Source organism: Anastrepha obliqua, chromosome 1 (genome assembly GCF_027943255.1).
Source record: "Anastrepha obliqua isolate idAnaObli1 chromosome 1, idAnaObli1_1.0, whole genome shotgun sequence".
In the NCBI taxonomy this organism is placed as follows: Eukaryota; Metazoa; Arthropoda; class Insecta; order Diptera; family Tephritidae; genus Anastrepha; species Anastrepha obliqua.
In genome coordinates, this window is record NC_072892.1 from 83,979,084 (window position 1) to 84,051,172 (window position 72,089).

Below are 72,089 nucleotides of genomic sequence, written 5' to 3' on the forward strand. Positions count from 1 at the left end.
TTCGTAAAGGTGTAACTAATCCGCATGATTTTATAACAATAAGCAATAAACCAATGAGCAATGGCACCCCTTTGAGCGGAACTGTTCTATGACTTGCGTCCTTCTAAATATAATACGCAACGCAAGTCAGTCAGCCAACGAATCAGTTCCAGCAGACGCCAACAAAGCACAAGGGGAAAGGATGTTAATGTACACACACAAATACATACATAGATTTACACCTATGCTCACAATAAAAGCAGTGTGATATGTTACAAAGTTTTGAGTATTTATATAATTTTTATTTATTTTTTATTAAAAATATGGGTAATATTACATCTATGTAATTCAAACTTATACAAAATAAAACAAAATTAAACAAATTTTGTCAAACTTTTTTTTACCTTTTATTCAAAATATTTAGAAAAATTACAGGTACGCAGTTTGGTAGCTCATTCAATTTTGGTGTAATATTGTTATAGTTTAAGGCGACACAAAATTTGCGTGGATTTTGATTTGTTCTGTTTTCTTTATTAACAGTGCAATTTTCTTCAAGGATGATAGATAAGCTTCGGCTACCACGACAGCATAATTTTGCCCGCTCAATTCACACGTATTCACACACTCGTTCAATCAGTCGTTATTCAGACGGACACGACCTCAACCGCTGTGTTGATTTTTTTGGCAAGGATAATACATTTCAAGGTTTGGCCAGCTATGGTGAAAAACAAAATTGTGGGAGTAACTTCGGCTTTTTTCACTTTGTTTTTTTGTAAGCCATTAACACATTCTTAGTTTTTTTGTAAACAAACCTTTGTTATGGCCCCGGTTACGTAAGCCTAGCAGCTGATTCGTCCAAATGAGTGCCGGTTAACGGTTTGACCTTGGCCACACCTTTAAACATTTTTTCACCACACATTTTCTGTCATATACCGATTGCTAGAAAGTTTTTCATATAAAATATTGAAAAAAATTAAAAAAAAACGCAGTTTTTCAGGTTCTTCAATGCGCATTTTATTATACTATTGTAAAATTCATAGGGCTATGAAATTTCATCATAAAAAGTCAAAACTTTACAATATGTCGCGTTGCTATTATTTTGAACACTGGTGTATATATTACATACACTTTCACTTTGTTGTCGTTGTTGCTTATCAGCATTGTTGCAGCATTAATTTCATAGCAGACCGATTGGGCACATATGCGAACTCAGACCTCAATACTTAATCGTTATGCGCATTTTTGGTTGTGGTTGTGGTTGTAGCTGTTTGAACCCTTTGCCAAGGTGTATTCAATGGATTCATGCAATCAAAGCTCCACGCGACATGACATGACAGACATTTGGACAGGAAGCCAGCAGGCATTCATTGTATCGAATTGGCATTTGCAGTTGTTGCTTGCAGTCATGCCCACCTTTGCAGAAATAGTGTTATAGATGTGTGCAAGTGTACGTGTGCGTTTGCTTGAATTTGACTTTTTCACTCATTCCACTTCGAAATGAATGATTGTTCGATAGGCGTTTGTGATTTTTGCTCCAGTGCTTGGATGCAATAAAGGTGCTCGATGGCCACGTAGCCCTTCCCAGGCGATGCGTGCTGCAATAATAATTCGTTGATTTATGCTTTTGTAGTTGCGTGCACCGGATACGCCACCGTGTGGCATTTACAGTTGTTTTGAAGCATAGGTTATTGTTTATATGAAGTATTTAATTAGTTATTTTTATTGAGTTTGTGGATGAGGTTTTTGTTTTGGAATATATAACTTTCCACTTATTTAGGCAGATCTATCGCTAGAACTCTATAGCAAACTGACTATTGACTGACTGACCGCTATGACTTTCAGTGGATTATTCAGCTATAAAATATATATGAAAAAGAAACACGCACTACAGATCTACAATATTTTAAACAGGTAAACGGATTACTCAGTATATTAACAGTAAGACTTGGCATAAGTGTTTAGGGAGTGCGTTTTCGAACGTTTAAAATTTACTCTTGAGAGAGTATGCAGACTTCTTCTGGCGAGTGTAGGTAAGTAAGAGATCACTATCGAAAAATTGGAATAAAGAGAAAGAAAAAACACTTAATAAAGCTGTAAATCCACCCCAATCCATTGGCAAATGCTTTACTTAACTGAGGCAACAAATAGTAACTTGACAGAATAAATGCCTGCGAATATATGATTCCCCAATCTTCTGAAGGGTGGCGTGAGAATAATGGGCCCAATTATAGAGTTTGAGTCGATTCTAGTCAAATTTAGTTATAAGATTTAAAACATATTGTTGAACTATAAAAGGGATTCAATTAATAAATAAATTGTGACTTTTCTTCTCCTTAATTGGCGCGATAAGCGCTTACGCGATTTTGGATGAATTTAACAAAGCCCACCACTCATTTCTTTCTCGTGCTAACCGGCATCAGTTGAACACAGAAGCAAAGTCTTGCTCCACTTGATCTTTTCAACACAGAAGAAGCCTTCTTCTCCTTTGCTACCACGAGCTGGTACGGCATCGAATACTTTCAGAGTCCGAGCGTTTCTATCCATTCAAACGACATGACCCAGCCAACGTAGCCGCTGTTGGTATTGAGCAACGTCATCTTACATAGACGTGTTAGTTTTGTGGGGATACCAAATTCAAATATCGCGGCATTTACCTTACCCCAAGATGGTGTGTGTCGATTCCCCTTTCATGGATCTTTTCCAAGATTTGGCGTATTGGTAATATCTGGTCGATTTTGGATTTTCCAGGTCTTAAGCCGTACTGATAAGGTCCAATCAGTTGGTTGACGGTGGGCTACAGCCTTTCACACAATACACTCGCTAGAACCTTATAGGCGACATTTAGAAGACTAATCCCGCGGCAATTGGCACAGATTACAGGATCACCCTTCTTGTGGATTAGGCAGAGCACACTTAAGTTCCAATCGGCAGGTATGCTTTCATCCGACCATATTTTGCATAGAAGCTGATGCATATACCTTACCAGCTCCTCACCGCCATGTTTGAATAGCTCAACCGGCAGTCCGTCGGCGCCGCGGCTTTGTTGTTCTTTAGCCGCATTATGGCTATTCTCACCTCACCAGGGTCGGGTAGCGGAACGACAATTCCATCGTCAACGATTGGGGGTATCGGGATCTTCACATTCTCTGTGATATGCGTAGCTGTCACTCTTTAACAGGTTCGAGAAGTGTTCCCTCCATGATTTAAATGCGCTCTGGATGTCTGTTCTTACAGGAAAACGCCCCGGTCTTAAAACCTTCTGTAAGCCTTTCTGGTAGAATTTTCGGGCGTTGTTCCTATTGTCTAGCATCTCAAGCTCCTCGCGCTCACGTCTTTTAGCCTTTCGTAATAAATTGTAGCAGAAACAAAAATAAATGAATCAAAGAAATAGCTAAGCATAGATCCTTTCCTTTCTGATCTCTTCTTTTAATAAAAACATTAGAAGACAATTAGAGGCCGAAAAATCATCAATGTTCTTATTTTGGGAAACAGCTTAATATGTACAATAATATATGTACATACATATGTGCTTATACATAAATACATTTCCAAAACCTCATTTCTATTGACTAAGTGAGTTATTCATAAAAAAATGGTAGGACGTTAGATTAATCTTAAAGTATTTGTTTGGCTTGAAAAAATGCTTTCACGATAATTGAATTGCCCGCTTCGGTATTACCCACTGTGAAACTCGGTTCTTCTTGGTACCACTTTCACCTTCTTAAGTCGGCGGTAAGCTTGAAAAATGTGTGTAATTTTTCGATGTTTGCGAAAACTTAGGCAAACACAATTTTTTCCAGCAGACTGCTTACTTTTACCAAAACTTTCTGTAAATATTTACTGACTGATTGTTAAGCTTTCAATGCAGCGTAAAGATGCAAAGTTTACGAATGTTTAAGTGTGTGTGTGTGTCTGCACATAGTTGCTGGTAGACAAATTGTCATATGTGTCAACAGTTCATCGAGGCGTCAATTATTTTGCATAAATCGCCTGTAATCGCGCTCATAGATATGTGTAAGTTATAGTACGCACACACACATCTACAGATGTAAGTACATAAAGGCTCACATTCGGTCCTTACACTTTGGCTAATGAATTCTCCCAAGGCAATTTAACCATTTAAATCCGAACAAAAACGTGCACATCAATGACTTAATCTCTGGCTTCGGCACTTAAGCGAGTGTACAAGCCGAAAGTGATATAGTGAAATGGGTTAGTGAGGGGGTGTTGCATGCTGCCGCGTTTCATATTTGTGTATGCTTGTGTTTACAGTTTTATTCTTGCCACTTTCCACTTTTGGATGCGTGTAGTGTCGCATTTATTTGAGGCCTAACAGATATTATCCATTTATTTATTGCAGTCGTTAACATATCTGCTGCTGTGTATCTTTTTGGTAAATTGCCTCGTACATACGCCCGGCTGCATACATACATGCCTACATACATATGTTGTTTATTTTGATAAGAAAAACAAAAGCTGGAAAATTGAATTAACTCAAAGCACCCACGAAGATTACGCACAAAACATGCATAGGTTCACCAGTTCACCAAAAGGCGCCTAAGTGATGGCCACTTTAAAGAGGTTTGCTGGCGATTGCCGCGCTCTGACAAATTACATAGTTTGTGCACGCATTTCTGTCTATGTAATTTCATGCCTGTGTAGTTCAGTGCATTTTTTAGATGAGGATTTTTGTTACCAAGACTGTTTTCTTAAGATTAATACGTGACATTTTTGATACTTTTAAGAAAATTAAATTAGCAAAATTCCGCTCAAGGCTTATACATACACCTGTGTTCACAATAATAGCAGCGTGACATATAATTTTAAATTTTTTTTTTTTTTTTAAATATCGGGTATATGAGAACTATCGTTAAAGATAATTATGGTTTGACAGCTGAGAAAGGTATACTCTGCTGACAATTCTGTTCGGTAAAGTCTCGCAAGTCATCAACAATGCTTCCGAACTGTGAAAATTTACTTTAAAAAAATAAACTTCTTCCCGAAGTTCATAGAGCCACTGGCCGCATCATCGGTCCTTATTTCTTTCGAAATGAGAAAGGAGCTGTCGTTACAGTGAATGGCGAACGCTATCGAGTCATGCTGACTGAAGTTTTGTTTCTAAAAAATAACCAGCTAATTATCGACGACATTTAGTTCCAACAAGACGGCGTATCTTGCCATACAGCGCGCTTAGCAATGGATTTATTGCAATATTCAAACCACCATTGACGGCGGTCGGCCAGACATATTAGAAAAAGTAGTCAAAAATTGGACTAATCGAATGGACCATGTAAATTATGGCCGGATTATAACAAACAAAAATTCAGTCCAACAATATTTTTGTTTTGTATTATCATTTTAAGCTCTTTAGCTTCAAAAAAAAAAAAAACACACCCGATGCAACAAAAATTAATTAATAATAAAAAAACAATTCAACAAATTTTATCAAAATTTAAAACTTTATAGCTCAATGAGTTTCGAATAAACCACAAATCACTTGAAAATTTCAAACTCTTGACTCAAGATAATTAGAACAATTTTTTTAATAAAAAAACAATTAATTAATAAAAAACAATTCAGCAAATTTTATGAAAATTTAAAACTTGTAGTTTTATAATAGGACTATGAATAAGTTCGTGCGGTTTTACAACAGATGGCGTAACTTGATTATTATCCATCGATCCACATTTCCAAACATTCATTGGAGAGCTACTGTCGTAAGGCACAAACGTCAGTATAAGTTTTTTATTTGAAGCGTAAACAACAATATTTTTACCACACTTGAAAATGTCGAATTTCGTGCCAAATAATGTGTTTTTGCGGGGAATTCTTCTTCATTATTTTAATATGAAGAAAAAAGCAGCCGAAAGTCATCGTATCTTGGTGGAAGTTTATGGTGAGCATGCTCTAGCTGAGCGAATGTGCCAGAAGTGGTTTGCACGCTTTAAAAGTGGTGATTTTGGCTTGGAAGACGAAGAACGCGAGGGTGCGCCGCCAAAGTTCATGGATACCGAATTGGAGGAATTGCTCGATCAAGATCCGGCTCAAACGCAAGAAGAGGTTGCAAAAACTTTGGTAGTTGATCAATCAACCATTTCCAAACGTTTAAAAGCCATGGGAATGATCCGAAAGGTAGGCCATTGGGTGCCGTATGAATTGCAGCCAAGAGACGTTGAACGCCGTTTTATGGCATGCGAACAACTGCTTCAACGGCACAAAAGAAAGGGTTTTTTGCATCGAATTGTGACTGGCGATGAAAAGTGGGTCCATTACGACAATCCAAAATGTCGGGCAACGTATGGATACCCTGGCCATGCTTCAACATCGACGTCGGCGCAGAATATTCATGGCCTGAAGGTTATGCTGTGTATCTGGTGGGACCAGCTGGGTGTTGTGTATTATGAGCTACTGAAACCGAATGAAACGATTACGGGGGATGTCTACCGACGACAATTGATGCGTTTGAGCCGAGCACTGCGAGAAAAACGGCCGCAATACGCCGATAGACACGACAAAGTTATTTTGCAACATGACAATGCTCGGCCACATGTTGCACAAGTGGTCAAAACATACTTAGAAACGCTCAAATGGGATGTCCTACCCCACCCGCCGTATAGTCCAGACCTTGCGCCATCCGATTACTATCTCTTCCGATCGATGCAACATGGCCTGGCTGACCAGCACTTCCGTAATTACGATGAAGTCAAAAAATGGATCGATTCGTGGATTGCGGCAAAACCGACCGAATTTTTCACAAAGGGAATCCGTGAATTGCCAGAAAGATGGGAAAAAGTAGTAGTAAGCGATGGACAATACTTTGAATATTAAATTTGTAACCATTTTACGTCAATAAAGTTTCAAATTTCGAAAAAAAACCGCACGAACTTATTCATAGTCCTATCTATTAGCTCAATGAGTTTTGAATATACTGGAAATCCCATTAAAAATTTTAAATTATTAACTCGGAATATTTATAAAAATTATTAATATGTAGTTTTGTGGCCCTTTGAATTCCGGTATAATATCATTCCAGCTTAAAATGAGTGAAAATTCGGGTTGATTTGTTTGAATTTTCGGTGTTTGCATTTTCTTCGATATAACGAACGAAATTTTGATGCAAATTCGTTGAACTTTTTTGAATGTTTGTACAAGGTTTGCAAGTTATTTGGTTTCCATTGTAGTATCAAGTCAATATATAAGTTCATGCGCATTTTACCCATAATTTCACTTTTGTACGATTTTTGCATACAAAAAATTATTCGCGGATCATAACGAACTATTTATATTTTTTTGATATATTGTGCATTCAACAAATGATTTTAATCGCGGATAGAAGCACGTGTTTTTAAAAAATATAATGGAATCTTTGAACGCGTATAAGAGGCATATTCTGTATTTTTTTATAGAAGTGGTAAAAATGCAACAACTGCTGCTGCAGAAATAAACACTGTCCTCGGAGAGGATACCGTCAGTGTAAGGACTGCGAAAAAGTGGTTTTCAAAATTCCGAAGGATGCCCCGCGCGCTGGTCGTCCTGAAGTCATTAACTCCGACGCTTTGCTCGAACTCGTGGAAGCTGAGCCAAATTTGACAGTCGATATGATAACTCAAAGGTTAAATTCATCGCATGGAACAGTTCACAGGCACCTGGTTCAATTGGGAAAGGTTCAAAAGCTGGAAAAATGGGTCCCGAATAGACTTTCCGTCGCCAACATTCAGCAGAGAGTGAATGTGTGTTCTCAGCTGCTGCAACGGCTTGAAAATGAAAGCTTTTTGAATCGTATCGTTACTGATGAAGAAAAATGGATCTTTTACAATAATCCTGTTTGCAAACGCCAATGGTTAGATAAAGCTGAAACACCAGAACCGACCCCTAGAGATGGCCTTCGCCCCAAGAAGATTCTCCTGTCTATTTGGTGGGATATGGCCGGTACTGTTTATTATGAACTTTTGGAACCAAACCAGACGATTACTGAGCTCGAATGGGAGCTGATGCCGCATCTACTTCTTAAAAGAAGCTATAAAAAGAGATATCGAAGCGTATTTTGGCTCCAAGGACAAAAAATTTTTTGAGCAAGGAATTAAAAATTTGCTAAACGTTGGAAAGACATTGTAAATAATGAAGGAAAATATATTATTGATTAATAAATACTTTAAACATCTTTTTTATTAATTTTAAAACCACCTTTAAAAACGCACGAACTTATGGACTGACCATAAAATAAAAAATAAATAAATAATCAAATCTTTGCCTCACACACGGTGCTATTATTGCGCACATAGGTATAACATGTATAATAATATATAAGAAATTTTTCTCTGCAAATGTGGTAGCTGACATATAATTCTACTGGTAAGACAAATTTATTTCTATGATTTTTATAGCTGAGCTTTTAGCTCACTGCTGTTCTGCATACGTAAGTAATTGGCTCTACTTTGGACCCAACTTTATTCGTCTCTAAAAGTAAGTCCACCTACAAACGCCCCATACCTTGATATCATACACTTATATACATACATACGGCACTCTAACAGAAAGAATTTAGTTACTAAGCGTTGGCTCATTAATGTGACATATTGACGCTTCCGTTCTATAAAGTATTTATACTACATAAGAAAGTGCATATATACCCACCACATGTACATGTATAAGCATATATGTATGTAAGTACACATGGATACACCTTCGAAAACTACTACACAAATAAAAGTTGAAAGATAATGATTAATTGTCGATTTGATCGCGTTTCTCAAAGGTTTTGCCCTTTTTCCCCTTCTTATTTTGCTATTTTCACAAAAGTTGTGTAAGGCGTTTTCTAATCAAAAAGCCCAAGGCTAGATTTATTTATAAAAAAGAAAATGGTTGGAGTGTTAAATGCTAAAATATCCATCCTTTAATGTCTTGGGTAGGAGTAAAATGCCAAAATTGTCCATTGTACGAGGGTGTGACAAAGCTATTCGCTATATGGGTGACACCTTTGCAGCAAATACAATCGTTCGCCAATTTTAAAGATGTGTTCGGCAACGTTCAATCGCAGTCCAAAGAAGTTTTTGTGCCGTTTCGTAATCATAACACATTAGAGATCAAGTAAAAGGAGGAAAAAGTCTCATGCCCGGTTTCACTAATCAATTTCCAAATTTATCAGACTGTTAAAATTTAAAAAAGGAATGGCTCGTATTGAGAAGGCACAACTTTAAATTTTAACAGCCTAAGAAATTACAAAAATATTTGGTGAAATGGCCATGAGACATTAATTTGTGAAGTAAATACAGTCCAGTATATAATCAGACCCTTGGGGCACATATCGAGCAAACTATGCACGGGATAGAGCCAAAAACTGTCACTAAGGTTTTAGAAAACTGAGTCGAGAGAATGTCAGCCAAGGCAGCCGCATGAATCCAATCGTGTTGCATAAATATGTATGTATTTGCTCTTTCGTTAAGTTAATTTTTTTGGAATTTTTAAAATTTCTAATGCCTTCTACTAAATGTATTATAACAACTATCAAATTTCTGTTTTGACTTTCTCCCAAGGCAAATTGAATACTGAAGGTGGTGTCTTCCCAAAACAGTTACCTTGTTTCTCGTGATTTTGACAAGTCTGATACGCCTTCGTTTTGTTTGTGTATTCTAGGAGCCTGACGACACAACGAATTCGGAAGGTGCAACCTTGTATTCTATCATCCTTGCCTTTGCCCCATTTTCTCACGTTGTCCCGTTTGCTGTCTTAACATTTCGTTTTCGAAATGGCATCAAACAAATCGGATTGCTGTATTACGTAAATGGCGCAATAAAATGATATAATATAAATATTCGGTAAAGAAACTTTGTTTTAACTGTGAAATTAGCGGATCCACCTGATATTTCTGTTTCGACAGAGATATTTCAATATATTCTATAAAAGGCAAGTAGAAAATATGTCAAAATTGTTATTTACTCAAATTAGTTTTGTTACTGTTTTGAACCCTATTAAGAATTAAAAGGACACCAATAACAATAAAAAATTGCATTAAAAGGACACCAACAACAACAAAAAATACATTTTAATAATTAAATTAACATTTAATATAAAAGGAAGAGAATTTTAAAACTTTTTTCATTATCCTCTTTTATTTGGTATGCCTCTTACACAAGGAAGCGCCCAACTAATCACCCTATGGGAAGATTTATAATTTTTGTAAACGGCGTTGCACGTCAATCATATTTGATACTTGTGAACCAGACAGCTGCAATATACCAACAAAGAAGCAATGGAAGGCGTAAAGGTGAAAGTAGAGATTTTGGTCATTCAAAATCCTTTTCTTAGTTAGTAATAAAGTTATTTAAAAACAAAATTGGATAACTAATTTTGCGCCACACTTTATGAGTACATAGACTCATGGGCACTTAAATAGCTGTGCAACATTTTTACCAGTTTTGGTTTTTTTAATTTTGGCTTATTTTTTTCAATTACTTTATACAACATTACCAATATTCTATGATACAACAAAACACATATAAATCGTTTTTCATACGTTTTACAAAAATTCTGAAACCTATGAAAAGTCTGCAAATTCTCAACAAAATTTCAAATTTTTAACCAGAATTTCTAGAATATTTTTTGGTGACTGTTTTATAGCCCATTAAATTTTAGGGAAGTATTTAAATGTATTATTTGTTAGGAAAGGCTCTTTCAAAATATGCGCCTACACATTGTTTTAAAATAAAACAAGTAAAAATTTAGGTTCTTTCAGGTTTCACTATTTTTATTCAAAATACCGCTCCTAACAATTATATGTGAAAAATGACATCATTTGAATGTCCACCGTGAGGAAGTCTACAAGTAAAATCCGTCAAACAGTCGACTCATGAATGCCTAATTGTTGAGAACGGCGGGATATCGGTGTTGAAGGGTGTTCAGTAACACTTCGCGCTACAGCAACAATATTCTCAACAGAACGTCAGTTTTTGATATGCTAGTCCTTTTATAACCTCGATATAACCAGTTTCTTGAAACTTTTTAATCAATCTTTCAATTGTGGACCCATACGGACGATTATTTCCATCAAAAAATTCACGAATTTTGTGATATGTTGTTCTTAAAGATCGAATATTTGTATAAAAGTCTCTATAATTTTAATGCACTTTTGTATCGTGTAAATTGTTTTGTAAATTGTACATCTGTCAACTAAACAAATGTGAAAGATGACATAAAACAAGGTACCGTCTAGGACTTATACACCACATGCGTCACATTTGAATGACCTATAAATCACAGTTGATTTTTGAATTTTTTTTTTTTGCTAACAGTGACACGCAATTTTTTCCATAAATTTAAGAAGAAGAAGACAATTTATTTAAACCAAAGACCATTTATAAGTCAACAAAATGGGTCATTCACTTAACAAAAAGTGTATCTTCAAATTATATGTGGGTATGTTTTGCTCGTTAAGCATAATCTCAGACACCTACGCCTGCAAATGAAAATATTAATAAATTTTCTATCGTATTTGAATAAGTACTAGTAAAAGTAACTCTTCCCTTAGTGAAATTCTGTGAGTCCTTCACTTACATTTTTCAAGTTTGCATTATTTGGAATCCAGAAAAGTATTTGCGACCCATAACCCTTATGCTAATTAAAGAAATCTTTCCTGAGTTTACAATGCTACCGAACGAAAACTTTATCAATAACCGAACTCTGGAAAAAAGGGTTATTTAAATTTAATTTTACATATATACTAATTTAGATAACTGAACACCGAAGGGTATATACGAGTTAAGCTCATGTCCATTAGTAATCTTAGTGGTTTGCATGTGCAGGATCCAGCCAAACTCATAAAGTGTACTTGTATGTATGCAGCTTTACCCACACACACCTATGTCTCATGTTTGTATTGTATTAAGCTCTTGAAATGTTCCATTCCTGGACCGAAATAAATGTACTAGAAAATTACCAACTTATGTAATCTTGGTTGGCATCATTTATCAAATGGATGCTAGGTAATTTTTCTTACTTTTACGTTGAAATGCTGGAATTCGTCAAGAAGTCCCACTGACAGATGGCACACGTACGCCACGCACACATGCATGTATGGTATATGTATTTGTCTTTATTTCAGCAAAAAGTGGAATATGTGATATGAGTGTGCAGTTGTATGTTTGGCAAATATATTATACCATACTCGCTAGCGTAAAAGCGCTCTGTTTGTCTGTTTATTTGTATGCTGACTTTGGAAACCGGAAACGAGCATTTCACACAGCAATTATTCTTGAGGAAATTTGTCAATCCACCTTGGCTTTGTTGACGCAAAGTGCCATCAATATTAGGTGTGCCACTCTTTAGCGTGTATGTCCTAATATATGTGTGTATGTGTGCTTCAGTTTGATGGCTTGTGCTCTTGTGTTTATGTTTGTCTGTGGGGTAATTGAAATGTCGGTCAAAATAAATACATAGTTGATTTCAATAGACGAATTGAGAATATGTGAACATTTGTGGGCAGAAGCTAACAATTGCACAATTACTCAGAGGAAGCTAATGGACTCTTCGAATGAGACGGGCGGACATACGTACTACATACAAATGTAGCATGTAGAGAGTGGTATGGTTTTTTTTGGAAATATTTCTGCTACTTTTTTATATGTATACATATATTAAATTGAGATTCAAGTATATGGCATGATTTTCGTCCCTTTCCTTTAGTAAATATGAAACACCATTTTAAAGGGACTAGTTCTATAGCACTGTGGCTGTTTCTAACCTGGTGCAAGATCGATGCAGAATAACTATAATATTATAGTATTGTAATTATAATCGAAAAGAAATTTACTGACAGTAACTTGTGAAATAACTACTACTATTCAAATGCCTAATGTTTCTGGGATGAATTATGACTCCAATAAGAATTTGTACAGTAATATTAGAATAAATATAAGGCCTCTTCGATTCGATTCGATTCAATTGTATGTGGAAGCAACAACAAAGTTATCGAGCAAGATTCGCCACTAGCGAGTATAGTTATACCCCATAAAAGTGATATATACTTTTCACAAACAAATGTAATTTTTGGTCAGCTCTTTTCCAGGACTACTACTACGTACTGGGATATGTATTATAATTACAATGCTCTGTGGAGGACCGGGGCCTAGATCATAACACATAGAATCAACCCGTCAAAATATTGCAGCATCCGTGAAGGTAGCAATTGACACCACCTACGGCATCACCGTAAAATTATGGACAAATGAAAGTACTGTGTGTTTTCTTTACACACACTTGTACTTGACACATGAGAACTATGAGTAATTTAGTGAAAAATTTATCAATTTCGATTACCTCCGGTTAAAATTTTATTTGATATATTAAATACAATTTATTGAGTCAATAACCGCAAACAATATCGACGACATGCTCACCATTTCCACTGACGCACATTTTATCAATTTTTCTCCATTTTTCATAAAATTTTGGATCATTTTTGGGGTTATATCGTCGATTCCCTCGGTAATATTGGCCTACAGAGAGCCGAATTTAGTAATGTATTCCTTTCTCTTTATGTGTCCCACAAGAAAAGCTACGATGTGTCAAAAAATATGAGCTAGGAGCTGAGCCGAATTCGTCATTTTTGATTATGAGTAGTCGCGGAAACATTTGTTTGAGTAAATCCATTGTACAGAGGGTTCAGAAATGTTCTGTGTTAAGGGTTTTCTCTGGCATATGGAAACAAATTCCCTCGAAGAGAAATAGTGAATCAAATATATATATACATATACATAATTGGCGCATACACCCTTTTTGGGTGTTTGGTCGAGCTCCTACTTCTATTTGTGGCGTGCGTCTTGATATTGTTCCACAGATGGATGGACCTACAGTTTCAAACCGACTCTAAACGGCAAATATTTTTTTATGAGGATCTTTTTCATGGCAGAAATCCACTCGGAGGTTTGTCATTGCCTGCCGAGGGGCGACCGCTATTAGAAAAATGTTTTTCTTCATTTTGGTGTTTCACCGAGATTCGAAACTACAGGGTCCGGCACTCGAAGTGTAGCAAATTAAAAAGTGTAAAAAATACAAAATTAAGAATCAGTTTACTTTTACTCGATATGACCACGGCTTTAAAGCAAAGTGTGGGAGATCCTCACATCATATATGTGATTTCTTTGTTTTGTTCTGGCCGAAAGTGAGAGCCTCAAATCAAATACGAGATTGTTTTTACGCACGAGAAAAGCCTTCATCGAAAGTGGCGCACACACTCGTCGCTCGATTCATGAGGCAAGTTAACTAATATGACATTATACAAATAAAAGGAACATATTCTCGCTTGGAAGGTATAAGCGATGCTATAACGGTTTAGTATTATGAGGATCTGTGAAGTCGGAGATAAAACGACGAATAAAAGCAATCTCTCAATACTACTTGGCAATGGTGTAAATTGAGATGGATATTTAGTAAAAATTTCGATTTAAAAATTACACCTAAGTCAGCTGTCCCGTTAATAGTTGAGGGTAGTCGAGCGCGGTCAATGCAAGAAGAAGTGGGTACAACGTTATGCGATTTAGAGAATGATAACTGAGACTACTTGCTTAGATTTAATTGAAAAACATGAATTCGAAATCAGGCTGAGACATTATAGCGGTCAGATTGGATCTTAATTTAGTCTGAGAATAGTTGAAAAAATCTTCAAGTCATCAGTGTATAAAAGAAATTAAGAGTTAGTAAACAACTGGCGCAACAAAAGCATTGGAGAACATGTTGTGAGTAACGACTACACATAATTGCGATTAGGTAGTTAAAATTTTATCAAAGAAAAAATATTGAATGAAAACCCAAACTTGCTAGTTTAGAAATCACAATTGAAATATTGATATCGGCTGGAAGATGGTTATTGAAAGCCGGAATACAAAATGAGGAAAAAGATGCGAAATTTATAAAAGTGGTTCAACCGGAGAGGAAACAGTGCTGATTGTTGGAAATTTAACGCTTAACTATAAAATAAAATTTCTGTTTTACTATATATTCGAATAACTAAATTATTAACTAAAACGAATTAAAACTAGAGCTGAATAAGCATCGAGATATACAAACACGGAAGTTACCTGACACACCTAAACGTCAACGACACCGTTGGCCTTCTTTCTATGGGGTTATTTGAAAGAAAAGGTGTACGTCGATAAGCCAGCAATAATTTAAGTGCTAAAGGATTAGATAATTCGGTACATTAACGGCATAGAACCTCAATTATGCCTCAGCGTCATCGAAAATTCGGACCATCGGATGGAGGTGTGCCGCCGAGGTCGCGGCGGCCATTTGGCCAATATTTTGTTCCATACGTGGTTGTGTCATACTAATATTATCATAATAAAGAGAAATAAGAAGAATTAAAAAAAAATGTATTTTATTCAAAATCAACACCGGCCCTTCAAACCTAACCACCCTTTATATATTTTTGTTTTGTTGGGATTGACAGAAGGTTAATATGACTCAAGGATTATTTTTTTACTATATACATATGCATTGGCCCTTTCATTGTTGGAGGTTAAATTCGATTCAGAAATATAACTCACCATGAACTAAGAGGGAAGCTCCGTATAGAGATTGGTTGACCGCCCATTCGCGAAACGGCGTCCAATCATCTATATGGAGAGTACCGCACCAACACATTCCCAAGACAAGATGTGTTTGAAATCGTGCCGAGGACTGAATGGTGCAGGGAATTAAAACATGTGCATCGCGAACGGAGCTTCCCTCTCGAATACCTGGCCGCCTTCGAGAGTGACTCTGGACTTACCGCGGTAGGGGACGCTGGTGACCCCATTAATTCCACCTTTATACTCGTAGGAGCTTGTGGAGCTTGACGCAGTCAGGCGAAGCAACCGTAAGAATCAGATATACATATGTATATGTACCATATATATGAACATACACTATATCAGCAATCAGTTGGCCTGAGCTTAGGCTACTCTGGGGGTCAGCAAGGTTTAGGTTAGCTGCGAATACTAAATAAGCAGTCCCCGACCAAAAGCGACATAAATGGAGGGCATAGTTGAAAAGGCTATTCTGCTGGGTGAAATCTCTGTGACGGGGCGAGTCGATGCCGCCCAGAAATAAGTGTCGCCCAGAAATAAAATCCTTAAGCGTCTGACTCAAATTGAGCGGCTTCTTAGGCAGCGTCTGCCTCTATGTTAGGAGCGGCTGAATGAGCACCTGTCAGTAGGTCTAAAATGATGTGGGTAGCATCCCTGAACAATAAAACATGGATGGAAGTAGAAAAGATGTTAAAGTTACGGTGCAGGGTGTAAAAAGCCCAGTGCCGGCGTTTTTGAGGAGTGAGCAAGCAGACTCCCGGCCCTCGATACCCAACGACTGCAATGATACGATGGTGGTGCACTTGGCTAACGTATCAGGTAATACTACAAGAAAAATAGATAACCCAGCTATAAACCCACCTTAAGCGAAAATAGACCTGTAGTGACACCAGTCCAAGCCGAATGGGACTACCTTTCTATTTCTCGATTAATAATAGCATGCGGGACCTTCTTAGCACTATTACGAAGCTGCACGCATGTGCTAAAGACGAAAACGCAGAGCTAAGGAAGGAGCTAGCCAGAATCTGGTGACCAGAAAAATGGTCGAAGCAAGACCAAAGAGGCCACGTGAGTATAACTCTACACGGTGAAAGACGCCCCAAAAAAGGAGCAGAATATCGCAAAAACTGGCCAGAAAAGCCGACGTTATTACGCCTTGCGACGAAGATAAGAGCCCAGCTAAAACTGCGAGAGTGGAAACTCCAAGAAACAAGAAGAAGATGAATCCCACTCCGCGACCTGATGCCATAGTTATCACAAAAACTGGCAACATGTCATATAGCGACATATTGAGGGCGGTCAAAAAAGACAATGGTCTCCAGCAGCTTGGTGAAAACGTGTCACGAATCAGAAAGACAGCCAAAGGAGAGACACTGCTGCAACTTGTAAGAACACAGACAGGGCGTGCCCGAGAATATAACGAAGGGATTGCTAAGTTACTGGGAGATCAGGCGGAAATAAAATATCGCGCTAACACACGAGCAGTCACTAGAAATACGGGACCTAGACGAAATAACTACGAAGGAGGATATAGTCGATGCCATCCGCTAACAAGTCAAGGAACTAGGTAACTCCAGCGAAAGCTCAATTAAAAATTTAAGACCGGCATATGCAGGTACCGCTATAAGCCTTCCAGTGCTAGAAGCAGGGTACTTATTCAGCGCAGAAAAAATCAAGATTGGATGGGTCGTCTGCAGAGTTCGTGAAAACCTTACGAAGTGTTATAGATGCCTAGAATATGGACATATCGCAACTAAATGTAGAAATTGAATTGTGAAAGGAAACCTTTTTGTATTGTGTGCAATAAAGCCGGAAGGCTTAACTTCAAGCACCAAATGGATAGCAAAAACTGCCCAATTTACCAGACAGCATGCAAAACAAAAAGAAAATGAGAGTGATCCAAATAAATTTAAATCACTGCCGGTAAGCGCAAGATCTTCTAATGCAACCGATGTACGAACAGGACGCAGACGTGGCGGTAATATGTGAACAATACAACAAGGCAGACGCTAGAACGTGGGTTTCGGATGCAACAAGGAAGGCAGCCATATGAGTCCTAGGAGATAAGACTATCCAAGAAGGGCAACTTCCAGACAAAACCCGCTACACTAGAGCAAAAATTTCTGGTGTACATATATATAGCTGTTATATACCGCCGAGCCTACCTCAAGCAGCTTTTGAAAAGATACTTGACGAACTGGCCAGAGAAGCCCTGACAACAACGCCAAACTTAATAACTGGATACTTTAATGCATGGGCCTTAGAATGGGGAAGTAAGTGTACAAACCAACGGGGGAAGGCACTGCTCAAAGCCTCCTCCTTACTTGACGTTGTATTACGATTATTAAATACTGGAAGAAAGAACACTTTCGAGAAGAATGGACGTGGCTCCGTTATTGACATAGCTTTTATGAGCAGATCTCTAGCTTTAAGGACGAAATGGCAGATTTGCGACATTTATACCCACAGCGACCAATTGGCCATAATGATCGAAATAATGAATCCGACACAAAGTAAAGAAAATAACAAGCTTGCTAAAAAAGCCCGGACAAAAGGGTGGGAGATCGAAACCATGGACGAAGAGATTTTTAAGCTTATTCTAAACGCTCATCCAACTAACATGAACGACGCGAATGAGCAAGCTCAACTACTAGTAACACGCCTGACCAAAGCTTGTGATGCTGCAATGATCAGGTAAAAGCATACTTACGTACGGAAACCGGCATACTGGTGGAACAGCGATATAGCTGAACTCAGAGGCGCTTGCCAGAAAGCTAGACGTCAATACCAAAGAAGCAGAGGAATAAGTGAAAAAGAAAGGCTGCGGGAAATTTTCGAAATGAAACGCAAGGGCCTCAAAAATGCGATTAAAAAAAGCAAGGCTTCCTGCTTCAAAGAACTGTTTGCCAAAGCTGATGAAAATCCATGGGGAGGAGCGCATAAGTTGATGATGTCTAAGATTAGTGGTTGCAAAGGAAAAGCGCCGACTTGTCCTGCTATCTTAAAAAAGGTTGTGGAAACCCTTTTCCCAAGACAAGAAGATGAGCAAGAATACCGACTACCAGCAGATGCATCATTTATTACAGATATACCTACAGTCACGGAAACAGAGGTAAATACAGCCTTGGGTCGTTTTGGAAACGATAAAGCTCCAGGACTAGATGGAATACCTAACGGAGCTCTTAAACTCTCACTGAAAGAAGATGCAAAACCCTTCACGGAGACGTATCAAAAGTGTTTTCGAGATGGTGTCTTCCCAAAAATTTGGAAACAGCAACGATTTGACCTTTTGCCGAAACCTCTGTATAATTGATACGATGGGAAAAATTTTAGAACGGCTTATTGCTGATCATTTGGAGCAGCAGCTTATTGTAAAAGAAGGATTGTCCGACAACCAATATGGTTTCCGCAGGGGGCGCTCGACTATAGATGCAATAAAAAAGCTTACATCAATAGCGGAAAATGCCATTGAAGAAACAAGATGGATGCATGGTACCAAAGAGTACTGCGCCGCCATAACATTGGACGTAAAAAATGCATTTAGCATGCTGGACCCACATTATGCAAGCTTAAGGGAACCTGGACACGCCACCATATCTATTGCGTTTGATAAAAAGCTACCTGTCAGATAGAATACTAATGTATGACCCAGGCGAAGGAGTTGAGCAATATTGAGTAACTGGGGGAGTACCGAAAGGCTCTGTGCTGGGCCCTCTATTGTGAAATGTGCTCTATGATGGAATCCTCCACATCCCAATACCAAAAACAGTCCAATTAATTGGATACGCGGATGATATTGCGTTGGCAATAGTGGCAAAAGAGCTTCATCAAATTAAGACTATATGTAGTGCGACAGAATGCAAACTAAAAAACTGGCTTACATTGTCAAACCTACAGCTTGCTGGCCAAAAAACAGAAGCAGTTTTGATCACAATGAATCACAATCACAATTGAGAACATCACACTAAGCACGGGCATAACATCAACACCCAACCGTACTTGAAATACTTGGGAGTCATGATTGATGCACGCTTAAACTTCAAAGTGCACATTGAAAAAGCTTGGAGAAAGCAGCACGGGTAAATACAGCGCTATCTCGAAGTTTTTGGAGAACCAAATAGCAGAACCAATAACACCGGACAACGTTGTTCCACACAAGCTACAATCTAAAGAAGTATGGGATTGTATCAAAAAATTGTCAGCGTTCGTACTCAATGATTTGAGACAAATGGAGAGAAGGCGGAAAAGCGAAAGCATAGCACTAAATAGCTGAAATTCCATAGTAGTAGATGTAGTAACTTTTCCTGTAGTAGTAGATTTAGTAACTTACGGTTGTGCTGTAGAACCACTTTCTAGATAAATTTATTTGGATGCAGGTAAACTGACGATACCAGACATAGAAACTTACCTTTCTGTGGTATGGACAGAGACATGATGGGTGGGGAGTACTGTTATGACAGGGGTGGCTCTCTCATCAGATGACCTAAGCAGTGGGTGGTAACTAGCAGATGCTACTTTAGATGTATTGCATCAGGACAATAACGGACGTTGCGCTTAGTGCTCAAACCACCTCCCGACGAATACTTAACGGTTGTACCCGGGGGATCGGTACTTTGACGGTAGGTGGTTTAGTTCGGGTTAAAGTCCCACACTGACGGGGTTAGGCTTTCGTTGCTTCCTCCTGGTAAAAAAAAGCAATCAGTTGGTTGACAGAAACACATTCGGAGGTTTGTCACAATAGGCACAAACCCAGTCCGATACAACAGTAGTACCTACATACATACATGCATACATACTTACATACAACTTTAGCTAATCAAGGCAAAGTAACACAGACATTTCCATCCATGTAGCATTTGAATGGGAAAAAAATTTACCTCCCATATCGAGGGAAGAAAATTTCCGTGCATTGTAAGCTTTGAATGAATGTAATTTGACGGTTGATTTTATCGCGAAAGGAATTAGCCAATGTGCGTACATGCGCTGACAAGTAGCTGCACAAACAAGCAAATTATTGGGACCACATATGCAGAAAGTGGATTAATTTAATTGCAACAATTGTTAATGTGTATTACGGGACGCGGGAATATATTTACACACAAACATACACATAAGTACTTACAGATGAGGGTGATCCCTCGAACATTGGTCGTTCCGGTATTTACTAACACATGTTTAGATATGTATATGTGGATATATATAAACATCATATCAGATTTGAAGTTAAATATGATTTCAAATAACATTCCCTCCAGGTTGCAGAAACGATAGAAATACTAGTAAGGGTTCTTCCAAGCCTACTATATGACTATTTCTCAAACCTTCAAATACGCAGGCTTTTGTTATATATGGCCGGCGTGTAACTTGCCAAGCATCGCTGTCTGTTAATCCCATAACTTCTCAGTTTGGAAGTTAGATAAACCGCTTCGTGGAACTACTTCACAGTTCATTTTAGAACCCTTTTTGAAGATAGTATAATTTGGGTTTTCACGGAACAAATATTTTTTTGAATGCATTTTTCTTTTGTTTTGTTCTGTGAAGAGAAATTTTATTTAAATATTTCTTTGGAATCCTTGTTTGAAACAAAAACCTTAAACAGTAACTTCTTTTTTATCTTTAAGTAAGGAAACTATTTTATTTTTCAACAAAAATCACATTTATTGAGCAATATGAAAAATATATGTATATTTGTATATATGTATGTATGTTTGAGAAGGATTTCTTCGAAATTGTTTAATGCAAGGCACATTAAACAATCAGTAGATCAGCTGATTTAATTTGTTCCTATTTATTTGGTTCCTAAGTTGTAAAGATTTTAAAATTCTAGAGGTTAAAAGCAAAACTAAAATACATTGTTTTTGCTTTCCTGCTACTTTTTCAAAGCTCAAGAGTATTAATGTTAGCTGGCTCGATTAACATCTTTTACATTTCGTAGCACAGTTTTTCTCTCACTTTGCCGATCGCTTTGAAATATCTGTAATCTCAGTTGCCGATGTTAACTTATTGTATGCAGTAATATCATTGCAGAAAGTGTTGGTTTATTGTTTTGAAGGTCGTGCTAGTCGATTCGTCTATGATTAACATTTACGTAGTTTTTAGCTTTCTTTTTAGCAACATTTTGCTTTTGAGTTAGAAGTAGAGAGTGTGTTTTTTTGCTTTTGCTATTTCAAGATGAAAAAAATGATTACCTATAGTTTCAAAAAAGCTTAACAGCCGATTTCATAAAAACTAACCTCGGAAATACCAGTCCTACAAAGTGCAATAAAAGAATTTGTGGAGAGCACACAGCTGAAGTCTCCTTTTAAGCACACAGCTGAAGTCTCCTGTATATTTTTTAATATATATTTTATTTTGTTTTATTTTAAATGAATTTTGTAATTGCGTAGTTTTTTCTTGTACTGAGAACAAATGAAAATAAAACACAATAAACTTTTGTTGATGATTAATGCTTAAGAACCAAAAAAATCCTTGTTAAATTTCGTGGTGTATCGAATGCATCCTGTAGTAACCCCTTGCCGAACTTTAACGAGTCTGACTCGTTTATTTCGTCATAAAGAACGAACAACCATACATATTCTGGAAAACCTGGGAAAAACGAGAATTGGTAAATTTGTTTATGGTGAAAAAATGCAAAAAAATGTTATGGTAAACATAATATTCTTAATTGGCTTGTGTAACTTAATATCTTTATAAAAATTCAAGTTGGACCTTCGGTTTCAATGTCAATCTTTATTCTGTTCTTTAACTAAAATGCTTCGCTCAATCAAACCCCAGCTCGATGGAATTTCACCAACGTTTTCCGCTAGGCCATGCAACCCATAATTCATTAGTTTTTCCTCAAAACTGGTTTTGAGTAAAGTGTGAGAGCAATGGTTGTTACTGCGCGTACCCCATCAAAAAATCACTCGATCTTGGTCACGTAGGCAAAAGTAGTGTTGTAAAGCGTAAGCTGAGTCGATCTTGGTCACGTAGGCAAAAGTAGTGTTGTAAAGCGTAAGCTGAGCTTTAACAAAAAATATAACATCAGCTAATTGTACATAGTTAGCGAATTTGTGCGGGTGGTCTTAACTACTCTCCTTGTCGAGTTCGAAACGTCCCCGTTTCAGCTACTAAAAAGCTGTGGCTCAGAGGTTCGAATAGTTAGGTTCAAAATACGACTTGTTGGCTTTGTAGACCGGATCGTCATTCGCAGCACGTTAAAGTTGTAAATGGGTAGTTAAAAGCGTTATTAATGTTGAAGCTTGATTGAGCTTAAATTCCATACTTTTGAACAATAAATTTGTTTGATTCTTATACTATGATTACATGATTATACTTATGATTACGTTTCTTAAAATTAAAATGAATGTAACACATCAAAGGATGGTGAAAATTAAACTTAGTTTAAAGAGTCTATTTACAATTCTAATTTTATCAGGAAGTTGTAAATAATCAGAACTGATAATATATTTCATTTTCAGATAAATTTTTTTTACGCTTACGAACTTTTTCGCGTCATTGTAGCAATATAACTTCCACCACTTAAACTCTCATACGAAACAAAAAAGGCTCAACAACACTTATCGTAAGTTGCTTTTATGAATGATTTTTCCATCGATCAAGACCGTGCTGCCTAGATCCTTTTCCACAACTTTTTCAACAAATATCTTGTTAAATTTATTTCCTAGACGTCTATTTCTCTTCAAAAATACTTTTTCACCAGGCTCATAGGTTTTCATTTTATTATTTTTATTCCGTCTACCTAAAACGTTCCCCTGCTCTTGGCACAATCTATCGCGTATCATTTCCAAATCCTCATTCGAAGAGTTATGAAGAATGTCGATAGGTTTAGCATTTGTAATAGAATGAATGGTGTTATTGTACTTATGAGTAGCCAGTAGCACCAATTCAATAGTCTCACTCAGCTGTTGTTGTTCTCTTATGCATCGGGCAATTTCCATTAAGGTTGAATGGAATCTTTCAACCTGCCCATTACTTTGGCTATGTAACGTCGGAATGAAAAATTGTTCGATTGAAAAGTTGTCCCTAAGAAAAGTTTTAATTGTCATCGAATGAAAGGCTTTCTCATTGTCTGAAACAATAGTTTTGGTGTTTTTAAATATTAGGAGTATTTCTAGCAAGGCTTCCTTGATATCTAATGTAGAGCGCGATTGAATTGGTTTTACTACAGCGTATTTCGAAAACTTATCCATACAGGTTAGGAAATGTTGCTTGTCTGTAAAAAAAATGTCCATGTGTAAGATCTCGCCAGGTGTCTTTGGAATAGGAGTTTTGCCTATTTCGAGATTTACTGGTTTACGCTGGTATTTATTTTCTAGACATATCTTACAGTTTGCAATGATAGCCTTTAACATTTTTTTGATATTTGGGAAATAATATTCTCGAGAAATTTGTTTAAAGTTCTCTTGCAGACAACGGTGTGCGCGGTTATGCTCTGCAATTACTGTTTCTAATTGATCCGTTTTATTTATCAAATCTATCACAAAAATTTCTGTGTGGAGAAATTTCACTCCCGGGAAGAGTGAAACTAAATCGTTTTGTATTTCGGAAAGTGTTGGTAGGTCACAATGAATCGCGTTCGTATTATTAGGATTTATTACAGTTTTAAGACATTCAAACAAGTTTTCGAGCGAATCGAAGGAAATTGTATGGCGGACATGTTTCTGAAAAATAATTTTTGTCACTTTCTTTAGGTATGACGCTTTTGTTAGTATTAGTTGGTTTTTAAATTGATTTATGGGGCATTTGACCGTTTTTACAACATTACTCAATGATTCCTCACTATGAGCCGTATCTATTGATTCACTCATGTTATTTATGAACTGTCTGGAGAGCGCGTCTGCCACCTTGTTTTCACTTCCTGGCTTATAATGAAACGTAGGAGCAAACTCTTCGACGAAAGCACGCCACCTTTTCATTTTAGTGTTAGGATTTTTATCCGAAATTGAAAAGATAAGCGGCTGGTGGTCAGTGAAAATATGGATGTTTTTGACGCCATATAGATAGTGCCGAAGGGCCTTCAATGCCCAAACTATAGCTAGTAGCTCACGCTCATTGGTGGCATAATTTTGTTCTGTTCGAGATAGCGTTCGGGAAATCATTGTTATAGGCCTATTTTTCTGGGACAAAACCGCGCCCAAAGCATTTGAAGACGCATCTGTGGTCAGATCGAAAGGGCAGCTAAAATCCGGGTATTGGAGCAAAACATCTTCAGAAGCAAGAATTTTCTTAACTCTGTTAAAGGCGGACATGGCTTCGGGGTCCAATTTTATTTGGATTTTTTTTGACTTGTTAGCTTCTACGTGTCCATTCTCTCCTCGCAAATATTTCGTTAGCGGTTTTACGATAGCTGCATAATCTTTCACGAACCTGCGGTAATATCCCGCAAGACCAAGGAAGGATCGAAGAGAGCGTAAAGTTTCTGGAACTTTGTAATTTAAAATATCGGTTATTTTGTTTGGACAAGTTCTTAAACCGTTCTGCGACACTACAAATCCTAAAAACTCCACTTCTTTTTGGAAAAACTTGGACTTTTCGGGCGAAACTCTCATACCGGCAGTTTCTAATTTGTTTAAAATTCTTTTAATGTCATTCAGATGCAAATGCTCGTTTGGTGAAAAGATAATTATATCATCGATATAAACATGGCAGGTCTTACCAATTTCATCACGCAGGATATCGTCTATCGCTCGTTGAAAAATGCTTGGAGCATTTTTCAAACCAAATGGCAAGCGGCAAAATTCGTACTTGCCATTATTTACACTGAATGCTGTTTTTGGTCTATCTTTCTCGCGCAAGTTGATTTGGTGGAATCCTGACTTCAAATCTAGCGTGGAGAAGAACTTTGATTTTCCTAAATTGGACAGGATGACAGAAGTGTCCGGTATGGGATATCGATCAGAGATGGTGTTTTCGTTAATTTTCCGAAAGTCTATCACCATACGCAGTTTTTGTTTGCCATTTTCGTCAATGCCCTTTTTTGTTACTACGTGGACGGGCGAATTATAGGGTGAACATGACTTGCGAATTATGCCATCTCCTAAGAGTGATTTTATTTCGGAGTTTATGAACTCTGCTGCTGAAATCGGGTACGGGTAGCTTTTGCTAAAAATTGGGTTTTCTGTAGTGGTACGAATTGTAGCCTCGACATTGGTATTGTAGGGTAGGGAACGATTTGGGTGAGCAAATGCATTAGTGTTTTTATTAATTAATTGACGAAAGTCATTTTGAACACTTGCAGGCACGGAATCATCGTTAATTGTAATCAAGTTGACTTGATTGCAACAAAGGTGCTGAAGTTTTACCTTACCATCCCGATAATATAAATACCCTGCATTAATATCAATTTTTGAGTCAATTTCTTTTAGGAAGTCATAACCAATTATACCATCGAACGTTTTTAGATTATCAAGTAAATAAAAAGTCGAGGTGTGGTTGAGAACATTAACCAAACATTTTTTGTCTATAAAATTTTGCCCATTTATTGATTTTAGCGTAAATGGGGTTTTCATCTCCTTAATTCCGTCGAGAAATTGAAAATGTTTAATAAAATTTTTTGAAGTGCCTGTATCTATTAATATTTTTAGCTCCTGACCATTCGCAGTAGTTTTAGTGATGAAAGGTAGGAGCGACTTTAGTTTAAAAAATTTATTTCGGAATCATTTTTAGAGTCGCATGTATGGTAAGGCTCTTCGGAATAACTTTTAAAATTCGAGCTATCATAGTCGTCGTAGTGTTCTTCGTTTTCAGATTCATCAGAAACTATGCCAATATTGTCTGGCATATAATTAACCCGCTGTGTCTTTCCACCAGGTCTCTGGGAAGAACCGGATGGCTCACGAGAACGTTTAAATACAACTGCTTGATTGGGGGTTTTAGAAATGATTGCACTATTTTGAGTGGCATTAATTTTTCGATAGATAGATGTGCCATGGTCAACGTCCATTGGACTCGGTCTATTGTTGTGATTTGGTAAACGATTTGGTTCATTTTGTGAATTAAAATTATATTGCGGCATTGTCGCTCTTACTTTGTTTGATTTAACTGAACTACCCATTGCAAAGGTTTGGGCGAAATCATAGCGCTTGTGATTCATCTCAAGCTCCTGTGCAACGGCCAAGGCAGTGGGCAGATCCTTTGGTGACGAGGAAAATAATATGTCACATAGTGGACGGCGAAGACCTGAAATGAATACTCGTAGAGCGTTTGCTCTTGCACGATCGTTTAGAGCCTTTATAACTTCGTCGTTGCCACTATTCGTCATTATTTGCTTATTTATGATAAGCGTCAAATGTTTGTCCACCGAGTCATAGTAGTCTGCAATTGACAAATGACCTTGCCTAAGAATACTTAGTTCAGTTTCCAGAACATGAACTGGTCTTTTATCTGCATAGGTTTGGTCTAACCTGGCGATTATTGCCTTAAAATTTAGCACCGTATTGAAAGACGACAGTGTTGAATTCGCCGCACCAGTAATTTTATTCCGGAAAATGCCCATTGCCACATAATATTTTTCGGAACCTTCAGGGTAGTAATTAATGGCAAAGGCGGCAGCGGAGCGCCAGGCTGGGTAACACGAGGCATCGCCACTAAATTCGGGTAAAGACTTTACTAAGTCCAAACTAGCATTTCCTGACTCTGTTAAAGGGTTAATTGCAACGGGTTGGTAGGGCTCAACACATGGTGGTTTAAGGCGATTTAAGGCTAGAGTAAGTTCTTGAATTTGGGCCGTGAACTCTGCCCTAGCACGCTCGGTTGAGACTCTTACGATATCTAAAACTAGCTCTCTTGTGATTTCCATTCTGCAGAAACTACAGATATCACGATGATTTCTGGTGGCTGTAAACAACTATGTGTAAACTGAACAATCTATGGTTCGTTTTCCGCACTATGGAAAATGTGTATTTTTACAGCCGTAAAAGTTAAAAGACTGGGTGTACCATTTGTTTTAACTGTTTTAAACGAGATTATGTTATGTAATCTGACAAATTATATTACTATGTTTCAAAATAATTCACGGAAATCTATGTTTCTTTTCGCCTGATACAGCATTTTTTTAATATGGAAAACTTTGTAGTTTTTGTTTTTAATTGAAATGAAAAATTCTATGCAAAATTTTCCAGAAAGAAAATATTTAGCTAATGTTACTATAGAACACGTGTATGTTACGTAAGTTGGGAACTAAGTTTCAATAACTTTGCACAAATGCAGTGAAATCTTGTTATCGCCTGATATAGCGATTTTTAATTTTTCAAGTTTGCCGTTTTTAAGATGGAAAAACCAATTGATAAAAAATAACTTTTTATTGTTTCTTACGCAAGTATATTGAACCTTTTTTAGTTTTGAACACGTGTATGTTACGCAATTGGGAAAAAATTTCACCTCAATACGACACGAAAAGGGACTATTAACACTTTAGTCTCAAATTTTATATATTTTTTTTTTTTCACATGAAATAATTATCAAATCTAATTATTACTTACATATATATGTAATTACGAAAAGATAAAGATAAGATAAAGGCTGCACAGTATTCCAACTGTCCAAGTAAAATGTATGATTCACTGCTCCCGTAGATGATGGTCCTGGTTCTTTTGAGACCTGTCGCTTGTCCGGCCTTCCTTATAGGAATTATTCTTGCATCCGAAATATTTCTTTGACAGGCCCCACGTTGGGCGCCACTTAATATCTTTATAAAAATTCAAGTTGGACCTTCGGTTTCAATGTCAATCTTTATTCTGTTCTTTAACTAAAATGCTTCGCTCAATCAAACCCCAGCTCGATGGAATTTCACCAACGTTTTCCGCTAGGCCATGCAACCCATAATTCATTAGTTTTTCCTCAAAACTGGTTTTGAGTAAAGTGTGAGAGCAATGGTTGTTACTGCGCGTACCCCATCAAAAAATCACTCGATCTTGGTCACGTAGGCAAAAGTAGTGTTGTAAAGCGTAAGCTGAGTCGATCTTGGTCACGTAGGCAAAAGTAGTGTTGTAAAGCGTAAGCTGAGCTTTAACAAAAAATATAACATCAGCTAATTGTACATAGTTAGCGAATTTGTGCGGGTGGTCTTAACTTGTATACTGTATATCTAAGTATGTAGTTTAAAAATCGGGTGAAAAAAGCTTACGCAAAAAATTAATATCACTAGCAATTTTTCGAAGACTTATTGAATTTAAAAAAATATTTATAGAGTAGCATAATTTTCTCACCGCTCTCCATTTACGTAACTTAAACTCAATGTCAACAGCTCTTTAAATTTCTTTTAATTAACATTTTATTTATTTATATTTTTTACACTAAATTAAAGTTGGGAGCCAACCCAGGCGAATCTACTTTTACTTTTACTTCTGGTATCTCAAAATTATAATTCACAATTAACTTAAAGCTAAGTTTCAACTATACTCTTACTCCGCGCACGCTGTGCTTCCCACGAGTAGTAGCATGACGTTCCCACGTTGCAATATTGCACCGGATACGCGTGCAAGGCGGTAGACGTAGTGTCAGAATATTTGGTGAGCGAGCCGGCCACAAGTTTACTTACATATTTCAGATTTTGCAGGTTGCTCTTATGTTTGTTAAGTTAAGTTTTACCGCCTGAAGTCCGGATTTTAAAAATTCCGAGTATGTATAATAGATTTTTTCTTCTTGACTAACCTGTGACATGTCTTAACTTGGAAAAGAGTATATTAAATATATTTTTTTTGCCACACAGTGTTGTAATAAAAAAAGGTTTTATGAAGCTGAATAAAAACTTTGTGTTGTCCTTGCTGGTATTCCTGTCTTTGTTTTTGCCGCCATGGTTCGACTTAAACGCCTCGATAACTTTCGATGACGGTCCCCTAATAATAGTAATTTCAAAACATTGTTCTATCGTGTAAAACTGTTCATCTGTCTATTTAAAAAAAGGAACCGACTAGGAATTATTCACATAAACATATTCATTTATCTGTTTTATATTTGTGTTTAAATTTGTTGTTTTTTTTTGCACAAAATTCAATAATTGCCAAATAAGAGTTTGTTTCAATTCAGATTTTCTCTGCCGTGTCTACTAATATGAAACTAAATTAATGGAAAACTTCATATACAATTTTTTGTATATTTTACAAGAGATAAATTTTAATTCAGAACGAGGAACGATATTAGTCTAGTAAGTAAAGTAAAAAGTAAAAACAAAAAAAAAAAAATTGGTCCCAGTCCTTTAATACCAGTCGTCCAAATGACACTGGCGAAATGGCACAATATGCCTTACAGCGCATGAAATTTTGAGTTTATTTTATTGCGCTTTCTCCAGAAATAGATCACTCTGGTTGTTATTTGATTTCTTTGGACTACTTTTCGTAAGGGTACGTCCAATAAACAGACCACACTGATAAATTCGCGACAATAATGAATATGCTGCAAAAAAGTAGAAATGAGCCTACAATGACCGAAATTATTTATAAGCACTGAAGGCCATTTCATTTGTCAGAGAATAAAGCGAAAATATTGGCCATGTACACTTGTGCTTACACAATAAATCGCTTTATCTTTTTAAAAGGCTTCCGGATATGTGGAAGAAAATGCTCAACATCGTATGCAAAAAACAAAAATTAATCGGTTTTTTCACATTTACTTTATTTTACTAAATTGAATGGGCTATAAAATTTTGCGATTGGCCCCTAATGTCAGTTCTGTTTTGACATTTGTGTAGTAAACACATGCGAAATACACGTTAATAAACAATGTTACGCTACACTGCTCCAGAACGCGGAATTTTGCTGACTATTTATTTGACCAATAATCGGTCGGTGACTTTGGCACAACGTGAATTTCGTCGCAGATTTCCTCGCCGCCCAACGCCTACTGGTGAAACACTGCGACGTCTAGCCGCTCGTCTCGAAGAGACTGGCACAACACGAGATGCGGCCAGGCGTGGCAGACCCCGGAGTAGCCGTTCTGCAGAGAATATTGCTGCTGTAGCCGAGGATGTCATGGAAGCGACGTCGACATCGACCAGACGACGTGCCACGCAAATGGGTATCTGTCGACGATCTTTACAGCGAATTTTGGTACGAGATTTGAAGATGTTTCCGTACAAAGTCCAGACGGTGCATCAGCTGTTAGGTACTGACCGCCAATCGCGTCTAACATACGCTCAAGACATCCTTAATCACCACCAAGAGGAAGATGATTTTTCATCAAAAATAATCATGAGTGATGAGGCCCATTTCCATCTTAGCGGGTACGTAAATAAGCAAAATTTACGCTTCTGGGGCACTGAAAATCCGCGTGTAACCCACGAAGAGCCATTACACCCGCTCAAAGTTACTGTATGGTGTGCTGTTTTCGCTTTTTTCTTCGAAGACGTCGCGGGCCAAACGGTTACTGTGAATGGTGAGCGCTACAGAGCAATGATCAACGAGTTCTTTTTGCCGCAACTTGATGAATTGGGATTGGAAAACATGTGGTTCCAACAGGACGATGCAACGGCCCACACTGCACGTGCCACAACCGATATGCTGAAGGATGCATTTCCCGGGCGCCTAGTCTCCCGTTTTGGCGATTTGCACTAGCCAGGAAGGTCGCCTGATTTGACCGCTTCAGACTTCTTTTTGTGGGCTTTTTGAAGTCGCGGGTTTATGTCAACAAGCCTCAGACTCTTGCAGCTCTTAAAGACAATATCCGTCAAGAATGTGAGGACCTATCGCCGGAAGTTTTGGCCAAAGTAATGGAAAATGCCATAAAAAGGGCTCAAATGGCAATCAACTGTGGCGGCGGCCATTTACATAACATTATACTCTCGACTTGATGTAAAAAAAATTAAAGGACCAAATAAAAATAATCCAAAAGAAGAATCAAAGTTTTTCATTTTTTTTTAATTACAGCCAAAACACATCGGAAGGTTACTTTTGCGCCACCTTGATAATATCGCACTGGCTACCAAGGCTATCTATCGGCTTTATTTTATTCCAGCAAACAATTTTGAATTTTCACATAGAAGTAAAGTGATTTTTTGTTGGTTCAAAAAACATTAAATATCACGAAAAAAGCGGCTCACCGTTCGAAAAAATAAGAATACCACCAAAAGGCAACAAAAATACTCCAGTTACCAAAATCAACATAAATCATGGTGAACATCTCATTTCGTCGTTGTGATTTATTCACAGTTTTATCTGAAAATTCCAATCCCGCTCTATGCGAAAGCACCTTTCTTCATACGTACATGGAAGCTCACTCTCTCCGTTTAAGCTTTCACTATTCGTCTTCGCTGCTGCTTGACTCAACTGGCCCGTATCTGTGCGTGCAATCACCCCTCACAAAATTTGCACACACTTACCCTCACCTAACAACACAACTCAAATAACTGCTTTCCCTGCTTTCATAGCACAATATTAAAGGACAAAGTCCTTTGTCCAGTTAAACACCGTTATGGCTGCCGCTATTTGTGCAAAAAGGGAGGAAAAAGAAATAGTATAACACAAAAAAAAAATCTGAAAATTATGATAATCATAATTTTTGTTACGTGAGTTTTCATGTGGAAAAGATGAAACATCATCGTCTCCAGCATCTTGTCGTGCTTTGTTGTCTTGCGGTGCTTTGCATGGCGCGCTCCTGTCCTCAGCAGTTCAACGTACACTGTCATTGCTTTTGCTTGCCACTTGCCTATGTTGTATTTGTTTTTGCAATCGTCATCACCATAATCATAGTTTTGAGCAACTCCTGATTTTACCTCTGCTTTTTGGCGCCCGACTGTCCGGCGCCAAACGTCCCTTACCCCAATCTTCTTATTGTGTTTCCTCTTCTGTGAAAGTCCTGTTTGCCTTTCTGTAGCTTTGTTGTTATTACTGCTTTGCTTTACTTCAACTGTTGTTTGGTGGTACGAGTATCAACGTGTGCTGTGCCGTGTTGGCTTTACGGCTGATGCTGAATTTGAGGTAAGTGGCGAGAATGTGTTGAGTAGTGCGCCTGTGAGCGGAGCTGAATTGCTTGTAATCTATCGAAAGTTTTTCTATTGTAAATAAATTGTACACAATTTAAGAGCAAAACATGTAAATTGAGTTAAGGGAAAGTTATAAAATTGGCAGTAGAAGAAATTAAAACTCAACATACTCATTCACATATTTATATGTTGCTTTGTAAGGCAGAGACGCATATGAGATATTGTAGTACAGTACACTTTATACAGTACACTTAGTACTGTAATATCGAATTAAACGTTAAGCATTTATACTTTTACATCAACTTTTACAGAGAAACATCGACATAATGCAGTTGAAAGGATTGGACAAATGCTTCGTTATACCTATAGGTTTAGGCTTGGCAGCCGCATCGCACATAGAGACAGCGATGCCACTTAGACCACGAAATGGGTCCGTTGTGAGCCGCAGGGCCGGGCTGGGCTACATTTCCCTTTCGATATTGAACCATCCTGAGCTTTTGACAAAGCGTAAACGGTTGTTAATACTTAAAGTGTATAGATTATCTATATTCATTAAGAAGTAGGATCTTAAATATTGGTTCTTGATTCTGGCTAAAGTCGGGCATGTGCAAAAAATATGTTGAGTTGTTTCCAACTCCTCCTCATTCCTGCAGCTACGACAGAAATCATGCATGTAAGCGCCTAATCTCCTAGCATGATTTCCTATAAGACAATGTCCTGTGAGGGCCCCTACTAAGGTCCTAATTTGAAGTCTACTCAATTTTATAATATTCTTGGACAGATTAAGATTTAGCCTTGGCACTGTTTGACTAAAATTTCACAGCTATTGACATTAATCTGTCTTTGATTTACGTCTATAGTCTTAATATATTTATAGAATGTCAAACAGCAAAAAATACAAAATTACAAAAACAAATGTTATAAATATAGTTTCGTTAACTGGGATATCGAGAGACGTTTGCCGACGTGTAAGATGCTTCTTGCTAAATCGGTCCATAAATATTTTGAGGGACAGAATTGGGAGATCTTGCACCACCCGCCGTATTCCCCAGACATTACAGATGGATTACCATCTGTTCCGATCAATGCAGTCAGCCCTCATTGGAGAGCGGTTCACTTCTTACGAGAGCAACTAGCTCAACTAGCTCAATGAAGAAAGGTCGGAAACTTATTCCCCTACCCAATGAAAAAATATTTTGAGAGCATAGAGCAATAGAGAGCATAATGCTTGTCTGCTTGTGTATTGCTATAAATTTACTCAGAAGTGCGGCCTCGGTAGTCTAGCGTAAGTGCACTAGCCTGCCATCCCAGAGGTTGTGGGTTAGAATCCCACGTAAAGCACGGAACTCACACTTTTCCAATCTTTCCTACTTTACTAGTTTCCATAAAAAAAAATCATTCATTCCTCAACCCCATCAATCTTATCCTTCCAATCCTTACTATCGCACAAAAGTCAGCGCATTACTTGAATTGTGGCTGCTAGAACAAGCAAAAAACAAAGAAAAAAAAACACAGTTACACATTGCATCAGTGGTGCCAGCAAGAGGAAGTGGGCAATCGGGGTAACAGCGCAGACACACTAAGCAACGACAGGTGGGCATTCCCTCTACCTAGGACTGGTAGCGGCAGGCTAATCACCTGACAGGGTAGGAAAGCAAATAGATTAACGAAACCAACGCAATACTGAGTCTTGACGAGGCTCTATGCGCCCGAGTGGAGTGAACAAGGAAAAACAAATGAATTTACTAAAAATTATTATATAAATCTTTATTTATAACTTTTCTGATTTTAGTTTTGTAGCGTAGGCAGATTTACTTGCACTTCATCACTTCAATTTTAACAACATTTAAAACAAGTCTGATAATGCGCACTTAACGCACAACACTTCGTTATGTAGGGACTTTTTCTAACGGCACTGTAATTAACCAAATTTTTGATATTGTACTCGTATTCTATTGACTTCGCTATGTAGAGACTTTTGATTCCGCACCTCGTTACATATCTATAAGCTATTCTTAGCGCAATTTTAAACGTCAACATATTCCGACGCTACATGCATGAAAACGCTAAACTTTTTTCGTTATATCTATAGAGCATTTTTGTAAGCATCATTTTTCGCAACGAGCTTTTTTCAAGGAGCTCAGTAAAAAAATTAGCTGAATTGAGCTTTTCGTTTTATCAAGATTCTTTTTATCAAGGTTTAAATGTGTTATGCACTCACTAGAAAAAAACTCGGTTCGCTTTGTCGTGCTGCAACAGTGAAGCTATCAAAAAGTTGGCCCTTTCATAGTCCTTATTTATTTGTTTATTTATTTTTGTATATATTTTGTATATACCTATTCAATAAATCTCCGTAGGGAGGACCTTATCGAGATTACAACTCACTGAGGACATCTGCTGCACCGGAGCTTTTCCGATTACTTCAGGCCCGGCCTTCGATGCTCTGGTTAGTTTACCACCACTTGATATTTTCATTCTTGAAGGCCATCTGCAGGCTGAGACACAATGGGAATTCGTATGGCCCCTGTCCAGCATTGGGCAACAGATGAGGCAATGATCTTCTCCATGCTCCTTAACACTATGCTATAGGAGTCGCACTTGAAAAGAGATATAGTGTGGTCCTGCCAAAGACTCGATTGTGGTAAAACTCAGAAAATGAGCCTGCCAAACACTGTTTTCGCATTATAAGAAGCGACCACCTTGGCTCCTTGGCACCACAAGATCTACTCAGATTTCTTCGGAGGTCGAGTAGACTTAAAGCAAATTAAAAAGGGAACCCGAGTGCAGTACAATGCACTTAATATTGTCTGAGGGCTGTACTGGCTAGTTGTCCCGAGAAAAAAAAATATGTATATACATAGATCGGACAAAAAAAATGTTGGCGTTGGAGTGACTGGAGTCTTGTTTTATTATTAATGCCAAGCAGATCAAGAACAGCAAGCAAAACCAGTCTGTATTGGGCCAGCATCTTAAGTTTCCCACGAAAAAGATATTGTAATTTTCCCATTCTCGGAAGACCCATGTTAATTCAAGTATGAATTGTGAATATTGCCTGTACCACATCGTCCGAAGCCCAATGAATTGCTTTGATTGGATCTTCCAACTTTTTAATCTGTTTCACAAGTCGCTCTTTAAGATGGGCCAGTTCTTTTTCCAAGTGAAACACACGACAATCTGGTCTAAATAAAAATCCGTTAAAAAAACTACAATTAAAAAAAAATAAAGTTTTGCTCTGCTCGCGTAGAAGCGTTGCGTTTCGGGCTCATTCCAGCAATACAAAATTTCGATAGGTATCGGAAGAACATCACTAAGCGGCAGATCTTCTGATTAGGTCCGATCTCGCAATCCATTACACATCCAAACATTTTCTCTTGGTTTCAATGAAGTGCCGCAAGAGTTTACCTAATCTTTTATTTTCAGTTTGTTTTTTGGAACATTCATCAACCTCTTTTGCGCACGTTTGTGGCATAAAAAAAAAAAACTTCATTTTTGTTGAGCACTTTTCATTTATTTGCTTTGATTAGCTTTGAAAAAAAGTAGCTTTTCCAAGCGAACATCACGGACTTATTAAGTAGCTCAAGATGGCCTACACAGGGTGAAAATTAGACATCTTACATCACCTTTAAATATTGCTTCATGAGTACAAAACAGATAAATTCGTGTGAAGATTCATTCGTTCGCTACTCATAATATCACCCTATATGCACTTGAATTTCGGTGCTCTATGGTTTTAAAAGCTTCATCTCATTCGAACTTAGTTTCAGCCTTCGTGTACAGCTCTAATCGATTTAGAAATACTTTATAGCTGCGTTGCCAAGAATTAGTACAACTATACTTGTAAATTATAAAAGCGTTTTTACACAATCACTTATGTATGTACATATACTTGTAATGAGGCAATAGAAAACGCTTCCAAATTAAAAAAAAAAAAAATACGTGTAACATATGTTTGAGGAAAGCAAACAAGCAGCATAATGCAATCAGCAATCAAGAAATAGGTTTTGATATCTGGGCGGCTTGCATGGGAAAAGTGGAAATTTTTACCAACTTCTTCCAGCACTTGTCTTACTTGTCTCACAGCTGTTCAGCTGTTCTTCGTGGAAAACAAACGAAATTGAGTAATTAATTGCTTAAAAGAACGCTAAATTGAAAGCATTTGATAAATGTGTCTGTGTGTGTGTGACCATTGCTTTCGAAGCAAATATGTACACAGAAACATGAACAACTAAAGATTACAACAAAAATTCGTGATTGGGGACACTTTGTGGTATGTCACATCACACCAAAATTGAGAATGAGATTGTATGGGGCAAGGAAATAATTGGGGCGAGCAACACATGTTTTCACTCAGATGAAGAGTAAAGCAACCAAGCGCTTGCAATAGTGCATGGGTAGCAAACTGTTGCAATTACGGCACAAAGATATATAATCATTTAGGTGTGTATTTAGAAAAGTCGATTTTTATACCCGTGCGCACTTGGGCCCAGCGGTATTAAAATTTTGTTCACTAACATCATAAAGGATTTGAGGTATATAGGCGTACCAAAATGCTCAAAATAAAGAGAGGAGTCGATTTAACCATTTCTGTCCGTTCGCACGTCCGACCGTGCGCATTATAACTCTAGCAAAAACTATTATATTTCAGTACAACTTGGTACACCAAATTTTCTTTGTCCAAGGTAGGTTGGAGTTGCAAATGAGCGAAATCGGTCAATAATTACGCCCACCTGTTACACAGGTATTTTTTGAGAAAGAAAAAACGTGATATCTCTGTTATAAATAATGCACTTTACTGACTTAACTGACTTTCTGTCCGTCACTCTAATTTTACAAGCTATAACTTTCATTGTCTATGAGTTTGTTTGATTCTAAAAAAATTAACCCGCACTCCAAATTAAGGTTTACGAGAATTTGAGGCAGCACCCGCCCCAGGTAATGGTTTGGGCCACTGTCACCGCAGATGGGCGCTCAGTGGCAGACTATGGACGTTTCAATGGCTCTCAAATTCAATCCGAATCCGAAGGATTATTGTCTTTGGGCCGTTTTGGAGAGCAAGGTCCGAACTAAAAGATTCATTAGTCTCGAGGCGCTGAAAAAAGGCATTGTCCGCGAGTGGTAAAAATAACTGCAAGTCATATTCGGGAAGCTTGCAATTCGTTTCTGGACCGTCTCAAGGCCATAATCAAGGCAAAAGGTGGCCATATCGAGCAAAAGTAACTCGATTCTTAATTTTGTATTATTTCCAAACAATTTTTGTTTTGAATTGAATAAAAGTAATTTTCCCAACTATGTAAATGTATGGCCTTTTTAATTGGTTACAATTCGAGAGCCGGACCTTGTATATACAATACATATATAACTACATACAGTATATATGTATATTAGGGCGGGTCGATTTAAAAATCGCTCATTGCTCTGTGAAAATCGTATTCAAGGGATCAAAATAAGAAACTTTGTCGAAGGAACCATACCTCTAAAACGAATTCTGATGTCCCCCAATTTGGGTCGAACGAAAAATCCCACTTTGACCCATTTAGAGTGCTCCAATCGAGTCCAAATGTATGACCGACCCCCACTAACTTTGGACGGCCGATCCACCCATGCCAGTGGCACACCCCCTGGAACTCCACCGGGGGGTTCCCCATACAGTAATTTCAAAATATCACCATTTTTGGCCTTTACATGAAAAAATCAGCTAAATGGCTATGTTTTTTGTATTTATTTATAATAATATTTATTATTTATTTATAATAATAATATCTATTTTTTCTCTTAAAAAATTTATTTGGTCAGAACATATGTAAATGAAAAAATTAATTTAAGTGAGTTATAGAAAATAAACTAAAAATTCGACCCAAATTGGGGGACATCAGAATTCGTTTTAGAGGTATGGTTCCTTAGGCAAAGTTTCTTATTTTGATCCCTAGAATATGGTTTTCACAGAGCAATGGGCGATTTTTTTGCCTCCCCACAAATCGACCCGGCCTAATGTATATAAATCAACTGGTGAAAGTCACGTCTGCCCATAAAAGTAGAAAATATTAATAATTCCATATTAATTTTTGTTTTCTATCTATTATATATTTTTCTATTTCACTACTTAATTAAATCCAACTATTATAATAAACTAGCATCAGTACAGACTTTACAGGCATTTTTCTGCATCTACAATATCATGGCCACTTGTGGGCATTTTAGGCAAAATGTATTTTATTATCAGGTCCAAATGTCCCATCTTTTACGATGTGACTCTTTTAGTTTAATACTTTGCTGCAACATCTGAAATTTTCATTAGCCAAAATATTCCAATTCGTGGGAAATTTGTATATGTATACGTATGCACATATGAACCCTGCAGGAAAATCCTCTAGTCTAGATTTGGTGTGGATTTAGAGAGTTTGAAACCATGACTAATTAATTTTACACAAATGCTTTCCATTTCAATTCAACCGGCTATTCGGGTCATGTTCTTCGATTTCGATGTAACTGAAATATGTTGCTCTCTGGTCAAAATAATGAGACACGCATTTTTTTGTTCGCCCCAAAAATTTTTTTTTGCAAGCTTTATCGGCAATTTGGTTTGTCGGCTCAAAATCGATTTTTTTAATAATATAAGAAAAAAATTTTTAAATGTCCATAACTTAGTCAAAAATGAACCGATTTTAATAATTCTGGGTTCAAAATAATCGTAATTACTTACACGAGCGACCTCATGTAGAAACAATTGCAAAAAAGTAGTTGAAAATTTTTTATTTAGCAAAAAAGAAAAAAAATTGAAATTTTTTCGAAGTTCAATATTTCAAAAAGTGTATTTTTTTTTTTATAACTTTTTCCAAATCAAGAGGACACCTCAAACTTCAATTGAGCTGAGTGCCCAGTAGCTAAAATGAGTTGTTTTTGAGTAATGAATTTTTGAGTAAAAAACCTGTTTCGCACTTTTTGTTTTTTGGAAAATAAAAAATTCTCAATTACGTTTTTGCAAATGTTTCTACATTACGTCGCTCGAGTAAGTAATGACGATCATTTCGCTTCCAGAATTATTAAAATCGGTTCATTTTTGACTAAGTTATGAGCGTTTAAAAAAGAAAAAAATTCTAATATATTGAAAAAAAAATCGATTTTGAGCCGAAGAACAAAATTGTCGATAAATCTTGAAAAAAGTTTTTTCGGGCGAACAAAAAAATACGTGTCTCATTATTTTGACCAGCGAGCAACATATTTGAGTTACATCGAAATCGAAGAACATGACCCGAATAGCCCGGTTGAATTGAAATGGAAAGCATCCACAGTGATGTCTATGGAAGCGTGAATTACACCTCGCAGCATTTCTCTTTCCATAGTTCTGAAGCAGTATTAAATTTAAAAAATCACATTAGTTCTAAACCAGACATTTTTAAAAAATTTTCAAGTTTTTCCTGTATGGCAAGTATGTGGGATCGTAAAAGTTTTTATGAGTCTTTCTACGTTTTGTATACGTGGTGAAATGCAACAATGTTAGGTAATGCAGAAGAATTTACAACACATTTGGATGGGCTGTAAGAGCTTTGCGCCCACATATGTACATATGTATGTATGCATTTAATCCGTATCGATAGAAGAATCTGCATCCGGCACCCACGATTTTCAAAAGATTTAAGAAAACCAAAAAGTGACCAAATGAAGCAAGCTTCCACTATACGTATGTACACATACACACGAAGTGAGGAGATTTTCGTTTAATTGCATTGGTCTTTACAAAGAAGAATATGTTTATAAGAAAGTATATTCCTATATTCTCATTAAAGCGAACACATTCGTTTGATATTTTTACAATGTCAGCAAACTCACGCAACTTTGTGGATTTTTTTGATGTTTTCTGGTGTTAACGCCTCAGTCGGAAGTCCGCTGCGTTGTGCATCATCGGTGTCTCTACGACCACGTTTGAAGTCAGCAAACCATCCTTTTATTCTTATTTCTGATGGAGCGGAGCCCCACAACACTTTTCTGGCCATTGATTCGCTTGAACGGTATTTTTCCCCATTAAGAAGCAGTATAGAATTTAAAACCCGAAATTCTTTTGATCCATTGTTTTGAAAATAACTAAAGTAGCGTCAATCTGAGCACAATAACTCACAAACTAAGAATGTCATGAAGTTTTAGCAGTTGTCTATTTAAGGTTAGCACAAACTGAAAAAGAGGTGAATGCAATAAAACTAGTGCTGGCTATATGTTACGCTCGGGACTTTTCAGCCCTCGTGTTAAAATACACAAACATTGCATTTTTGCACTTAGCATAACATTAAGCAACGAAATTTTCCTCATGAACTGAGGCACAAAAAAACAAAAATAGGCGGTTATTGGCGGTGTAGTTATATTTTCTGGATATTTTACATATTTTACTTGCTGTAAGTTCATTTAAACTGCAGATATTTAAAGTCAACTACACGCAGAAGTTACAAGAAAGTAAACACGAAATTAAAACTTACTTGGTCCGCTTTGCCATGATGATATGAATTTATGATGAATAATAGTTATGCGGTGCCATATAGCACACACTGCAAAACAGTAGCAATATAAAACTTGAAAAGAGCAAATTGTGAAAAACTACTTGTTTCGGAAAAACGAATCGAGTATTTACTTGGAAGTACAGCTATCGAAGAATCACTAATTATGTCAAAGCTTGAGACCGGTACTCACTCCTGAGGGTCAGCTGAATCCTTAGGGGAGCCGAACAAAAATAAAAAAAAAAAAAAAAATCTTGTTTTGTAGGCTTTTACATTTAGGTATAATAAAGGATAGTTTTGAATCAATGTACTCCTTCTTCTTGATTGGTGCGATAATCGTTTAATCGATTTTATTCAGTGGTTTCTTTCTCATGGTAACAGATGCCAGTTGGACACACTGAGTGAGGCAAACAGTAGACCTTCCTTTTCCTCTGCTACCACCACCACATACCGCCTAGAATATTTTCAGAGCTGGAGCGTTTTTATCCATTCGGACAACATATCTATTTATTCGCTACCCTGTGTCTATGTCACCGTAAAGTGGATAGTTCATTGATTCATCCACAACGATACTCGCCGTCACCAACGTGAAAATGTTCACAAGCTTTATTTAGAATCTCTTCTCGAATACTCCAAGAGAGCTTTATGAAATAAACTTTTCTTTATATGATAGAAAATTTTAAATATCGTATGTGAACGAAAATTAAAAAAAACAATCCGATTTTTGCGTGAATTTACAGTATATTCAGTATATTTCAGTATATTAAAATTGGAAGCAATTGGACTGATGAAAAAGTTTAAAATTTTGATGACATTTCAGAGGAGTTTGTTAAATTTTGGGAATTTTGTCATTGTATTTGGAACTCTGATTTGTAAGGTTTTTGTTATACAATGAACTATATTTTTACCAAAAACGAATGAAAATAATTTAACGCGAAAAGTACAACAAATATTTTTATACATCGAAATAGGTGCAAATTTGTTGATTGTTGTCTGTAAAAGCTAACGTCTGAGTCAGACGTTTACATTCATGAGAAATCAAATATTACTTAATTCATAGCAGTTTGTGTTCAAAAAGAGTAAGCAAAAAAAAAAAATAAACATATAAAACGTCATATAATTTAAGAACTTCAAAAAAATTTGCCTGTATACATTTAAATGTATTATAAATTTCAGTTATGCCGCAAATTATTTTCAAAATCTATGCAGAGGAAGACGAAGGCCTCCTCTACGTTGGAAAGATCAGGTGGAGAAGGACTTGGCCTCACTTGGTGTGCGCAACACAGAAAGATATGACTGGCGCGCTTTGTTAAACTCAGCCAAAACCGGGTAGGAAGAAAAAGATAATTTAAGTCGTCTGGTTATATTTGTTGCAACACATATTTTTTCTTTTTAATCAGTTTTTTATGTAGAAAACTATATTTATCGAAAGAGATAAACGGTTACGAATTTTGCTTTTAAAAGTATCATTCCGCTGAAAACTCGCTTAACTATGACAGATCAGCCAAGTCTTTATACGCCTTAGCTTGAATCTACACGGTCCGGCACTCGAAGTGTAACCAATTAAAAGGCTATAAATTTATTTCGGAAAATTACTTTTATTGAATTTAAAGTAAAAACTATGTGAAAATAGTACAAAATTAAGAATCGAGTTACTTTTGCTCGATACGACTACCTTTTGCCTTGACTATGGCCTTTAGACGGTCCTGAAACGAATCGCAAGCTGGCCGAATGTGACTTGCAGGTATTTTGCACACCTCGCGGACAATGCCTTTTTTCAGTGCCTCCAGACTGGTGAATCTTTTAGTTCGGACCTTTGCTCTCCAAAACGGCCCAAAGAGAATAATCTATCGTGTTCGCGTCTGGTGAATTTGAGAGTCGAGCGTTATGAATTTCGGAACGTTGTGTTTTAGCCATTCTTTGTTCACTCGAATTTTGGGAGCCGGTGCCGAGTCTTGTTGAAACGTCCATGTTCTGCCACCGACATGTTTGTCTGCCCACAGCTTTAAAGAAACCTCCAGAATACTTTCCCGATAATATTTCGCATTTACCTTGCCGCCAGGTAACGACTGGAGAGCGCCCACCTGCGGTTACAGCCGCCCAAACCATTATCTGTAGCGGGTGTTGTCTGCTGTGGGTCAATCGATGACTCAAATTCTTGTATCTCGTAGGTAAAATAAACCCTATCGTTTGGGGGATGTTCAATTTGAAAAATTTTCTCGTCAGAAAACACAAAGTGCGGAAATTGACCGCTTTCGGCCAAGCGAAGCAACTTCTTCGCTCTCTCAAGTCTGAGTTGTTGCTGCTTTAGTATGAGATCATGCGCCTTTTGGATCTTGTAAGGCTTGATCTTGAGATTATGTTTTAGTATGCGGCGGATGCTACGGTAAGATATTTTCAGATTTTTCGCCACTTGATTGGAACTTCGTTGGGGACTTCGCTCAAGATGCTCGTGCATCAGCTGCGCGAGCGGTCTGAAGTTGGTTATATTTCGAAGGCTAGACCCTGTATTTTAGTGTATCTAAATTTTTACATTCTCGCAGACTTTAAATATTTCACACTTTTAGGAATGTAGGAGAAATGCATGTAGATTTCACTGATTTCTAAAAAAACTCTAAAAAGGGCACTAGGAACTAAACCATTCTTTTGGCGTTTTAATTTTCAAAAAGCAACATTTAATTTTAAATCTAGAGCTTAAAGCATTAAGCACACTAAACCCAGTTGTGCTAATTTCGCTCAGCCTTGTTAAGCTTCTCCGCTGTTAAGCTGGTGGCGGCGAATTTTATAGTCCTGACCAGGTAATTATTAACAGTTCGTGTTTTTAACTCGTTTTTCTCTATTCTCTATGCCTACAATTTGGCATTTATTTCTATGACAAAATTTTTATAATTATATGACATCGTTCATTTGTTTTTGAAAATGTTTACAGACTGAAAAGTTAATTCTAAATGAGAGATTAAAATTGAACAAAAAAATTTGCTCATAGGCAGAGGAACCATTAACTTTTATCTAATTTAATTTAAATTCGCTTGGCACTTGCTTATAATCTTCTAATGTGCGTTGGAAAAGTTTTTTGATAATTTGAAAGGCAAAAAACAATGTTCTAAATGTTTTGAATAAAAACAAACCGGATCGAAAAATAAGTTCAACTTTTTTGGATGTTGTGAAGTGCAAAACCGAAAAATGAACAGTGGCCCTATGTTCACTTTCAATCCATCTGTGGATTATGATCTAATACTCGCACTATTTCTGGAAGAATTTAATACGCGTTGGAACAGCGTGACGCCATCCCCGGAAAACGGACTCGCAGGCTTTGAAGAGGTAGCAATAATTGGTTCCGGTTCGTTCGGTAAAGTGGTATGAAATTACACAAATGCGCAAATTATTCGTAAGAGACTTTGCTAAATTTAATGTCCTGTATATGCATTTCTTTTGATTAGGCTTTGATAAAGGAAAGGAAAACAGGCGATTATTATGCAGTAAAGCAGATGTTAAAAGACAAAATTGTCAAGGTGAAGGAGGTGGCGCATGTACACAATGAGAAGCGTGTATTGGCTAGCATAAAATTCCCAACTCTCATTTGGTTGGAATTTTCAAGAAAAGATTTTGATCAAATCTACTTGGGCATGCCTTACATTGGTGGCGGGGAATTATTTTCATATCATCGCAAGTATAAACGTAAAACTTAAAGTGAAGTTCTTTAACCACTAAATATATTTTTAATTTGTTTTATTCAGAATGCGAAAATTCAGTGAAAAACAGGCACGCTTCTATGCTGCTCAAGTATTCCTCGGCCTGGAGTACTTGCATTTTGTCCATCTTATATATCGTGACTTGAAACCCGAAAACATAATGCTCGATGAGAAGGGTTATATTAAAATAACTGATTTTGGATTTGCTAAGGTTACTCAATTTTTTTTGTTTTTTTGTCAGTTTAAAATATTTGCACTCAATACTTTCATTTATATTATGTATATATGTAACTATATTTTATTATAGAAAGTTAAAACTCGCACCATGACTCTATGTGGCACGCCCGAATATTTTGCGCCAGAAATTATTCAGGCAAAACCTTATGGCTCATGCGTGGATTGGTGGTCCTTTGGCGTATTAGTATATGAAATGGTATTCGGGTCATCACCTTTCTCGAAGTACAGTCGGGACAAAATGGTTATGTACGCAAAAATTTGTGAAGGCGATTACAAAATGCCACAGATCTTTAGTACCGCCCTTAAAGACTTAATCTTCAATTTGTTGCAAGTTGATCTGTCTAGAAGGTACGTGTGAATTTTTAAAATATCTAAAGAATCTACTTCTAATTCTTCTCGAAAATGCAAAGGGGTTCATATCATATATAGTCTGATCTTTCTGTACAAATTGCGCAGGCCATATGTATATAGATATTTCGCAGAAGATATTTTTGCAGCAAAGTCTACTTATTTCATTATTTAGCAAGCCAAGTTTAAGAACAAATCGACTTGAAAATAAGAACTTAGTGAAACAGTTTGTTTATATGAGATTTAAGTCCTAGAAATTCAGTTGTAGAAAATGAATTTAAAGTGTTGAAGGCTTTATTTTAATTTTTATACCCAATAATAGCCACATTCGATTTTTCAAACAAGCCACTAGACAAGTGATTGTGAAATAAACTTCTGACTGTGACTGACTTAAATTTATTTAAAAAGTTATTAACTAAAGCGCCTATGAAATTACGTAGTTCCAATGAAATATTTCTGCTACCATTTGAACAAGAGAACGACATGCCAGAACCGCTAAACACAATATATTATACAACGAAATGGACGACTACATGAAAAGGCAAGTGGAAACTAGGTGGACTAACCTGACCACATGCAAAACAGCAAAAGTCATGTGTAGAACTAACGACAAAAAACTGACTCCATTCGTACTTACGCTCTCGCGAAAGGAATGCAGAACTATCATAGGTATGCTAACAGGCCACAATCTATTGGCTGCATATGCGTACAAGATAGGGATTGCTAACACGGACAAATGCAGAAAATGCAGAGAGGATGTTGAGGAGACTTTAGAACACCTTCTGTGCGTTTGTCCGGCATTATCAAAAACGCGACTAAGATGCCTGAGAGTCCCACTGTTTGAGGGTCTGGAAGACGTCTCAAAAGCGGAGCTCCCAGACCTACTTATATTCGCCAAAAGCGCTGACATCCTACATGATGTCTACTTTGGGCATTCATAGAGGTCGGTCTCCATCTGGTATCGCTAGGGACCAAAAGGTCTATGCGTGGCTTATTACCAACCAGGCTAACCTAACCTAACCTAATGAAATACAGGGTGGCTGATGAATTTTGCTACATTAAGAAACTCAAATAACTTTTTTTTTAGTGTATGGAATTCATTTATTTTTTTTTCAACTTGAAGGTCATTAAATTTTATTAAATGTAGCTTAACTAGTTTTAAAAATAATTGAATTTAAATGCCCCCCATGCTCGTTGACACAAGTGCGGCATCTTAGTAAAAAGTTGTTCATTGCTGCTTTGAGAGTTCCGACAGGAATAGCCGCAATTGTTGCCCGAATGGATTGTTTTAGTTCATCCAAATTTGTTGGCTTTGTTTTATAAACTTCTTGTTTACATAAACCACACAAGAAAAAGTCAGGTGCAGTAAGGTCAGGCGACCTGGGGGCCAACGAAATTCGGAGTTTCTTGAAATCAGTTTATTGGGAAATTTTCGTCGCAACTCTGTCATAACAGTCTGGGCTATGTGAGACGTTGCCCCATCTTGTTGAAACCACACAGAGTTGAAAGGAATTCCCTTTTGGCGTAGTTCTGGATAGAAAAATTCTTTCAGCATTTTCAAATAACGGTCTCCAGTAACCGTAACGGTGTGACCATTTTCTTCAAAAAAATAAGGCCCGACAATACAGCGTGAAGAAACCGCACACCACACTGTTACGCGAAGAGGATGCAATTCCGTCTCGTGGAGTATCTGTGGGTTAGAAGTACTCCATATTCGACAATTTTGTTTGTTCACATTGCCGTTTAAATCGAAATGGGCCTCATCAGACATGAAAAGGCAATTTAACATGTTTTGGTCTTCTTCCACCATTTTCAGGATCTTCTGGCAAAATTCCAAGCGAATCGGAAAGTCTGCTGCATTCAGTTTGTTAACCATTTGAATTTTGTAGGGAAATAAGTCTAAATCTTTGTGCATTATTGTTTGCAAAGATTGTCGGCTGACACCAAGTTGAGCAGATAAGCTTCTTGTTGAAACCCTTGGATTGCTTTGTATAGCTGCAGCTACAGCAGCGATCGTTTCCTCCGTCCGAACTGGTGGGTTTCGATGATAAGGCCTTCTTGTGACTGTTCCTTGCTCAGCAAAATTATTCACCAGTCTCATTATGGTCCATCTGCTCGGGGGATCGCCGCCAAACATCCGCCTGTACTCTCTCTGTACCAAAACTACGGACTCCAGTGCGTGATAGCGGCGGACTATCCAAATTCTTGTTTGCGTGTCCCAGTTATCCATTTTAATAAATTTTAAAGATCAATCTGCAAATTAAAACACAAATGGAACAGATAACTTAAAAAGAAAAAAGTTATTCAATTTTTTTTTGGTAGCGGCTTTCATCAGCCACCCTGTATTTCGATTGAATGTCTCACCGTCGAGCGGAACCAAGGTTGTTGACGTGCTTTTAGCGCACAAAGAAGTATTTTTGTGGATAATGTCTGCGTTTCATAACTCGAGCGATTCATGAGCGGATGTTATTTTCAATGTTCTCAATTTATTATCTTATTTATAGCCAAACGCATTGGAAGGAAATCCCGCGGTGTATGTTATTTATACCCATTATTCAGTATTCTGTTTTCATATCGACCACTTTATCTACGTGGATTTTATTTTAATTAATCGAAATGTCAAGTTTGGCTTGGAGCCCTCGCAATGTGAACAGAGGATCTTTCATCGAAGCTTCTGATATTTGTATACTTGTTCCTTTTAAACATTTTTGTGGAAATCTGTTGTCAAAGTAGCAGAAATGAGTGTTGTAATCTAACTCTTTCAAGATGCCAGGAATCGTAACTAGAATTTACGCGCATTCAAATCTAAGATCCCTCCAAAATTGGGTTTATTACAATACATTCAGTTGCGTTGCCCGAAGAAAAGGATTTACTCGAAGAACATTTCGCTCATTTACTTCAATAGTGTCATAACTCAAAAAACAAAATTATTCAGGAGAGCAATTTATAGATTTCAGCTTTCTTTTGTGGGTTAAATAAAAGCTAAAGTCGCAGATTTTCTATGCAAACTAGTGATATGTCATATGTAGTATACATTATAGAAGAAAATTCGACCGAAATGAGCGATTTGCTACTTTTTCTTGAACAAAAACTTTTCTGCTTTGAATTATGTCATTCTTTCTGAAAAAATATAGAAATTTCTCCGTCATAAAGTAAATGTGTCATTATTGTTGAGAAATAAAATACAATATTTTTACATTTAGACATTTTATTTTCGAAGTTTTTTAACTAAAACATAAATTAAATAGAAAAATTCATAGCATTAAAACATATTTTTATATGAACTTCATTTTCAGTTTTTAAAAATGGTACTAATAATAAGTACAGGAAAATACAGGGAAAATTTAATCACAAATTGCTATAAAATTCTTGATAAAAACGTGGAATCAAGTTCTTTTTAATTAATTCCTTGATATCTTCTCTTTTATTATTAGGAATTCCGATTTTGGAGTGGCATCCTTTTTGTAAATCAATCGATGTGCTATGTTTCTTCTTCGATTTGATTATAGTGGCTTCTCTGAACTTCTCCTCAACGTATGATGTTTTGAAAAGCACAGAGTTGGGTGACTCTCGTTGAACCTTCAAGATTTTCACTTCAGAGAGTTTAATTTCTCCCATATTCAATGGACCCATGTCATTAGAGAGTAATTTGATGTCAAAGAAGTCTCCATAAGACATTTCTTGCACTAAGAATGGGTGGCCTGTTTTCTTTGCTGATCGAATTATAGTAATGAATGAGTCAGTGGTGTATACTGGACCACTTTTAAGGATTAGTTTAGTTTCTCTCTCAATAAGGGAATGTGCTGAGTCACCTTCGTTTTGGGTATGGCCTTTGATGAGATACTTGTAGGTGATGGACTTTATACCCAAGTAACGAACGGCGTATAAATACAAGGCAACCATGAACTTGTTTTTCTGTTGTCCAGCACAACTATCGGAATAAAATATTATTTCATCTTCATCAGTCTTTACCAAACTTTTAATGTATTCAAAAACGCATGTTCCTAAGGAGTTTTAATTTTTCTTTTGTTTCGAATGATTTTTTTTAAGCTTACATAGTATTCACCACTATCTCTCTTTTTTTTGACAATGTTTTTCTTTCAATTTTCCGGCTGCTTCCTTTTTTTTCCTTTCATCGCCGGGCTAGCCAAAATGATGGGAGAATTGTTTATATTTGAAGTTGATGGCTGTAGATCAAAAGAGTTTTGTTTAGCTTCCTCGAAACAGTTATCATAAATTTGGCTGCTTACCGCGGTCGGATATGGCGGGTTATCTTCATCATTGCTGTAGACAGTATCTCTGGAATCGTTAGCGGAACCTGGGAAGTATGTCACGTCAGCTAAGGAATTGTCCCTATCTTCTGACAACGATGATGAAGAAAATGCACAATTATTTTTGGATAACGACATTTCCAAGTAAGCTAAAAAAAGTCGAAATTCGTCATTTATTATCAGCAAGAGCGTATCATTTTGCGTTATTAGACGGTGTTTTACATTATAGCGGATACAATTTTCGTAAACAATGACATATTTTTTATTAAAAAAAAATCGCTATGTCTGTAGAGCCCATTTTTTCACGAAAAAAAAACGTCACAAAACAAAATATCTAATTACGCAATTAATTTGTTTTCAACAACAAAGTCACATATTGTATTGCGCAAATTATGAGGAACTAACATTTTTCAGCAGTACAGTCACAACGCGAAATAATATAGTTTACATGAAAATTAGCAACACGAAAAATATAACTACCTTTTCACATAAATCGCTGTAATTCAAAATATATCGTTTTTTCGGAAAAACTAATAATCTTTACACGACGACGACTGAAGTTAAACTGAAATGTGTCGATGCCGTTGTAAAAAAATAACGCGTCACAACAAGTGGAATGACGGCACATTTTCATCTCACGCGCTCAATTTTCTACTAATCACAAAGACTTTTTTATACAATATTAACCATGATATTGAGCACACTTTTTCGTATTTAACTAAAAAATCTTGTGTTTTGAGTTATGACACTGTTGAAGTAAATGAGCGATTTGAGAAAAGTTCAAGCATTGAAGTTGCGCATTGCACTCTTTCTATGATGAGAAGTTCTTTTGGGGTTTTGCATTAGAAAGGCCAATGCATGTCATTATGTAGGCATACGATATCATTTAAATAACCGCCTAAGCTTAGCTCGTTGTTTGAGTAGCTTAGTGTGCTGAGTTATGTTGACCCTGAGGGTATCGGTAGATTGCGGCTTCAGAGAACCAAACAAGAAAAATCTAGCAGAGTCACATAACACAATCACGTCGCCTCCGAGTGGTATAACCATACCCTAAATTATTCGTAATAAAGTTTATCATTTACCTCAGCGGCTGAGTAAAAAATAAGCAGTAGATTTGGCAGACGGCGCCATAGTAACATTGTTGCATACATATCAACATCGACCCATCCTTAGGAATATAAATATGAATATACTTAAAGTCCTTAATTTGCACAGTTATTCAACTCAATTTCATAAAAAATTTATTTTTCTAAAAATGGCTATAAATTTTTAACAAATTTATATTTAAAGATTTGGCAGTTTAATTAATGGCAATAAGGATATCAAGGATCATGCGTGGTTTAAGGCAATCGATTGGTTTGCGATACTCAATCAAGAAGTACATGCCCCCTATATCCCGGAAATGATGCAACCTGACGATTTTTACAGTTTTGATCGATTCCCGGAGCACACGAGAACCCCCCAGTCAAAATTCTGCCGGCATTGTGATCTTTTTGAGGAATTTTAAATTCATTTTAAGCTTACATTTACTTTTATCATGTTTTTTAATTTAATCTGGTATATCCCGTATTCATTGGGATGACATTAATAGTACATATTCATACATACATATATATAAAAGATCTGATAACACAATTGAGTTATTTCAACTTGGGGTTGGTGTGGTGGAAAAAGTTACTTGCGTGATGTAGTGTGGTATAACGGGATCTTTACAAATACTTAAAAATAATAAATAGTATTTAAGGGGGTAGTATGGTTAATTCGGTGTAAAACAAGCATATTTTTCGAAATTTTTTTTGTCGACACAGTTGATTTATTCAAAATTTTAAAATTACTTCATTATAAAGTCATGTTTAAAGAATATTGTGTGAAATTTTCATTGATTTTTATAAAGAAATGAGTTGGTGGCAGCGAATCTTCGCGGACGTCTCATAAAAAAGTTTTATTGCGGTGTCCCTCAGAACTGGATCAACTAAAATCAAAAAACCAAATTGATTTCATCAGCTAATAAAGTTTCGCAGGTAACAACGTCGAATTTTTTTTTTTTTTTAAATTTTTTAAAGCGCTTTGAAGTCAAAACACCGATTTTTCATAAAAAAAACTTGAAAACTTTGTTGTTTCAAAATATGACAAAATTAAAAAAAAAAAAAAAACTCGACGTCATTACCTCGTGAATAAAGTAAAGAAACAAAAAAAACAAATTTGAAAAGAATCGGTGCAGTAGATATGAATCTACAGTGGACACCGGCAAGTGTGAGAAAAACGCGTTTAAAGATTTTCGGCAGCGTGAAATCCGGTTGGAGAGGTAGATACTTAATCCTTTGTGTCTTTGTCAATTTTACTCTAATGCACTTCAAACTTTCACACAATAATCTTAAGATGTTATAGAATATTTAAAAAAAAAAAAAATGAAAAAAAAAAATACCATACTACCCCCTTAAATACAAAGAAAATAAAACAAATACAAAATAATTTTGCAGATATTTACATACACATAGCCCATCAAGTATGCTTTCACTTTACAAGATTTTTAAGTTGTTCAAAAACATATATCGAAGACATATTTTATTTATTTATTTCTTCTTTACATACTTAAAATAGATAAAGTATGTAATGAATTTTATACATTACAAAAGCAAAAGAAAATGACTAGACTCCTCACTTGATTTTTTACATAACGGTAAGTAATTGCAGCAACCTGCACCGGACAGTATACAGACAGTATACAGACATTCATTGGGAGACACTTACCACCTTCTAAGCTCCCAACTTCTGAATACCGTCATCGGAGTCCAACCACCACCTATTCAGCTACCCGCGTATGTTTGGCCCTATTGCATTCTGGATACTGTAGCAGGTAAAACTCCTATCTATCCAGAATCGACCCCGTCATACCCATCAAACGTCCAGCATGTGAAGGCACACATCACGACACTAACCACTTTTCACATGTCCCATCGAACCTACTTACCTAACACCCTTTTCTCTCTCTCTCTCTCTCTCTCTGGACCCAACCTGTTGAAACTGCACGTTTCCTGTTAGATGAGTTAGACGAAGACGACCGGTAACTATTGGGTTGGGGAATAAGTTGGTATCGTTTTTACCGCAGACTTTTATTTGCACAAAAACAGTTTTTATATCAAGTTACACAATTATATATTCGGCGTTTCTGTTTACAACCTCTTCCTACCTCCCGACCAATTTGTTGATGTCGTTCCGCCAAAAATTGCCTGATCTGGTGTCAAAGAAGTTGTTCAGCCAGTTTCTAAGGACATCTTTACAATTGAAGGGCTCATATGGTTTGACAGGGAGCGGGAAAAATGGTAATCGGTCGAAGCAAAGTCCGGAAAATACGGCGGATGCTGAAGGACTTCCCATTCGAGCTCTTGGGGTGCGGCTTTGATGATTTGTGCAACATGGGGTCTGGCGCTGTTGTGAAGGAGTATGGTTTAACCATGTCGATCAGGTCTTCTGAGTCGAAAAGTCTCATTCAGGCGGTGTAGCTGGGCAATGTGGAGCTCCTTGTTGACCGTGGTATTCTTTTCGAGCATTTCCCAGAGCACCACGCCCTTCCAGTAACCCCAAACACATATCATGATTTTCTTTGGATGAAGAATTCGAATTCAGAAGGCCTTCCGCTGCGAGGCGTGTCATCGACCTCTGCGAAACAGCAAATAAATCGTTACAAAATAAAAAAAATATATAAAAACGCCAAGAATTTATTCCAAACTTAAAATATCGCACTGGTAGGGTTCCGTAAGGTGCTACAACAACAAAAACTTTCTGTAGATATATCAACCAGAAAGTCTGCGTTCACTTTGTTTCTTTTAATAATACCGTTGTTGTAATAGGATTTTTTTTTCGTTTTAGCGGCATTTTTATATTTTTTGTTATTATAACTGATCGATTAGCGAACTGAGTTGCACATTTTATTTAAAACTGGTGATAATTTGAGAACATGGAAGCTAAAGGAAAAGAAGGAAGAAGAGCGCAGCATAATCAATATGACAAAGGTTAACCCTTGAATTGCATCATGAATACTTGTTGAAAGCGTTAATCAAACATCTAAAAAAATGTTTGTGTTTGGAAACTGCTAGGAAAGTTTTACATAATGCTGCACATCAGGGTAAAGTCGTTCAAAGAAAGCCGTTTATTTCACTTGAATAGAAGAAAGCGGATTGAATTTGTTCATAATTAGTATATATATATATATATATATATAATTGGCGCGTACTCCCTTTTTGGGTGTCTGGCCGAGCTCCTCCTCCTATTTGTGGAGTGCGTCTTGATGTTGTTCCACAAATTTAGGGAACTACAGTTTCAAAATGTTTTTCTTAATTTTGGTTTCATCGACGTTTCATTTCACGTTCTCTCGGTGAATTCCGAATGGTATTCACGCACCAACCCATTCGGCTACGGCGGCCGCCTAGTTCAGTTTAAAAATTCTTCTTCTTCTTAATTGGCGCGATAACCGCTTACGCGATTTTGGCCGAGCTTAACAAAGCGCGCCAGTTGTTTCTTTCTCGTGCTAACCGGCGCCAGTTGGACACACCAAGTGAAGCCAAGTCCTTCTCCACCTGATCTTTCCAACGCAGAGGAGGCCTTCCTCTTCCTCTGCTACCACCAGCTGGTACCGCATCGAATACTTTCAAAGCCGGAGCGTTTGTATCCATTCGGACGACATGACCCAGCCAACGAAGCCGCTGGATCTTTATTCGCTGCGCTATGTCTATGTCGCCGTGAAGCTCATACAGCTCATCATTCCATCGCCTGCGATATTCGCCGTTGCCAACGTGCAAAGGTCCAAAAATCTTACGCAGAATCTTTCTCTCGAACACTCCAAGCGTCGCTTCATCGGATGTTGTCATCGTCCAAGCTTCTGCGCCATACGTTAGGACGGGCATGATGAGAGTCTTGTAGAGTGTCTTTACTGCTCAATTGCCTACTTAGTCCAAAGTAGCACTTGTTGGCAAGAGAGATTCTACGTTGGATTTCAAGGCTGACATTGTTATCGGTGTTAATACTGGTTCCTAGATAAACGAAGTCTTTTACAACCTCGAAATTATAACTGTCTACAGTGACGTGGGTGCCGATACGCGAGTGCGCCGACTGTTTGTTTGAAGACAGGAGGTACTTCGTTTTGTCCTCGTTCACCACCAAACCCATTCGCTTTGCCTCTTTATCCAGTTTGGAGAAGGCAGAACTAACAGCGCGGTTGTTAAGACCGATGATATCAATATCATCGGCATACGCCAACAATTGTACGCTCTTATAAAATATTGTGCCTGAGCGATTAAGTTCTGCGGCTCGTACGATGCTCTCCAACATCAGGTTAAGGAAGTCACATAACAGCGAGTCACCCTGTCTGAAACCTCGTTTGGTATCAAACGGCTCGGAGAGGTCCTTCCCAATTCTGACGGCGCTGCTGGTGTTGAGCAATGTCATCTTACATAGCCGTATTAGTTTTGCGGGGATACCAAATTCAGACATAGCGGCATACAGGTAACTCCTTTCCGTACTGTCGAATGCAGCTTTGAAGTCGACGAAAAGATGGTGTGTGTCGATTCTCCTTTCATGGGTCTTTCGCGTTTTTCGATCAGGAGACAGCCAGGTAGCTTGGTGTATCTTTTTATGTTGGAATCTGGTGCTGCAGACTACCATGTTTCGGGCCCCGGCGAAGTCGATCAGCCTCTGTCCGTTACCGGATGTTTCGTTGTGTAGGCTGACTGTGGGACCAAGAATAAGTTTAAGTTTCCGACTGTGGGACCAAGAATAAGTTTAATAATTACTTATACATAAATGAGCCTCCAAAGTTTTGGAAACTCATTTTTTTCAGACAAAAGTAAATTTTGAATTTTTGGGATAAGAGACCGTCAAAATGTTTGGCTTAAATTAGGCACATCTCTTAAGACAGAAAATCTGCTTGGTACAGTAAAACACGGCGGTGGTGAAGTTATGGTGTGGCGTTAACAGTATTCGTGTTATAGTGGACCAATACGTAGAATGGGGAGCACGTCTTTATCGTCGACTTTCAAAAAGCATTCGATGCGATCCACCGCGACGCAATTTTGATTGCATTGGTGTGTAAAGGAGTTCCGACTACACCTGCCATTTGAAGCATAAAAAATAAAAATAAAAAAAATAGCTCATTGGTTCCACCACTCCTTTTAAGCATTGTGTTATGCTGTCTCATGGACAAAGCACCACAGGAAACGAATGGCATAACATTGGGAATGAATGGACGTCTGTAACGCCAGTAAAAGAAAGAGCAGCAAAAGTAGGCCTCGAAATAAATGTCGGAGGAAACAAGGTAAGCCCGTAATTCAAAAATTGAAACCACCCGTGCAGAGACAGTCTATTAGAAACAGAGCCTTGGCAACAGAGATGGCAAGGACAAACAATAATTGGACCGAATTAAAGTGGCTGGCATCCGACAGAAGCTAATGGAGGAAGCTTGTGGCCCTTTGTATATATATATATAAGGGCGGATCGATTTAAAAATCGCTCATTACTCAGTGAAAATCGTATTCTAGGGCTCAAAATAAGAAACTTTCCCGAAGAAACCATACCTCTAAAACAAATTCCGATGTCCCCCAATTTGGGTCGAACGAAAAATCCCACTTTGACCCATTTAGAGTGCTCCAATCGAGTCCAAATTTATGACCGACCCCCACTAATTTTGGACGGCCGATCCACCCATGCCAGTGGCATACCCCCTGGAACTCCCCTGGGGGGTTCCCCATACAATCATTTCAAAATATCACCATTTTTGGCCTTTACATGAGAAAAGAAACTAAAAAGTTCGACCCAAATTGGGGGACATCAGAATACGTTTTAGAGGTATGGTTCCTTCCGCAAAGTTTCTTATTTTGATCCCTAGAATATGATTTTGACAGAGCAATGGGCGATTTTTTTGCCTACCCACAAATCGACCCGGCCTAATATATATATATATATATATATATATATATATGTATATTTATAACATCTCTTATAATGTCCTCCAAACTGTGAATTAGGTGAAAAACCTTGAAGTAATTTTTGACTCAAACTTTTTTTCTCAAGTCACATCAACCTTATTGTCTCAAATTTTTATTCGATTTTGGGCTTTGTTAGAATTAATAGTTCTAACTTCTCAGATCCTTAAACAATTAAATTACTGTTGACCGCGTCTGTTCGGTCTAGAAACATGTATTGATTTATTTCGAGACCTTATCACCAGTTTGCTGTCATAAAAATAGAGCGGGTACAAAAGATGTTTTTTTAAATTTTCCCTTGATCTTTAAATTTGTTTGTCCCAATTCGCTCTTATAGCTCTCACTTACTATTAGTCGCCAAGTCTGTATGTTGCTCGTATGTACTGGAGGTATGATGGCTTCGTGTTTGCCCAGATTGGTGCTGCGTACAGAATCCCTGCAAAACCTAACGCGTTACTTATTTTTACGGCTCTATAAATGATGCTTAAAAGTCATTTTCGAGTTAACGAGTACTTCCAGGTATTTGATATATGGCTGCGACCTTATGTCATGGTCAGCTACCGTAATACTAACTTCTCACGTACCCGTCGTGTGTTAGTAATACGGCTTCAGTTTTTTTAGCTACAAGCTCTAACTTCACATTTCCAAGCCATCTTCTGATTTTTACAATTGCATCGTTGCATAACGCTTGCAGCATTACCAGATGCTTTCCCACTACCACCAATGCAATGTCGTCCGCGTGCTCAATGAGGGTAGCCTCTTCAGGAAGCTCAAGCCGTCATACATAGCATTCCACAGTGTTGGGCTAAGCACCGAGCCTTGTGGAACACCCCCAGTTACTTTATACATATCTCCCTATACCGTTATCAGTATCATAAACTCCTACTTATCCAGAAACGACTCTGACATATTCAATATATGTCCGGTATGTGAAGGTACCACGCCCGATACTAATCACCTATTCACATGCCCTCTGAAACTCACTCATCTAACGCCCCTCTCCCTCCCTCCATCTGCACTCAACCCGTCGATACAGCATATTTCCTGGGCCTAGATGAGTGAGGCGATGACGATCGGTGACTACACCGTGCTGGCAGGGCTTGATGAACTGCTAAAACAATACCAATGAATGTTAAGCAAATGTGACATTTTATGTTTTAGAGAGTTTTTTTGATTAATAGTATGTATGTATATACACAAAAATGCCAAAGAATACTTAGTTTCTCTGTCATCACTTCCTAGCCAACTTTTTGGCGAGTTAACAGGATATAAAAATGAGATTTGCATTAGAGATATTCTGCAGAGTCATTTTTAATAGGATTCGTTGCGGTGTGCAGCACACGTGGCACATAAGGGCAACTGTTTAATGTACATACACACACATGAGTGCTTTACATGTAGTAACTGTACAGTAACTACTTCAATCAGTCTACAAAGAACATGCGCTCTCTTCCGCTTGAGTTGCCGTTGAGCACTTAAACGTGTGTGTTGGCACACGCGAAACGATACACCGTTAATAATAAATGAAAATAATAATATTGTAGTAGTATGACAATAAAAGTAATGATAATGATGAGTTTGATGACAGAAAAAGCCAACAATACATTCACAAACACAGTCACACTGAATACGGGCGTGTGACAGAAACTATGACAAGCATCAGCAGTCGAAGCAGTGCATCAACCCCCAAGGGGTATAGTATAGAGATGAAATGACGTATAGAAATAGTATGCAGTTGACAAATTTTTACGGTAATCACATAAGAGGATGCCGAGGTACATTTTAAAATTCCACGCAATTGCACCTCAAGGGTTATTCACCGTTGTTTTGCCTCGAATTTTATATTTTAGCGATCACTGCAATGCAAGAGGAACTATTTAATTATTGCGTTGATTGAGCATTGGGCGGAACAATGAGAATTTTGCTTTGGCATTTTTGTGCACTTGCGTGGGAATGAAAATTATTGAAAAGAAAAATGGTAAATGGGAATCTGTGTACAAACAGATGTATCAGCCTACTTAGGAAAACAACACGACGATTCTTTGAATATCAAAGAATATACTGCAAACGAACTTGACATCGTTAAAACCAAAAGACGTGTGCCAAGAAAACTCTTGTAATTTAATATTTTTATTAAAGCAGGTTCATGTTAGATCACAAAATCAATAGTCAAATTTCAAAACCCACATGCCCATCATATGTGAGGCCCTGAAGCGTAAAAATAAACTGCATGCAAGAAGAAAAGAAATTAAATAAATATAAATGCTACCCTGCCAGAAAATCGAGTATTGTCGAATGATGTACTTCTATCGAACGTGGAGTTTGTGTAGTTCATATATTTCTTTCTTTCATAAAATATTGGTTTTTTTTCAATTGGTAGATTTATCAGTGATGTCAAGTAGAGCATAGCCTTGAATTTTTGGGCAGGTACACATTTTTCGTGTTTTAATTGTTTGTCGGTTATTTAAAGTATTACATTGCAGGCAAAATATAATATCAAGTTATGAAAATACACAAAAAACAAAAACACACCAACTGACCAAACTCATTTACCATTTTCTTAAAATATTTTAATTTTAGTTTTTAATTTAATTTGATAAAAAAATCTCTATCTTTTTTGAAATGATGTCTGCTTTTCAAAGCAACATTTATATAGAAAGCTGTTTATTTTCAATATCTTGCAATTAATTTTTTCCAATTTTGGGTACCTACTCCTGACCTATTTCCACCAAGTTTTTGTATTTAAATTTTTTGTATTTTGTATTTATTTTTTTTTTAATTAATACAATGTTTTCAATTTATTTTTCGGTTATAATCGACCAACAGAAATCCCGAAACAAGTCCCATTCCCTTCCACCGACCGCGAATTTTTTCATTGAAAAATAAACTACAAATTGCTTGGGAGGCAATGCCCGCTTAAAAGAAATTAAACTTATCCAAAAAAACGAACCGCAATCTACCACCAGAAATTAAGGTTAGATTCCCAGGTATTTTTATGTGTCATTTAGCGTCCCTAAACTTGTATTATATCGTCCTACAGGACTTTTTACTAATGAGTTAATCGATATATCTTGGATTTTTTCCCTCTTCATATTCTTTCTCTATAAGTATGTATCATATCGTATACCACGTTGATCTAGAAGTTTCCATAAACGGCTATTTTCTTTAGAGCACCATTAATGAAATAGTTTCCCAACATTTCTAAGATTTTTGCGCCATTGAATTCACGTGTAACGCAAAATTTAATACAAAATTCGGTGTTACAAATTTAAACCCATTTTTGAAACTTAAAAAAATATCGCACTGGCTATAAAATTTTGATAGGAATGCTAACAGACGTGGCAACCTAACAAAACAAAAAAAAGCAGAACTCATTTTAGTTGACTTAGAGTGCCACCTGGCGGTTGTTCCAGCAAAGTTTTGATCAAAGTGGTACACATACGGGAATAACAATGGTTCTTCGGCTGCTGGTCCTAAATGAAACTTTCATGCTCTTTTAAAAATATATCGACATGCTGGTTGAGAACTAAAAACGTAGATTTACTCCATGACCAATTTTTTCATGTGTGAAAAGTAAACTTTTTTTCCACTATTTGTATTTAAAAATTAACATTTTACTAAAATTCATTGCTGTTGGGAGCGCCTTCGATCCCCACAGTGTAGAAAGAAACTCGCGATCTTGCATGTTATTGCTCTTCCTACGCACGAATAGGGGGGTGCGTAGTAATTGAGCTACGGTTTCTTTGTCTAGCAACCTCTTTAGCCACACAGAGAATGAGTGGGCAGCCAATGGTTTACTTGATAGAAACTCGGAAATAGGATCGTTGCCATCAAGATTTAAATGACCGTTCAGATCATTTGACGTTACCCAGAGTGCATTACGCGGGCGTAGTAAATGCTGTTTTTTTAAAGATTGAGAACTTAAAATGATTATTCAAAACAAAAATATTGTTGGTAAGAATTTTTTTATTATTTCATGGCATTTAGTTTCTAGATATGATATCCGGCATATGTCCGCCGTGGCTACGAATTACAGGGTCCATTCGATCAGTCCAATTTTTAACTACTTTTTCCAATAAATTTGAATAATAAATCCGAATAAGTCCAATCATCAAAACTGGGACCCAAACGATAATCATTTGGCTTCAATTCTTGTACGAGCTGCGTTTTATAGGCACGTAAGACAATATCTTTACGTAAAACGTTTCAAGTAGTCGGAGGACAAAGGCTAACAAGTTGAGAACAACGACGATTCCACATTTCGGCATCTTCTTCAATACTTCGCCGTATGAACTTCCCGACTAGATTTATTTTTTCCAAAGTAAATTTCCTCTATATGGTATCACAATGGACGAATTTTTATTCTTTATCCAAGTGGGCTTTCAAAGGATGAAAATAAATTTCCGCACTTTGGAAGCTTTGTTCTGGCGTTAAACGATTCCTGATGAATAGCCAAACCTAACTGAACAGCAATGACGCTACATTTAGCCATTCTCAGCCATTCTACTGAAAATATGCATTTAGGTTATGATCTCGCATTATTTCATCGACACAATTCAGCGGTGCTCCTTCTTTTAAGATCCACAATTTTGCTGTGATGAATTTATTAGACTATCTTATAGTACCATTACCGATTGACAATAGAAAATTTAATTAAATTCTAGAATTTGGGTCTCAGAAAGGAGGACAGAAAGACAGACAGAAACAGTATTACCAGTCTCATGCATTGAATTAATTTCATATCGTTATGGATAAAGATAAATTTATTATATTCGGAACTTTAAATTTTAATAATTCGAGGAAGTCACCCCAACATCTTTTACTTTTAAATTCATATCAAACGATACTCATGCCTGAAAACTTCTACTTTGAAGTTGATGAGCTAAGTTCACCGATATAAATACAAGTATTAAAGCCGTTTTAGTAGTGAGTACAATCACACCACATGCACATACACGATCTATCGGCTGGGGCAATCACCACGTGATGGCGTCAACTTTCCAGTGTGGAGCATGAGCCTGTAACTCATTTGAATGAAAATATTTTATTTCTCGTGGCATGAAAATGAAAATTGTACGAGTATATCAAAGTTTCTTTAAAAAACGGCCATAATTATTTATTATTTCTGGTTAATACGTATAAAATTTATTTTAAAATTGATATTCAATAGCAATAAAGTTAATAATTTAGAACAGCCCTTATTCATATATACACGCAAATATGTAACAAAGCTTGCTGCACTAACGCACCGCAAGAATTTCCCACTAACCTACGGTATCGCTTTACTGCACAGCATCCGAAGATAATGAAGAGAAACACAGCTCAGCGAACGCCGCACACCACCGCCAAGCCAAGTTGAAAAACTTGTTTTACTGCACTCATCTCAGGCGCCTTAGAACTTTTAACGCTCTACAACTCTTTAACGCTTCACATCAAATACGGTGACGCGTGATTCGAAAATAAACAGCAAAACGGAATGGGGAAAAAATAAAAACAATAAAATTAGATAAAAGATAGTCAAATAAAAAATATAAACAAAATTCATATCGAAATTAATAGTGCTTATAAAAAAGCTGAAGTGCAAAGCGCATGAAATGCTCAGTTTCGCTTGGCGAGTTCACTGTCCTCAATTTATGACGCTTTGAACGTTTTTGTACTTTTCTCTTCACATTTTTTTATTTTCCTTCTTACTTAGTTGGCTCGTACAATATTTGACTTGACTGGTTAATTTACATATAAACTGGGTTAATCGAAGTTTGTGCATAGCGGCAGCAGTTGGCCAGTTATGAAGTTCAAGTCCAAAGCTAATTTTAAATAGGTACATTCACCACTTTATGAGCAAAATGCGTTCGATCAGAAGAAAATAAATGGTGAGTTGAAAGAGAGAACAGAGAAAATTGTCATTAATGCTGTAATATAAGTTGCAGTTTATGGCTTTGGCCAACAATTATTATTTGTATAGATTTTTCAACTCAAATCGAAAAAAGGTTTCTATTACCCATTAAATGGGTTATCTCTTAAATCAGCTAATTGGGCGCATTCAACTGGCTTAAATGGCATTTTGTTGTTCTTCTCTTCGGAGTTAATTGTTTTGGCTACGACGAAAGCTGCGCCCAATAGAAAGTCAAACGCGTGGTTGTTGGTAGTCTTTTCTGTTTTTCTATTTTATTGTGAAACCAATTGACCCATTTTCCATTCGAGTATACATTTTTTTCAGGTAATTGTTTGTTTTTACAGTCGGCGAGTTATTTAAATTTGGAAGTGAATTTATGCATAACTGATTCATCTTGAGCGCTTCATACTTCTACCCTCTTCGTAAATAATCACGTAAATGGTATTTCATATTAAAGAAACTACTAAATTCCTCAGTTTAGGTTAGTGTCAGTCAAGTAAGAGAAATACTACCGCAATGAGTAGATCTTATCAGCAATTCCAGGATGGATGTGATAAGTTTACCAGGTTTTTGAAAAAGTGGTCCCCCAAAGCGAGATGCATAACTGCATAAAGTTCTGAAAATACTCAGTTTCTCCTCCTTTTACTTTTCATTCCATTTCAATAGTCTAGTGCCTAGGGTCTAGTCTTCCACTCAACTTGTAAAACCCCAAATGCACTTGTCTGTATTCTCAATGCTCGAAACCGCACTACGTCACCGAACCCGGTTCGGTTTGGTTTTCGGTTGTCGGTTTACTGCCGACATTCTCGGTCACAGTTTGAGTAAGATGTCGTGATTCTAATTGATTGTCTAAATAATGAAGATCTTTGATGAAGAATTGAGTTCCATCATGCTCATATTTGCTGTTAATTGTACAGATCTCGGTATAAAAAAGCGCAGTCTGGCAGCGTGTAAGTTTCTCTAAATAAGTACCATTATCAATGTTCAAGCGGTTCCTTACTTATCTCAAGAATGAGAAATTAAAACCTTCAAGATTCCCAAATTTATGCTTAAATGGCATAGCAGAAACCCGACGGAATATTTATTCACACATTATCTGTTGTATAGCTGGCAAACTATCGATCGTGATTCCATTCGATGTCTTCGATGATTAGAAAGAAAAATTTAATAAAATCGTTAAAAATTTTAGATTTCAATGGTTTTTTTTTTCAAATTAATTCAAAATAAAAAAACAAGAAGATTCACTTGAACGTTAAACATAACAACTTGTTCGATTGTGAGATCTAATCCGACAGTTACTGATGATTGGATCATTGCTGCAATATAAAAGATTTTTTCTCACCCTTTTTGGGATAAATCGGGAATTTATCCATGCTCAAGGCAGTCTACACCAATGAAAATTGAGCTAAGAGGAATTGTTCATTGAAAGGTATTAAATTAAAGTTTTCCTTTTTCGAATTTCAGTGTATACAATGTCTATAGAGCAACCCTCTGGTGCTTTAATATTTTTTTTGTTGTTTTGAAGCTTTTTGATAAAACTAAGTCTGAGATTCAAATGCGATGGATATCTAGCAAAAGTTTTGTATTTAGTATTTATAAATAGCATGAACACATTTATAACTTCAGAGATACCTTAGTACTGAGAGAGATAATTTTAATTTTAACCATAAGTAATGTCAACTTGATTTGTTTTTCTTCGAAACTTAAAATAGCTTGTGAATGAAAATTGTAACCTATTGTGACTAGCTCTAATAATTATTATAAGGTTTATCCTTGCTGTGTTTCATTTTCTTTGATGTTTTTATTGGATGCTGATGCACTTAGAAATGTAAATTTCGTTCATCATTAATTCGTTTATAATAATTGAACAAATTAATCACTTTACATTTTCTTTATTATATTGTATTTTGTGCCTAGAGACTTTGTTGTACTATTGTCTATCCTTAGTACAACCTTTCGGCAGCTGTGCATAAATTCCTCATTCACGGTGCTTCCGTGATTTAATATGCAGTTTTGCCTGTGGGAGGCTGGCCTAGAGAGGCGCCAGAAACGAAATACCAAAACATCTAAATTTTTATACTTAGTCATTCCAGGAAAATACCGCGCATCGCTTGATTTCCGATCCAAAGGAGATATAATCAATATAGCTGCGAAAGCTCATTGACTTACGAGTATATATATATATAATTGACACATACTACCTTTTTGCGTGTTTGATCTACATAGGAGGAGGAGCTATTTGTGACGTGCGTCTTGATGTTGTTCCCCAAATGAAGCGGCCTACAGTTTCAAGTTGACTCCGAACGGCAGATATTTTTTATGAAGAGATTTTTTATGGCAACTCGGAGGTTTGCCATGGCCTGCTGAGACCGCTATTAAAAACAGTGTTTCTTTATTTTGGTGTTTCACAGAGATTCGAACCACGTACCAACCTATTCGGCTACGGCGGAGGTCTTTGACATACTGGTGCATAATCGTAGTCTCGCGTTAAGCCCATTGTGAATTTAGTTCTATGGCTTAGTAAGAACCAGCTTTACACAAATCTGTTATATTCTAATATCACCGGACAAATTTGTGTTTTTTAATTTACATTCAAATATTTTGGCCTTCCTGATAACTTTGAAAAATAAACATGGCAGAAGAGCAAAAAGTACTTAAATTTTCCCTTGTTCACAATAATGGCAGCGCGACATTTCATTTTTTTTATAAAAATATGGTTCATACTACAACAAAACTCTCATAGTTTAAAGTTTCATAATTGTACACACTTTTAAAATTTCAAAAAAATCAGAATTTTTAGGAAACTGCAGTTTTATTGCGCATAAAATATCATTGTGCTAAAAATTTACGTTAATTTTTAATACTTTTTTTTTGGTTATAAAATGCATTTTTTGTAACTCAAATGAATGAGGGTGGCTTAAAAATATTTTATCGTTTATTAAATAAAATATCTTTGAAAATTAAATATTTTTCTTATTTTTCAATATTTAAGTGGACAGACATTCGTGAACTTCTTTTGATTTTAATCTGTCTAAAAGCAACAAAGGTGGGTTTAAATTTAAACGCGGTTCTAAGCTAAAAAGCTAGCAATAATTCGATTATGATTAAAATAAACGATGGTTGTTCTTTAACCTTTTTTAGTATTAGTAGATATACATAGAACTGCTCCATTTCGATTACGATTATGGGCAACTGTGTTTACATTTTTAGTTTTCTTTTTATTTGTGTTGTAGAGCACTTACTATGTAGGTCTATCATTTTAGGATAACTGGCATTTAAAGAGGGCAAAACGAATGTAGAAAATTATCTTCAAAGAAATTTATTAGCTTTTCCAAACAAAACACTTTCGATCGATTATGGGATGACAACAAAATGGCTTACCTAGTTGCGCGCTGGGTCGACAGTACTTTTGGCCCTTTCGACAAATTTAGATATTGGCCATCAAATGATGGAATTCTGAAACTCCATATTATACGGCGTCTCTTGAAAAGGATCAGTTTGGTTTTGTTTTATCAATCAATTATCATTGATCACCTTTTCAAAAATTCTTTGCGTTGCAAAAAGGGTAACGGTGTACTAATGCTGAAATGAACGAACTCTTTCAAAAGTTAAATCGTTTGTAAAGGATGTCTTGAAATACAGTGAACTCAAAGGTAACTCCGTATCTGTTGTGAAATTCTTTCAACGAAATAATGTGACAAATGGCAGTTCGAGGTTACCAAAATTTGAGCACTCTCTGGATCAACTCTTTTTAAATCGAAATAATGAAATTTTGCTGCTACTTTTTGAATTTTTATAACATAAAATATTTATAATTAGCCCTTACATCCTGTTTTGGTTGTCCAGCCGAGGTACTCCCTCAATTTATGGTATACCTTTTGACGTGCTTCTATAAATGGAGGGATCTACAGCTCTATCCCGCCTCCGAACAGCAGATGGTTTTTCTTATGAGGATATTTTTATTAGCAGGAATACTCTGGTAAACTTGCCATTGAGTGTCAAGAAGCGGCCGCTATTAGAAAAAATAATATTCTATTACTTGGTGTTTCCTGCCCGAGGTTTTGAAACCGTGCACTATCGAATGGTAGTGACGCACCAACTCATTCGGTTAATGTGACCGCCAAATTTTCACTTACTTACTCAGTACGGTGTTAATTTACGAGCTCGGAAAACTTGTCAAAATTATATCAAAGTCTGGTGCCCATAATACCTCAAATCTTCATCATACCATTTTTTAAGTACTCTAATGCACATTTATTCCCCTACCCCACTACCAACCTGTTGCATTAACGAAAATTTTATCAAAATGTTACAATAATTTTATATACAATATATATATACATAATATGTGTGTACGTATACAGGGTGATCAATACAGAACCTTTTAGTTTTAATTCATATGATATTTTGACAGCGACTTCCTTCCCGCTGGACATCTTGGCAGAACGTCAGTGTCATATCTGCCCAGAACGAACTCCCTTCACAAAAAATATTTAAGACTTATTTCCAAAGTCAATATTGTGTAGCGCAAGCAGTGCGTTTTTGAAAAGAAGTCAAATTCATCTTTTCTGACGAACCGCATTTCCACCTTAACTGCTATGCTAACAAGCAAATCTATCGCATTTGGTGATCGGAAAACTTACACGCGACCGTTGAAAACCCAATTCGTTCTCAGAGAGTGACAGTTGGGTGCGGATTTTGGAGTAATCATTAATCCATTTTTCTTAGAAAATGTTGTTGGAAATGCTATTTCGGTCAACGGTGAGGACTACAGATGTTTTTTTGTGACCGGAAATTGAAAACATGAGCTTGGGCCATCTATGGTTTCAGCAGGTTGGCACGCCATGTCACTATCGACCTTTCGCCCCCCAAATTCGGTAATCGTGTCCTCCGCCGTTTCGGAGATGTCAATTGGCCACCTCAGAGCTGCGATTTGACGCCGTTAGATTTTTCTTTGTGAGGTGCCGTGAAAAATCGAGATAGAGCCAGAAACCGTCACCAAGGGCCTGGAAAAATTGGTTAGCAGGATGCGCTGCTGCGAAGCCAGGCGAGGCAGCCATGTGAATGAAATCCTCTGCGATAAATAATTGTAATGTTTGATCTTTCGAATAAAGCGGCAATATACAAAACCAAATTTATTTTTGTTAGTGTTTTTGAATTTTTAAAACCAAACAACTTTATGGGTCACCCTGTATACCTGTCTATGCATTGACCATAACCTGTTCTCTACTGACGTTGACATTTTAGTACCACCGGCGCTTAGTTTGCTTGTCAATAACCACACGACGAAAAAGCAAAAACAAAACCCCAGTCGTATCGTATTCTTGTTCAATTCTTCGGCGAAGAATGGTTGCAACGCTTGACTTTCTTAAAACTCTTTGGCATACACCAATGCTCTTCATTCGAGGTTTAGCTTTCGTTTAGTCAACAGCGCAAGAAAGGTAGAAACGTTTGGAAACGCATATACACAGTTTGTTAGCTTTGAATTGACTTAGAGGGAGTGGATTTTTAGAAAGTAGCACAGCCAATATGGAAATTAAAATTATGTGTAAGTAATTGTGGAAAAATAGTTTCACTGTAGAATTCTTTGTAATAATTATACATACAATGTACTTGCAGTACTCTTCTGCCTGTGCTTCACACTCGCCGCGGCGTTACCCACACAAAAGACTGATGCCGCAGATGTAGCAACCACAGCACCCTCAGTATCGCGCTTCGCAAGCATTGCTTCTCAGAAGATCGCATTGAATATGCTGAAATTCAATGCTGACATCGATGCCAATCAAGTTTATTCACCTTTGGGCATCAGCTCAATACTCGGTGTATTGGCAGAGGGTGCGGCTGGTGAGACCTACGATGAATTTACCAAGACACTTGGCTTCCCCGCCGAACGTGCTAATTTGCGTTCCTCCTTCCAGCGTATACTGTCGCGTTATCAAAGCCAAGAATATTCTACGTTGCCATCGTTCCAGACCTGGTTGTACATCTATCGCAACAACACTGCGCGCGATGAATTCAAACAGCTGGTTCGCGACAATTACTTTGTCATGGTAAAAGACATTAATAACGAAGAGTATAACTGGAATGAACCAAATACTTCACCAGATGTAGAGACCAGTTCGGTGAGCAACAGCAAAGATGTGGTCGGTTTTGAGACCTTGAAACGGTTAAGAGCTGATGCAGATTTGGCTGCTGCAGCCACAGAAACGCAGACACAGTCTGCGCAGCCTGATACATTTGGCGAAGAGGTAGTCGATAAGGCAGCATCAAAATTCGATCGTGTTGTTGAAGATAAACAGTACGTAGAAAAGCCGGTGATATTGGAAGAAATCAAGAAGAGTCAGCCGGAAAAAGAGGCAGAAGACGAGAAGATTACTGTTGAGCAGTCAAAACCAACTGAAGGATCAGAAAGCACTACTATCATTGATGAGGTGAGTGAGCAACTCAAAGACACAGAAGCTATAGACATAGCAGAGATACCTAAACACGAAGAAGAATTGGTTAACAAGGATATTAGCAAACGCGAGGATGACGTGAATTTTGAAGACAACGAGACTGTGCATTCGGAGGAGAAGTTGCAAAAACACTACGACGAGGATCACGAAGGCATTGTACCCATCAAGGATGTGCTGGACTCCAATGAACCAGAGAAAGTTACATTGCCACTACAGAAATTGGAAAGCGCGCTCGACACAGCTAACAAGAATGTGGGCGAGATAATGATTGCGCTCGAGTCGCACATAAGCTCGGTGAGAAGAGTAAGTCACTGTCATAGCGAAAATATTTGCTCTAGTAGCTAACTAAAAAGTATTTGGGTTTTGGTTTTGCTGTAGGTACTTGGTGCACGCAGTCTTTTCCGGAAGGAGGACATCGCGCACTCTTTGAGCGCTAACTCCATCACTGGTCGTGAAGCTGCCTCAAAAACTAAAATGTTGCTCTTCAATGGTCTATACTATGCTGGTCTTTGGGCGCAGTCGTTTACTCCACAAATTTCAAATGAAGAGAACTTCTTCTTCATGACAGCCGAGGATGCGATGAAAGCACCAATGATGCAAACAAAAGGAAAATTCCACATTGCCGAATTAGAACACTTGGATGCGAAAGTATTTTGCTTGCCATATCAGGTAAAGATACTGTAGTGCTAGGTTTTTTTTTATTATTTTAATGTTTAATTTAATTTATGCTTATTCTAGAATAAAAAATACGCAATGATGATTGTTCTGCCAAACGATACTGAAGGTCTTCGCCCGCTTATCGAGAAACTACAACCCGAAGACTTAAAACTGGCCAAATCATTGGCGCAGGAGAAAGAGTTGCGTATCACAATGCCAAAATTCCAAGTTGATGAAACTTCACGTTCCGAAGCCATGCTGAAGAGTATCGGTTTGAACAAAATCTTCGCACGACAAGAATCCGATCTCAGCCTATTATCTGACGATCCTGATTTACATGTCGACGAAGTGGTGCAGTTCGTGAGTGTACGCGTGGATGAGAGCGGTAGTAGCGAGAATGCGCTCACAGTCTCCAACAGCCAGGCGCGCACAACCGAAACATCAGATGTGGAGACGATCGTAGTGAATCGTCCTTTCTTGTATTTCATAATGGACTGTGAGGAAGAGTTTGTGATTGTTGCGGGCAAAATTTATAACCCGGAAGTAAAGGAAGAGCTGCCGATTTCCGTTGAAGTGGAATTTGAGGAATCTTAGTTTTAAAAATCAACAAGATCATTAAAGTATACCCAATACAGGTGAACTCATTTTTACATTTTTCTAAAGTGCCTAATACATATTTTTAATAAAAAGAAAATTTAAATAATAAGTATTTTTTTTATGAGAGAGGCTTATTATTATCACTAGAATGGCGCATATGGTATGTTGTGTAGGCCGTGCTTCTCCTTTAATTTGTTATGCACATCTTGATGTTACCCTATAAACGAGAAGCTTACAGGTTTGTGCCGCTTATGATAGAAATACACTTTGAACTTCGGACTTTGCTGTCAGTAATTATTTACGCTCAGGTCTCGGCTTTGTCAGCCTAAGCTTTAAAATACATGACATGAAAGGCAATGAAATTGGATTTAGTAATAATTTTTGAAACTTTTTTGCTTGATAAAGAAAATTTATGTAGATGGAATAGCTGTAGAAATGCATGCTGCCTGCAAATACCTGGCACCATAGAATTTCGGTTACTCTACTGCGGTGGGATAAACAGTTCATGGCTAATTTTTAGGGTAGTTGGAGGGATTTCGTCGTCGTTATCTAAATTTTTTTGCGAGTTATGCGTCACCTTCATTGATGAAATGAAGTAGTTCCTGAATATTTGCTCTTCGAATACCTCAACGTCGTCGACAATTGAAGGTCCGCCAATCAATTTCATCATTGAATGTTTCCAATTATTTTATTAGCCATTGCCATTCATAAACATGTGCATGACGGGTAGCTGTGCAATTTTTATACCAGGAACTTTAAACACTTACCAAGTCAATGATTTTCTTTGTTTTCTTGCATTGAGTCCTTAACAAGGTCATTAACGCATTATCTTCGAAAATCGTAGTAGACCGATGTTGCACGTGACTTTATTGGGAAAATATGTTAAATATTATAAATTTATTACTGAGTATGACATTAGTGAGATTATCCACATTACATTCCTACCAAAACTTTATCGCCATTGTTTGACATTTGTCAAGTGTCGCCTTGAATAAATCTATAATATTCTAAAGAAAACAGCCGTTGTGACATGGCCGCTTCAGAGGAGATCGTGAGTCCTTCGAAGATGACGAACGTAGTAGCATTCCATCGACATCAAAAACTTGAGGAAACATCAATAAAGTGAAAGGCCTTGTAGTTCTTGAATTGGGTTTACGCTGTGTTGTTGGAAACTTGGTCACAAAGGACCAACATGATAGCGCCAACAATATGATTTCCAAGACTGAATACCCTGATTGCGTTCTGTATATTGTAGTAGGTTAAACTCCTACCTAATCAGAAAACGACAAATCCAATATATTTCTGGCATCTGAGGGTACACCACACGATACTAACCACCTATTCACATGCCTTTTTCATCTCAATCTGTCGAAACAGCTTATTTCCAGCGCATATCGTTAGATGAGTATGACGATGACGATCGATGTCTACACCGCTCTGGCAGGGCCTTGTGAACTGCTAGAACAAAAACAACGAGTCGTTGGTTTATGAGTTCCACACGCAATCCAGACATCAGGCGAGTGAGTGTAGAGCTCGCACTAAACCAAGACCAGAAAACCAAGTAATTTTTAGTCAAAAAAGAAAGCAGTATTCTGTGTGTTTATGGATTACAAAAGTAGGTTATAGTACATCACAAATTTTTGCCAGAAGGTCAGGCAGTCAATAAGTACTATTCTATGGGAGTTATGAGATGTTTACGTGAAGCAATTCGCTAAAAAAGAAAGGATTTGTGCGAAAACAACTTGCAGATTTTGCACCACGATAACGCATCGTCACACAGTGTCATCATTACGTGAATTTTTGACCAAAACGAAACGAATACCATCCAACAGCAATGGATTTCTCCTGAAATGCCGCCTTGCTATATTTTTCTGTTTCATCGAAGTAATGAAGAATCGAAGACGGCTTTACCGAAAATAGGGTTCTAGAGATGTTTCGAAAGCTGGATCAAACGCTGTTTTGAATATTCTGACTATATGTATTTAAGTAGTCCGGCACCTTTTTGTTCAAAGAGCATTGCAA

The 72,089-nt window shown here is 37.1% G+C and overlaps 2 protein-coding genes across 3 annotated transcripts; both read left to right on the forward strand.

The window, feature by feature from the left end:
* Positions 1-43,866: 43,866 nt before the first annotated feature.
* Positions 43,867-51,174, forward strand: LOC129235979 (cAMP-dependent protein kinase catalytic subunit 2-like). 2 transcript variants are annotated; one of them, XM_054870090.1, is made up of 5 exons: positions 43,867-44,297; positions 44,381-44,610; positions 44,678-44,843; positions 44,940-45,217; positions 50,779-51,174. In XM_054870090.1, exons 1-5 carry the CDS (start codon positions 44,124-44,126, stop codon positions 50,993-50,995), a joined length of 1,065 nt encoding a protein of 354 aa, XP_054726065.1. In that variant the 5' UTR covers positions 43,867-44,123; the 3' UTR covers positions 50,996-51,174. The 2 variants fall into 2 exon arrangements, with proteins under 2 accessions (XP_054726065.1, XP_054726067.1); XM_054870092.1 differs by having other exon boundaries at positions 43,867-44,261.
* Positions 51,175-67,788: 16,614 nt separating this feature from the next.
* On the forward strand, positions 67,789-70,131 carry LOC129250576 (uncharacterized). The gene is made up of 4 exons (XM_054890193.1): positions 67,789-67,906; positions 67,978-69,116; positions 69,192-69,482; positions 69,552-70,131. The coding sequence occupies exons 1-4, from the start codon at positions 67,888-67,890 to the stop codon at positions 70,062-70,064; spliced, it is 1,962 nt and encodes a 653-aa protein (XP_054746168.1). The 5' UTR covers positions 67,789-67,887; the 3' UTR covers positions 70,065-70,131.
* Positions 70,132-72,089: the final 1,958 nt, after the last annotated feature.

Excerpts from the sequence above, each read along its gene's own strand:
- LOC129235979 (XM_054870090.1), top strand. The coding sequence starts at position 44,124 with ATGAACAGTGGCCCTATGTTCACTTTCAATCCATCTGTGGATTATGAT. Across the intron at positions 44,844-44,939 it reads CTGATTTTGGATTTGCTAAG|AAAGTTAAAACTCGCACCAT; the intron begins GTTACTCAATTT and ends ATTTTATTATAG. Across the intron at positions 45,218-50,778 it reads CAAGTTGATCTGTCTAGAAG|ATTTGGCAGTTTAATTAATG; the intron begins GTACGTGTGAAT and ends TTATATTTAAAG.
- LOC129250576 (XM_054890193.1), top strand. Across the intron at positions 69,117-69,191 it reads ACATAAGCTCGGTGAGAAGA|GTACTTGGTGCACGCAGTCT; the intron begins GTAAGTCACTGT and ends GTTTTGCTGTAG. Across the intron at positions 69,483-69,551 it reads TATTTTGCTTGCCATATCAG|AATAAAAAATACGCAATGAT; the intron begins GTAAAGATACTG and ends TGCTTATTCTAG.